At 40.5% G+C, this 72,089-nt stretch overlaps 4 protein-coding genes across 5 annotated transcripts in view; 1 reads left to right on the plus strand and 3 right to left on the minus strand.

The window, feature by feature from the left end:
* Nucleotides 1–11,625: 11,625 nt before the first annotated feature.
* On the minus strand, nt 11,626–12,471 carry LOC143869875 (uncharacterized). Its single transcript, XM_077376434.1, has 2 exons — nt 12,010–12,471; nt 11,626–11,892 (listed from the first exon to the last, which is right to left on the minus strand). Exons 1-2 carry the CDS (start codon nt 12,469–12,471, stop codon nt 11,626–11,628), a joined length of 729 nt encoding a protein of 242 aa, XP_077232549.1.
* A 37,694-nt stretch (nt 12,472–50,165) lies between these two features.
* LOC143869877 (uncharacterized) lies at nt 50,166–50,717 on the minus strand. Its single transcript, XM_077376435.1, has one exon. The coding sequence runs from the start codon at nt 50,715–50,717 to the stop codon at nt 50,166–50,168; it is 552 nt and encodes a 183-aa protein (XP_077232550.1).
* Nucleotides 50,718–55,080: 4,363 nt separating this feature from the next.
* Nucleotides 55,081–64,326, plus strand: LOC143855673 (uncharacterized). 2 transcript variants are annotated; one of them, XR_013238053.1, is made up of 2 exons: nt 55,081–58,133; nt 64,180–64,326. XR_013238053.1 is itself a non-coding variant. In XM_077365746.1 (2 exons), the coding sequence occupies exon 1, from the start codon at nt 56,714–56,716 to the stop codon at nt 57,959–57,961; it is 1,248 nt and encodes a 415-aa protein (XP_077221861.1). In that variant the 5' UTR covers nt 55,081–56,713; the 3' UTR covers nt 57,962–57,993; nt 64,180–64,326. The 2 variants fall into 2 exon arrangements, 1 of the variants encoding a protein (XP_077221861.1); XM_077365746.1 differs by having other exon boundaries at nt 55,081–57,993.
* LOC143855667 (protein TORNADO 1-like) overlaps nt 60,050–72,089 on the minus strand; it is a 15,726-nt gene continuing 3,686 nt past the window's right edge. The window contains exon 3 of the mRNA XM_077365738.1: nt 60,050–61,618. Coding sequence (XP_077221853.1) covers nt 60,212–61,618 — 1,407 coding nt within the window. The 3' untranslated portion in view covers nt 60,050–60,211. The remainder of the gene's footprint in view (nt 61,619–72,089) is intronic.

A 72,089-nucleotide genomic window follows, 5' to 3' on the forward strand; every position in this document is an offset into this window, starting at 1 on the left:
AGCTCAAAGGTTGAAAGGGAATAATTGGACTTTTATCCCAAAGGTTGAAAGGGAATAAATGGACTTTTATCCCAAAGGTTGAAAGGGAATAATTTGACTTTTATCCCAAAGGTTGAAAGGGAATAATTTGATTTTTATCCCAAAGGTTGACCGAACCTGAATTGATCAGGTTGCCTACGTACCCCCGAAGAGTTGGGGATCAGGTCAGACGTAGTTCGGGCGAAATGCCCCTAATTTGCGGGTGTTTGAAAAGAATGTTTGATTTTGTTGAGGCTCGAAGGTGTTCGCAAAAGGATTTTTTTTTGAACTTGGAATTTTTGGCGTTTAAGGCTCAGGCGTCCAAGGATGGCCTTCTGATGTTTTGGCATACAAGCTTCTTGAATGGCTAAGGTTCAATGGCTTTGAACTTTTTTCCTTTCTCTTTTTTTTTTTGAGGAGTCTGGCGGCATTTCCTGGCAAGACTTCATCTGCACTGTGCAAGCTAGACTGATTGAATTCCCACTTTTTCTTTGGGATCTCGCACTGATATTCGGGATTCTACGGCTCTGGGTCTTCTATGAATGCTGAAGATGATTTTGAAATTTTCAATCCATTTATCGACTCTGCTTCCTGCGATTCTGACGTTCTTGAGGAGTTGACGTGGGGCATGCTCCCTTCTCCTTTCTTCTCTGGATTCTATCTTATTTTTCTTTGTTCATTCTGATTTTAATTTTTTTGCTTGGATGTGGGGAATGCCCCTACACCTGGAATGTTTTAACTGGAAATTCCATCACAATTTATAGCCCAAGCATTCTTCTTGGGGTTCATGTTCTATGCTCATGACTTTGTTGTCTGAAAGTCTTCTCTCAATTTTTCATTCATTGCATTTGATGTCTGGTATTCTTCATTTGAATTTTTTTTTTCTTTCGACCTGATGTCTGAAGCTGAGGGTGACTCACGTTGAACAGTGCCAAGGCACGCTTCTGATTTATCCTCATAGGACCAAGCAACACTTCCTTGAACCCTCTAAATAGGTTTATCGACTCTTTGCACTCTTCGGGAGATTTTGCCAATCCTTATTTCCCGAGTTTCGGATTTCGATACCACTATCCACGGTATCAATTTCATCTTCAAGTGGCTTTGCTCGACGCTCTTCCTCTCGTTTGATTATCTTTCAAATCTCGAGGAGAATTTCATCGGCATCCTCATTCGAGGAGGGTGTCTTAATTTGTTTATTAACATTAGATCCAAGAGTGAACATATACAAGAATACTGACGACACTGGAATCAAATGTTCGTTGCATTGAATGTTTGAAGTACATACATTGATTTTTGACGCGCCACGATAGGCTCTCCATCAAATTCAACAAAAGATTGGACATTGGTTCACAATGAGAGAGACCAATAAACACAACGTACGTAGAATTGATATTGACATGGTTAGTCTAGGACTCCCTAAAACTTAGGACACGACACAACACTAGTGTTCCCCGATAATCGGTCTTCGATTCCAGTTAGGCTTACCAACTTTGACAGGAGGGTTGGTATACACTCTTCCAAACAAATTTCAAAGATGAGACACTTCATCGGAGGCAACGGATTGGCGCTGAAAGTTCAAGGACAACGTGCCTTCATTGATAATGATTGGAGAGAGCAATCCTGGAGTTAGAATCTCAGAAGAGAGGGCCTCTTTGGTTTCTGTTGATCCAGCTCAAATTGTCCTTTAGCACCTGACAATGGCAAGGCTTTCTCTGGTATAATGTTTTCAAGGAGTTCAAGCTCTGACATTTTTCTTTTCCCTTCCTAATCATTTTCCAGCCCAGAGGTGGTATAGGTAGAGGTGGTAAGATCTATGAAGGGTTGAAAGGGTAGAGTGGTTCCCATGGTGGGTGTAGGAGGTGCAACACGGTTATGTGCAGGGTTCTCAGAAGCATTTGAGTTCAAGAAGAATGAGGGGATCCCTGTCTATCAGGTCATGGATGTCATCACCATCTCTCTCATTTCTCTCAGGACGAGACTTTCAGCATACTCAGCCATCTGGGCAATGTGAGAGGAAAAAGGTATAGTGGGCTAGACCAAGCGAGTTTAGAGATGAAAGCTTTTTTGGGGTTGATGGTAGACGAGTGACTAAGACTCCTGTCATGGACACCATAAACACTAGGCTCAATGAGAATTAATCGCATGACAATGTAATGCGCAAGTTGAGACAAAAGGTAGCACCAATACATCCTTCCGTTGGGTAAAATCCGACAGCATAACAACTGTACATAAAGATGTGGTACGGCAAGTACATGGTTTGTCAACAAGCCAAAAAGGATGATGATCACACTCAAGGTATTTGGAGAAAATTCGACAGCATAACGGCTATACCAGGAGATGTGGTAAGGTAAGCACATAGTTTGTCAATGAACCCAAAAGGATAATGATTACGTTCAAGGGTTCTGAAAAGAATCAGCAGCATGACGGCTATACTAGGAGGGTCTCAGCAACTAAACATGAAGAGTATGCCGTCATGATCAAGATAAAGCAGGGCTCTCAGCAAGAACACACACTCCGATAATGATAATGGCAAGATAGACTCACAATCGACATGTGGAACACGGTCTGATCAGGATCAATCAAATGATCAAGCTCACGGAAGACAGATCATGACTAAAAGAGCCAAGAATCTGATGATAATCCACAGAATGGATAGATGGGGAAAAATTGATTAGATTAGAAGGAAACCTAACTAAGAAGCAAGCCCTAATCTAATAATAAATATATACATATATATATATATATATACATCCTAACCAGGGGCACCAACCCTAGTCTAATCTAGCGCAGCCAAGAAAATCTTGACCCAGAAGTGTCTGTGAGTGTACTAGATAACGCGGCGGGTAACCACGGTGTGACTTACCCTTCTACACTACATGGGTAGGCTGACTTCTATCCTAGGCTTACATATGCTGGTCGCACATGTTCGTCCTATATGAGTACATATATATAGTGTCCTAGCAAGGGTTCCCTAATTTTGGTTCTAAAGGGAGAAACTAATATATATACATAATATAATGAAATAAAAGTAGGGCCCGGGCATTTCTGCAGGGTACTATGCTTATGACCATACCCTTGATGTATAACGCCAGCACACCCAGCATTATACAAAGTATGTTCATTGCTCATCGGCTGCTGTAGAACACCAGCACACCCAGTGTCTACGGCTGCAGCTACGGCGCATAGCTAGGAAATAGATACAACGGTTCCCATCTGGTACGCGTCATATCTATTCCCTGAGGCCAATAATGAAAATGATGAAAGAAATAAAGAATATGACAATGTATGATGTGCGATGTGTGAATCCCTTGTTTTATTTACGCGCCTACTTGGTGCCCCTGGATTTCTAACGATAAAGTTCCCATTTAACTCGATTTTGGCCCAAATTTCCTCAAAATTAGTAACAATGGCATTTTTACAGAGTTAGGCAATGTTTCAAGAAATCCCCAGCAGAGTCGCCAGTCTGTGGAACCAGATCCGGGACGGGCGTGAGGGGACGGGCCCCCGCGCGAGTCTCTCTAGATCGTCCACGTGAAGGAGAGCCCCACCAAGGAACTCTCGAAAGAGTGCCCCTCACAGCATGAGCGGCGATATAAAGTGAGATACCTCTCGATTCGGGGACTAGCCCAGATTCGAGGCGTACCTTAAACAAAGAAGGAGTCGCCATCCAAGGAAGTGGGCCCTGGATCCCATGCTGTGCTCTGTCGCAACAGATAACCAGAGATACGAAGGGTTCGTGCCTGATGACGAATGGGGAAGGGATTAGGCGCCCCCAATTCGCCCAAGTGCAAGCACCTGGTCTCTTATGCCATTTATTATTAATTTTGAAGAGTTTTGGGAGAAAATCATGCGAAATGGGAACAAATATCCCCGAGATAACGTCTAGCTAATCATGCATGTCTCGGAGATGAATAAGAAGCACACACAAAAGAAATGAAAGATATGTCGCCTAAGAATAGCTAGGTTATGAGTGCCATGCCTAATTGGTGTCTAAGTTCTGGTGGGCGAACACATGCATGCTACAGCTAAAGGTATAGGATCTGTACATAAAAATAAGAAAAACACAACAAAATACATAACACAAATAAACTATATATATAACAGGAAAACAAATCCTAACTCTAATGCAGGACTTGACTCGGACCAAGATGACCGTCCATCTTAGCTGCTCTACGTATCCCGGCCTCGGGAAGAATCGGAGTCAACGTAGTTCAATGCCCTATTCTAAACTACGATGCCTAAAACTCTAGGACCGCTATCCTAGACTCGATCCACTAGACTCGACTGATTTTAAAGCTTTTTGTGCGATTGGTTAAATTCAAGTGGATTGTGATTTTTACGACTCTCTATATGTCCTAACTAATGCAGGTTGTTTAGCCTTAAGCTAATGCAGGTGGGCCCTACATCCTATGTGTATCTAGGCTGTGCAACATAAAGAAAACCATGGGCTGACTATATGCTTCCTAGTCTAGCCATCGGTTCGACTAAGTGTCTGACCGATCGACTCGAGGCCTCCTAACTCTAGGGACACTCACACGACAGGACACACCACATCAATACAAATCAAGACCGACTCCTAACTCTAAAACACCCTAAATATCTAGGACAGACTCCTAACTCTAGGGGAAGATCTTTTTGAAAAGGTTTTGAAGTTTTTTGTATTTTTTGGAGGTTTTGAAGTTATGAAAAATGGTGAAAGTTATGAGAAATATTTACAAAAAATGGTGACTGAAAATGGTGAAAGGGTGTAAAAATGGTGTCTAAAAATGGTGACTGAACTCAGGGTGCCAGCAGCACGCCTGAGCTGCCTACGTACCCCTCAGCTAGGGATCAAGCCATCCGTAGTTCGGACTGAATCCCTAACTACTCTGCAAATGACTCAAGATTTTTTGAAATTTTGATTTTTAAAATGTTTTTGGATTTTGAATTGTTTTTGAGATGTTTTTGAATTTTCAAGTGTTTTTTGGAATGTTTTTGTTGTTTTCAAGTGTTTTTGAAATGTTTTTATTGTTTTTTGACACCAGAGAATAAAATCCTATCATCATAAGGGTAGGGAGACTTCTGGAATCCCGCAAAGGTTGGACATCATCCTATACTTTGCGGGGGAACGAACAGGAAAATAACTCGGCAAGGGTTGGACAGCATCCTATACCTTGCAGGAGCGGGTAAAGATCACAACTTGATGGGAGGATGGACAGAATCCTAACCCCTATGATGACAGGAAAAATTCCTGGACTGACTGAAGGACTGACTCCTGTGCTGAAGACTGTTATAATTACTATTTATAATTACTATACAAGATTACTATTCAAAAATACTATTCATAATTACTATTTATAGGTACTATTCAAAACTACTATTCATAATTACTATTTATAAGTACTATTCAAAACTACTATTCATAATTACTATTTATAAGTACTATTCAAAAACTACTATTCATAGTAGGACCCGCTGATGTGGGACCCGCTGTTGTGGGACCTGCTGTGGGACCCGCCGCTGTGGGACCCGCCGATGTGGGACCCATTGATGTGGGACCCGCTGTGGGACCCACTGATGTGGGACCCGCTGTTGTGGGACCCGCTGTGGGACCTACTGATGTGGGACCCGCTGTGGGACCCGTGTAGTGCAAAGAATGAATAATTAAAAAAATAAAAAAAATGAACTTACGCCACAAAAGATCCAGGAAGGTGTTGACAGAGTCGTGCTTGTGTGGGGCCCGCTGATGTGGGGCCCGCTGGAGGTGGGGTGGAGGAGATGGGGATGCCGGTGGAGCTCCGGTGGTTGGTTGGGAGGATGCCGGAGAAGGTGGCCGGAATCCGGTTGGGTTGCCGGAGGAGAAGACCCTTCCTCTCTCTCTCTGCAGATCTCTGTCTCTCTCTCCCTCTCTCTGCAGATCTCCCTCTCTCTCTCCCTCTCTATCTCTCTACCTCTCTCTCTACAGATCTCTCTCTCTCTCTCTCCCTTTCTCTCTCTTTCTCTGCAGATCTCTCTCTCCCCTCTGGTTTTTCTTCTACTGTCGTTTCTTCTTTCTTTTTTTTTTTTCTGTCTCCAGAGGGTTGGCCACCAGAAGAAGGTGCTTGAATGGTTTTTTTTATTGGGGGGTTTTGGGTTGATTTTTTTATTTTTTTATTGTTTCGTGGTTGGACTTTATGAAAGAAGGCCTGGCCGACGAAGACAAATGCGGAGGAAATGAAGAAAAACGAGGAGAGGTGGGGACAGTGATGATGACGATTTTGGCATCTTCTCTGTCTCTCGTCTGTCTTCGTTTTTTTTATATTATATATATATATATTTATATATGTAAAGAAAATGAGGAGGAAACGAAGAAACATGAGGAGAGGTGGGGACAGTGACGATGATGGTTTTGGCATCTTCGCTGTTTCTTTGATTATCGCACATACTTTGCCTGTCTTTTTCTTCATCTTTCGCCCGATTGCCCTGAAATTTTGCCGGAGGACTCTCGAGAATACTAACAACCTCTTGGGGAGTTTGTACTCACAAATACGCACAATAAGATGCTCCAAGACTCAAACCTTCTTCTCATTTTGGGCTCAGTCCCCAGAAATTTGCGGAGGTTAATTTTGGGATGTCTTGGGACTCGAAATTTGGGAATTTTATTGGATATTCAATTTTGGGGATTTTAGGGCCTTGTCAAAATGGGGTGTCTACATCTGCACACGTCATATCCTAGCCGGCTTGAGACGACCAGATTTTTGTCGTTTTCTGCACGTGCCATATCCTGGCCGGCTTAAGATGACTAGATTTTTGTCATTTTCTGCACGCGCCATATCCTGGCCGGCTTGAGACGACCAGATTTTGTCATTTTCTGCACGGGCCATATCCTGGCCGGCCTGGGACTACCAGATTTTTGTCGTTTTGAACAACGGGCCATATCCTGGCGGCCTGGGACGACTAGGTTTTTGTCGTTTTGTGCACGCGCCATATCCTGGCTGGTTTAAGACGACCAGATTTTTATCGTTTTGTGCACGCGCCATATCCTGGTCGGCCTAGGACGACCCGATTTTTGTCATTTTGTACAAACGCGCCATATCTTGGCCGGCCTGGACGACCATATTTTTGTCGTTTTCTGCACGCGCCCTATCCTGGCCGGCTTGGGATGACCAGATTAAAGACGAACAATTTTTCATGCTCATGTTGTACGCGTATGCATACAAAGTACATACATACACCATATGCGCATGTATCATATGTATCCCTGAACGTTTACACACGCATCGCCTCGCGTTGTGCACCCTCGCTTATTAATGAAGGACACGTGGCGCCCTTTGGTTCGCAAATGCGAACCGCCTCAAGCCTCTAAGGCTATAAGAAGCGGTCACTTATCATTTACTTTCACTTTTCACTTTTACTTTCCCTCTGCCTCGCTTCTGCTCTGCCTGCTCGGGTTTGCGATTAGCTTGTGGTCGTGGTCGTTGCCGAATTAGTTGCTTTCAGACCGGTAATCTTCTTTTTAGTGCGTCTTTTCTATATTTGACTTTGGCTTTCTCCGTCTCTTTTTTTTTTGTATTCTTGATGTCCAATAGTAGCTCTAGTTCTAAGTCAAACTCTGGGTCATCCTCGGGGGAGTCTGCCTCTGCTAGCAGTTTAGGGTCAAGTTCGTCGGAGAGGACCAAATCTAATCCGACTAGGGTTCTCGGCATGTACTTGGCAGGCCATAGGGTGGATGTAATTGTCCCTGACGAACTCATAGATAGTGGGGACGAGGTGATTTTAGACTTAAACACCACCTCAGTCCGAGCAGATAGCCCCTACCAGGCAGAGGCGAGTGAGGGGAGTTATATGGTTGAGGCGTCCAACTCTTTTATTCCGAGGCGGGCTGCAGAGCTCGTAGCTGAGGATCGGATGGACGCCAATCCCCAGTACAATATTCATGCTCTTTATGAGGAGAACATCCTTGATGAGTCCAAACTAGGGGAGGTTAGGGATAGGTATTGCATTCCTGAGAGGTTCAAGTTGAGAGCGGCATTAGAGGGAGATAGTGCTAGTAACGACAGTACCGTTGTCTGTGTTTACGACGAGACCCTAAGGGCTGGACTTAGGTTCCCCTTACATCACTTTTTGGCCGAGGTTCTCCGATATTACGACCTTGCCCCGGCTCAGGTTGCGCCGAACTCATGGAGAACGCTAGTCGAATTTATGTACCTGGTCCGAGGTCGCCTCCAAAGAAATTTATCCATACCGTTGTTTCGTATGTGCGCGCATCTGAAGAGGCATAAGGACGGAGGTTGGATCTATATCAGCCAGCGTCCTGAGATGAAGATGATCACTGGCATCCCAACCTCCATACATAACTGAAAAATAGGTTCCTCTATGTCGTGGACAGCGAGCCTACCGGGCCCTGGCCGGTTCCCTTAAAATGGTCAACCCCCGACACGCTTGTGTTAAGTCGCAAACCACTCTTGGAGGGCGAGGATAAGCTCACGCTTGCCCAGATCTGTGAGGAGCTGCCACGAGAGCGCATGATTCATTGCTCAGAGTTCTCTAGGGAAAAGATCTTGGTCGGGCTCGGCATTAGTACTGCGACCCGGGCACGTAGGTGGCTTTAGGCTGGCCTTATTCCTGAGCTTTCTTTTTCTTTCGTTGTTACTGACGCCGGCTTTGTTCCTGTTGAATTTCAGGGATGCAGAAGCAGTCCGCACTGGAGAAGGTGAGTCAGAATGCTTTTGGCAGGGGCCAGAAAAGGAAGGCTCCCGAAACTTCCAGTCCTACACCAGTCCAAGAAGCACCACCCAGAGGGAGTAAGCCAATCGTGAAGATCGTTGGCACCTTTGGCCAGGGAGCTGGATCCGGGAAGAGCGCGGTCCTCGGTGTTCCGTCTATTCCTGCGCGGCTTGCGGACAACGTTTGCCGCCCAAAATGGACCGTTCAGAAGAGTGACACCGGCCTGGGGGACAGTCAGGTTGCCAAGGAGATAATCACCAAGGGCTTGCTGAAGGAGGACAAGCTCAAGGTTCTGAAAGAGCCTCCGGGTATGGCCGAGGAGGCAATGTTTTCTTCAATCTACGGAGGTATTCTGATATTTAGTTTGGCTACTGTTCGTTTGCTACCTGTCCTATTATTCATATCCTTTTCCTTTTATTCGTAGATCGGATGTTACTATAATGACATCTGCGAGAAGAGCAGGGGCTTCTCCACAATGATCACCCGATCTGAGGCTGAAAACGGCAAGCTGAAGCAGGAAGCCGATGAGCTGAAAAGGTCCATTGATGGGAGGGACAAGGAGATTAGGAGGCTAAACGGTGAAATGGCCGCCCAAGGGGAGAAGGCCCTCGACGCCCTCAATAAGCAGAGGGTGAGAGGCCAAAAGAGGCTGGAGGTGGCCGTTCAGAAAAAGGAAGATGAGCTCATCAATCTGTCCACTGAGTCGTACAAGTTGGGTTTCACAGACTGCCTCGATCAGGTCTAGGGAGCTAACCTAAATCTCGTCCTGGAAGGCATTACCTTGCCTGAGACGGAGGCCGGGGAAGCGGACGAGCAGAGCGCCCTTCCAGCCAGGGGTGTTTCAGAGGTAAACGACCCTTAGAGGAACGAGTCGTGAGGATCCCTGATCTTCTTGTTTTCCTCTTTTTGCCTGTCTTCACCCATGTGATGAATTCTTTTTGTTACAGCCCTTGGAGGCTCATTTTTTGTACATCTGCCCGTCTGGGCTTTTATGAATAGAGAATATTCTGAATGTCTTACAAGTGCTGAACTTCTTTGCTTTCGCTTGTGCTCGTATATGCTCAAAACTGACCATACTTGGTTCACTCTCGGAGTGAACCAAGCAGTTAACCCGAGCTTAAGAACTTAAAATCTTTTTGGAATGTTGGTTTTCTGCCCCGGTTTGTTCCCGACCAGGAGTTGACTCCCGGTCTCATTGCGATGGACCAGAGTGAACCAAGCAGTTAACCCGAGCTTTGAGAACTTGGATTTTTATTTGGAATGTTGGTTTTCTGCCCCGGTTTGTTCCCGACCAAGAGTTGACTCCCGGTCTCACTGGGATGAACCGGAGTGAACTAAGCAGTTAACCCGAGCTTTGAGAACTTGGATTTTTATTTGGAATGTTGGTTTTCTGCCCCGGTTTGTTCCTAACCAGGAGTTGACTCTCGGTCTCACTGGGATGAACCGAAGTGAACCAAGCAGGTAACCCTAGCTTTGAGAACTTGGATTTTTATTGGAATGTTGGTTTTCTGCCCCGGTTTGTTCTTGACCAAGAGTTGACTCCCGGTCTCACTAGGATGAACTGGAGTGAACCAAGCAGTTAACCCGCACCGAAACACACGGAGAGCTTGCAAAAGATATATCCTTTTTCATTCACTATGAGTTTTGGTGGAATTACAATGGGATCTGGTGCTCGCCTAGTATCTCCAGTCTATTGGTAGTATCTCCTTAGGTTTTTTGAATTCCAGGAGTGGGGGAGCTGGTGCTCGCCTAGTGTCTCCAGTCTGTAACTTCCTAACCGTATGACTACTTTTACTTGGTATGGCCCCTCCCAGGTCGGGGAGAGTTTACCCACCCTTATGGGTTGGGATACAGCCGCCTTTCTCAAGACTAGATCACCCACACGATGTTCTCTTGGGCGTATTTTCGCTTCGTGGTAATTATACACTTTCTGTTTATAGGCTGCTACTCTGATGCGAGATCCCTCTCGGACTTCTTCCAGCAGATCTAAGTTCGTGCGGAGACCGTCCCCGTTGAACTGCTCACTGAAGTTGCTGACCTGGGGGAAGGGACACCGATGTCAATTGGAATTACTGCCCCGGTTCCAAAAGTCAAGTTGAAGGGTGACTCCCCAGTTATTGTACGCGGAGTGGTTCGGTGGGCCAACAGGACATGGTACAACTCGTCCACCCATCGTCCCGCTTTATCATCCATCCACTTCTTGATCCCCTGGAGGATAATCCTGTTTGTGACTTCTGTCTGCCCATTGGTTTGAGGGTGCGCTACAGACGTGAACCTCTGCTCGATTTTCAGATCCGAACAAAACTTTCTGAAGCTGCGGCTGTCAAACTGCTTGCCATTGTCTATTATCAGGATGCGAGGTACCCTGTATCTACAAACCACTGACTTCCAAAAGAAGGCCTGTATATTCTGCTCCGGGATCTTGGCCAGAGGTTCAGCCTCCGTCCACTTGGTGAAGTAGTCTATAGAGACTACGACGGATTCATGTCCTCCGGAGGCTGGTGGGAAAAGTCCAAGGATGTCCATCCCCCATACTGCAAACGGGAGCGGACTGACGATCACGGCCATTGGCACAGCTAGTTGATGAATGGTGGGAGAGAACTTCTGACACCTCTCGCATTTTTTTACAAGGTCCAGCGCGTCTTGCATTAAGGTCGGCCAATATAGGCCTCGTAAAAGCACCTTGATGGCCAGAGCCTTGCCCCCCAAGTGTTCTCCGCAGATTCCTGCGTGTGTTTCTTGTAAAGAGTACGATGCGTCGCCCGGCCGGAGGCATTTCAAGTAGGGGAGGGTGTATGACCTTTTGTACAGGTTCTCACCATCATGGGAGAACCTCGCAGCTTTCTGCACTAAATTGCGCGCTTCTTTCTTATCTCTAGGAAGCTTCCCTTCACACAGGTAGTCGATGATTTCATCCATCCATCATGGCTCATTATCGACCTGCATTACTTCGACAACCTCGCATTCAATGTTGGACTTCTTCAGGAATTCCATGCATATATTCTTGAGAGCAGTGTAGCCTGAGGCTGCTAGTTTGGAAAGTACATCTGCTTTTGCATTTTCCGTTCTGGGGATCCTGACGACCTCAATGCTTTTAAACTTGTCAACTAGTTGGTAGACTTTTGCTAGGTACTTGATCATTCGCTCATCGCGGGCTTCGTACGTTCCCTGAACTTCGTTGACGACCAGCTGAGAATCGCAGTAAACCTTGAGCCTTTGGGCACGAGTCTATACTGCTAAGTTGATTCCGGCAATAAGAGCTTTGTACTCCGCCTCGTTGTTAGATGCACGGAATTTGAACCTTACCGTGTAATCCACAACGAAGTTTTCGGGTCCGGTGAGAATCAGGCTAGCGCCACTGCCTAGCTTATTTGAAGACCCGTCCACATTCAATTCCCAGAGCGGTTGTTCATGCGATGGATTCTGCTCTTCGGGTGCAATCGTTGTTTCCAAGTCCACAGGATGAACCTCCTCGGTTCGGACTTGCCTCCCAAGTGTAGTTAATTCTCCACCTGGAGGTTGGACTGTCTCTGTTCCTGACGTAGCATTCTGCATGGGCATGGTGCACTCCGCGACAAAGTCTGCCAGTACTTGGGCTTTTATCGTTGGCCTCAGAAGGTATAGGATGTCGAACTCGCTAAGTTCCACGGCCCACTTTCCAAGTCGCCCCGATGTGTTCGGTTTGTGAAGGATTTGTCGGAGTGGCTGATCCGTCAGGACATTTATTGTGTGCGCTTGAAAATACAGCCTTAGTTTTTTGGCCGCCATGATAACGGCATACGCCAATTTTTCCACCCGCTGGTATCTGGTCTTGGCGTCATGTAGGACCTTGCTGACGTAGTGGATTTGTTTCTGTTGGTTATGCTCCTCTCAGATCAATACTGCTGCTAGCGCCAACGGGTTCACAGATAGATACAATACTAACTCTTCTCCCGGCTCGGGTTTGGTCAACAGCGGTGGGGAAGCTAGGTACTGCTTCAGTTCTTCAAACGTGACTTGGCACTCCGGTGTCCAGGAGGCTGTTTTGATCCCCTTGATGGCATTAAAGAAAGGGATGCATCTTTCCGCGGATTTTGAAACAATGCGTCCTAGCACGGCCACCATTCCAGTAAGCCGTTGAACTTCCCTTATTGTGGTCGACGGGCTTAGTCCAACCAGCGCCTTGATTTTCTCAGGGTTGGCCTCGATTCCGCTTTGGCTTACCATGAAGCCTTGGAACTTCCCAGCGGCAACTCCAAACGTGCACTTGGTCGGGTTGAGCTTCATATTGTGTTCTCTTAGAACTTGGAACGTCTCCTTCAAGTCGGATATGTGATCCGACACCTTTTTTATTTTGACTAGCATGTCGTCAACGTAAACTTCCATATTCCTTCCGATCTGGTTCCTGAAGAGTTTGTTTACGAGTCTCTGGTATGTTGCTCCGGCATTTTTTAGACCGAATGGCATGACGCAGTAACAGTACGTCCCCTGATCTGTAACGAAGGATGTTTTCAGTATGTCTGATTCGTACATTCTGATCTGATTGTACCCGGAAAAGGCGTCCATAAAGCTCAGTAGCTCATGACCTGCAGTCGCATCGATCAATTGATCAATTTTTGGAAGCGGGTAACTGTCTTTCGGGCAGGCCTTGTTCAAATCGGTGAAGTCGATGCAGGTTCTCCATTTGCCGTTGGCTTTCTTCACCATGACAACGTTTGTGAGCCAGTCACGATACTGAATTTCTGATTGAGTTCGGCTTAATTCGCGAGTACTAATCTCGTGCGGCACCCATCTGGGTGGTCGGGAAGGCTCTACAGAGGAACCTGTCAGAGACCCCGTGGAGGAGCATCATTGTTCTGAACGTTTTCAAATGGTCCACAGGGTCAATGGTTCCATCATATTGCGGGACCGATGGCATCTTGAACCCTTATGGCATTGGTGCGCTCAATACATTATCTGTGAATGGCGGTCTGCTTGAGAACGCCTTTGAGGTAGGCCGGCCATGATCTTTCGCCAGCTCTTCTATCTGGTGCTCTATTTCCTCTATCCTTCGCAGCATTGGGTCGGATCTCTTGTCTGCTCTCTCTACCGATCTGTCCCTTCCAACAGAGGGCCGGCGGCCGACCTGGAATGACTTTCCGAGCTCCTTCGACCATGACGGGATTTATCTTGTTGCGCACGGTCTCCCCTGGCTCAGAGCCTCTGTACGGAGCGAGATTGAGATCGGTGGCGGTGGTGAGGTTCTGTTTGGGTGTGTCTTGTTCGGGAGTGATGCGCTCGCCTTGAGTGGTGGGAATGATCACGACAGGGAGGTATAGGTTCTTCCCCAGAGGGGCTCAACCTTTCCTGCGGTGGTCGGGAGACCTCTGGGCCCTGCTGCTGGGGAGCTTGTTGGACCAGGTGCTTGTACTGATCAACAAGAGTTGTCATTTGATGGAAAAAAATCTGCATTTGTTCAGACGTAGGAGTGGAAGTGGGATTTAGATGCTCTGAGTGAGCCGGACTTTGATCCGCCATCACTGAAGAGGCCACTACTTGTGAGGCGATACGCTCGCTCCGAACCCCGCGAGGCGCTTTGGCTCGGCCTATTCGGGCAGCTGGTACCCTAGCACTCCTCCGCCCTGCCATTTTATAAGGGGGATTTGAACAGCTTTTAGTTCGAGGGTCCCACGGATGGCGCCAATCTGTTAGGCCCAAAATTGGTAACAGATACGGCAGTGACGAAAGAGCTGACCTGGCTGGTCCAAGTTGACTTAAGAATATTATGTCCTGCACAGTAGCGCACAAGGTCAGAAGACTAACCCGGAGTCGTTGCTTCGGATGGGCCCTTCGACATTCAAGTCAGTATGAGCAGAAGAGTAAAGCCAGAGCTTGGAGTTATATCTTAGGAATTTTCTCTCTCCCCTACCTTAGCATGAGTGAAGGCTATTTATGATAAGAGCTCTGGGGTGGTTGGATTACCTACCCCGGGACAGGTGTCAGCCCATGTGTGGGCTTGTTCTTACCTGCTCTTGGCAGATTACTAGGTTGCCCTTGGGGCTGGTGTAAACTCCATGGTGGGCCCTTCGGGGGCCACGTGTCGACAGCTGGTTGGATGTGGCTTTTCATACCCCCATCAGCTTCTTTCTTTCTTTTTCTTTCTAAAAACGACTTCATTTCTTCCACCCATTTTGTCATGGAAAAGACAAACGAATGGGAATGGAAATCTGCCGGGAAGAAGAATCATAGGAAGTGAAGATTAAGAACTAAATCACTAGAATGTAAGCTGTAGAGTGTTGTAGGGTTGCAATAGATTACAGAAAGAGGTTTAAGGTAGGGGGCTTTTGCAAAAGAACTCTTCTACTTTATTTATTTTCAAAAAGAGTCTTGTAGTTTGACAATTTGCAAATACAGTCAGTAAATTTTGCAAATCAGGTCATGCCATCAAATTTTGACCAAAATATGCATGGTAGATTTTTTATTTTTTTTTAACTCATAAAAAGACCGGAATTCCCTTATATATGAACAGGACAAAAATGAACTCTTCTACTTTGTTTTATTTTCAAAAGGAGTCTTGTAGTTTGACATTTTGCAAATAGATTCATCACATTCACATTTGAGTGAATTTTGCAAATCAGATTTTTTTTTTGTAACTCACAAAAAGACCAGAAGGCCCTTACAAACAAAAGTTACCTTGTAGAAAGACCGAAACAAGAGGTAAAATAGTGGGGCCCACCCAATGCATTGGGTTGAGTTGAGTTGAGTTGGTCCAAACCACCAAGCCACACTTCAAAGGATGATCCAAACCGTTCATTTGTTGGGTCACGGGGTAAATGAGCTGTACCCCACAGATCATCTCTATAGGATGATCCTAACCCTCTGATCTTTCTAACCCTAAACCTGACTTTATAAGAAACTCGGGATTTAAACTTTAGATTGAGTAAAGTTGGTGTCTCGACAGAACATGAGAAAAACTTAATTGAGCTGAGTCTAATTTAGTCAACTTGAAGGAGTATAGAGTTGACTCGAGCTTTTGAACGATGATGCACACAAATCTTAGGCCATGGTTGTGTCCTAAAAATTATCCTACAAAGTGGGTGGAACATTTTAATTAGTTCTAAATCAATTGGAAGAAGTCCTCAGATATGGGGTTAAGATTTCTTGATCATCATAGTTTAGAGAATAGGCTAATGTGCTGCATATATTTATTGGATTTATTGGATGATTAGCATCGTTGCTCCCGATACTCTAAACTCTTGATAGATACGTCCATTCTCAGTAGGGGTGACAATGAATCCACTTCGGATCGAATCCACCTATGTCTTACTCACAATCCATTCAAATCTCTTATTGGTCAGATTTAGAGTATTATATATAGATCCTACTTCTCTCGTCTCAGTCACGATCCATTTCAAATTGAACCATCTATTGGAGTGTCCTAGTGGGTCCTACTTACATTGTACACTGTGAAAATTCTCACAAGAGGGTGAGGGTGAGGGCAAGCGCGAGTGGCAACGGCAAGGACGAGCAAAAGTGGCGAGGGCGAGTTGAAGCAGTGAGTTTAGAGACTTAGAGGGCTAATGGTTATATAAGGAAGAGAAGAGAGTGACTCGAGACTTGAAAGAGTTGAATGACAAAAGTGGCCATTTAACTCATTTTTACTAAAATGACCCCGAAATAAATACTTACAATTATAAAATAATGGAAGGTATTTTCTGAAAACAATAAAATAATACAGGAAATTATTTTGGGACTTATCAGAGGGATTCAAAATGTGTCTTCTGATCCTAATACTATGTCTAGATCATGTCCGCTTAAGTTAGATTAGGATGGGCTATCGGACCCTCTGGGTGCATTGACACCCCTACTTCTGACCACATGAAGTGCCCTGACACGATATCCAAGTGGCCTTATAGTGACTTATGGAGAGGCGACAAATTATCTATTGACAACATGTTCAATGTAGGGTGAAAATAATTGCCTACATATTGTAACCTACGATAGGCGCATTACATGGTATAAAACAAACACATGTTCAATGTAGGGAGTTATGGAGAGCCCACAAATTATTATCTATTCACAACATGTTCAATGTAGGGTGAAAATAATTTCCTACATGTTAATAACCATGGTTTTAAATTTCGGTGGAGACCGACACTGAAATCACCAATAACCCAAATGGTCATTTAATTCGGACGAAATTTCGGTTTTTCCAAAATTTGACCTAAAAATCTGTTTTGTTTTTAATTAATTTAATATTTAACTGAAATTTTGACCGAAATTTAATATTGAATAAAATATGGGGTTCAATTTCTGTACCAGATTTCGACCGAAATTTTGCAATTTGAAGGTCCGAAACCGGTACCAAAACCGAAATTTTAAACCTTGTTAATAACTTATGATAGGTGCATCACCTAGCATAAGACAGACGCATTGATTAGAGAGACTCCAAAGTCAAGTCTCGCTAATTTTCGAACCGAAACAGAAAATGGCCAGTGTAAAGAATACATGTGATATTAAAACATGATGATATTTTCAACCCCCTGCAGTACTTACACACCCCCCTTATCAAATGATTTGACATAAAGTTGCCCACTTTTCAGTCAAATCAGATTATCAGGGGTGTTCATGTAATGCAGGAGGGGTGAAAATATCATCTCCCTAACAATTGAGGGGGTGTGCACGTAATAAAGAATACATGTGATATTGAAACAGCTATCACGTTTAGCATAGAGAAAAGAAATGGAGGGTGCCTTTAACAATTGAGGGGGTCCATGTTCTCCTCCAAAAGTAGAAGTGGTCCATTTTCTACAACTAACCCTAACGGGACTGATGTGGGGTCACCGAGCTCTATCTATGAAAGGAGTGCTTGTAAAAAGGAAATCTCTTACTTTCCATTATTTGCAAAAGCAGTCTTCTAGTTTGATTAGTTACAAATAATTCATCATTTGAGAGTGAATTTGTAAATTAACTTAAATAAAAACCCGACTTTAACTTAGGAAATTATAAAAGTCTCTTCTTTTTTACTCTTTCCCGCCGTTTGATCCATCAAAACATGAGGTAATTAAACACACCAATGCATGCGTTTGAGTGGAGTTGGTGGGACCCAACCTATCAAAACATCGTGTAAAAAGATGGGGCAAACCTCTGCATAAATTTAGGTAGAGATGGTGGGCTGCTCATCTGTGTAAAATATATGGTGGGCCCTATTGTATGCATGGGTTTGGGCATAGATGGTGGGCTGCTCATGGGTTGCAAAATGATGGTGTCATTTGGATTCAATTAATACATGATGGGGTGGACATGGTTCCGGTTCGAACCGAGAACCGAACCGAACCGACACATATGGTTCGGTTCGGTTCGGTTCCATATTTATATGATTTGGTTCTGGTTCTGATATCCTGGAACCGATAGAAATTCGGTTCGGTTTTGGGTTTGGGATCCTGGAACCGAAAACCGAACCGAGAACCGACCCTCACCTTAAAACCCAATGCCTCATCGCTTGATAAAATCACCCCACCTCCTTTTAATTCACCCCTCTCTAACGTGTTGCTTTGCCTTTAAAATTTTAATTCACCCCCCAAATTTGTGCTTGATTATTCCAAATTTGTGCATGTTTGTAGGTCATATATAATTTTTGCATTGCTCAAATTTGTGCAAATTTGTGCCTGATTATTCCAAATTCGTGCATGTTAGCCTTTGTAGTTCATATATAAACAGGACCGAATCGATTATAAATACGTTTAGGCAAAATATCTACATTTGGTGAAGGTCGGATAAACCCAGAACTGAACCGAACCGAACCGAACCGATTATATATGGTTCTGGTTCGGTTCTGGTTTCAATTTCAGGGAACCGATTATATGTGGTTCGGTTCTGGGTATACCCCAAAACCAAACCGAACCGAACCATGTCCACCCCTAGCCATGGCATTTGGGCCCCTTTAGAAAAATTAATGGCCATGGCATTAAGCGGAAGACATTGATTTGATTGACTAATTTCAATCTTGGATAAAGGCATAATATACGTTGCAGAAAAGAGGAGGCTGGCCGTATTTTATGGCTTTTAAGATAGAAAAGAGAGTGGTGGAGTGCCTTTAACAATTGAAGTGGTCCTTATGAAACGTATTTTATGGCTTTTAAGATAGAAAAGAGAGTGGTGGGGTGCCTTTAACAATTGAAGTGGTCCATATTTTCATAATTTCTATAGGATAATAATCCTAATCCTTCGATCTGTAGAGGTTTCTATAATGTGCAATCCCTCTGCAAATCATAGGGTTATGATCAATTGATCATCCAGTGGAAACGATTTTCAGGATACAACCTATTTAGTTGTGGGCCAAAAAATGGACGGTTTGGATCAGGGAAGTGATATATTTGCCCATTCTTTATTGGGACAGCCTATTCTAGTGCATCCATGACTACTCTTCTACGCTAGAGTGGGCTGTCCCAAGTAAATAAAAAGGGACGAATACATCATTTCCCTTTGGATCATCCTATGACGTGAGCCCACTGGAAAGTGCAGGAAGCGAGGGAGAAGGTTACCCGAGTCGTGCGGTACATAAAGCATAAAGGTCCAATTTGATGGTGATGAAGACTTGGCGGCTTCTCAAAGAGGAGAAAAGAAAGGGCGGGGGTGCCTTAACAATTTAAGTGGAACGTAATTTCCAAATGCCAACACGGAAAAGAAAGGGAATATATACTTTTGAAATCTCGAATTTCAGAATAATATGTACTTATACTACTATAGACATTAAAAGACTAAAAAGCAAACAAATTTGATCTCCACCAAAAAACAAAGAAGCAAAAAGTTTCAATTTTAGCTAATAATCGCCAAGCCAAAGTCCATGGGATCACATGTTATCAATGTCATACAGAAAGTTTCAATCATGAACGTAAAGTCTGCTTAGTTGCTTTATCTAATATACTCGAAAATCTTAATTTGGGAAAGCAAATCTGGGAGTCTTTCAAGCAGTCATCACTTTGTGCTCGTCCTTTAGAAGGACAGGAACTTGGTCATCTATGGGGGAGATGTTTGGTCCACCCAAACCGAACCAAACTGAAATTTGAATCGGTTTGGTTCTACCGAACCGAAATTTGAATCAAACCGAATTTTCGGTTCTGTTTCGGTTTCGGTTCGGCCAATTTCGCCACCCCTTACTCATAATCATTGGAAATTGGGGGCAACGGTTCGGTTTCACTTCGGTTTCGGATCGGTTTGAAATTTGAATTGGTTTGGTTCTACCAAACCGAAACCGAACCGAAATTTGAATCGGTTTGGTTAAACCAAACCGAAACTGAATTTTCGGTTCGGTTTTAGTTCGGTTTCGGTTGGATTGCCACCACCCCTACTTAGAGAGTATGAGTATCTTGGATTGGAATAATAGTAGGTACTTTGTCCCTTCTTTCCTCACATTTACATCATCTTTTGCTTCTATTTTTTTTCTCTAAAAACGACTGCATTTTCTTCCACGCATTTTGTTAAGCAAAAGACAAATGAATGGGTACGGAAATCTGCCGGGAGTGGTGAAAATATCATTTCTCTCTAAGAATGGTATAACCTTAAGTAAGGAGAATCATAGGAAGTGAAGATTAAGAACTTAATCACTAGAATGTAAGGAGTTGTAGGGCTGCAATAGATTATAGAGAGAGGTTTAAAGCAAGGGGTTTTTGCAAAAGTAACTCTTCTACTTTCCTTTATTTTCAAAAAGAGTCTTGTAGTTTGACAATTTGCAAATAGAGTCATCACATTTTAGTGAATTTTGCAAATCAGATATTTTTTTTAACTCACGAAAAGACCCAAGGCCCCTATAAACAAAAGTTACCTTGTAGAAAGACCAAAACATGAGGTAAAATTGTTGGGCCCACCCAATGCATCGGGTTGAGTTGAGTTGGTCCAAACCACACTTCAAAGGATGATCCAAACCGTTCATTTGTTGGGTCACGGCCTAAATGAACTGTACCCCACAGATAATCTCTATAGGATGATCCTAACCCTCAGATCTTTCTAACCCTAAACCTGACTTTATAAGAAACTCGTGATTTAAACTTTAGATTGAGTCAAGTTGGTGGCTCGACAAAACTTGAGAAAAACTTAATTGAGCTGAGTCTAATTTAGTCAAGACTTTGGTATGGGCACCATGAAAGGGCCTTGACTGCTGCTTGATGTGCGTCCACCTCTACCCACGAAGTTCTTGGCCATGAGCATCCAATCTGGATATGGTATGGTCATTTATTCTCACTGCATCAGGGAAATAACTAGCATGTCAATTAGTGTTGGAATTATCTGGCTTTAATTCCATGTAATCACAGCTAGAATGCTTGGTTAGGCGTTAAATAAAGTAGAAATCACTATTATATTGCACTTATAGACATTACATAGAGTTTGGGCAACAATAACAATACATAGAGACTAAACTGAAATAAGTTTAGGCCACGTTTGGATACCAGCAAGATTTAGATTTAGATTTGGTTGATATTTTTAACTGGATCAGATCCTTAGATTTCCAAATCAGCTACAGTAGTGCAAAAAATTCCGATTTTCAAATCTTTTCTGCGAGACATTATTTGGAAATCGATATTTGTGGCAACTTCCGTCACCATCGCTGCTCCTCGACGTTGCTCCGGCAGCAGTGAGACATCCCTCGCTCGCTCCCTCTCTCTCTCTCTCTCTCTCTCTCTCTCTCTTAAAACATGATCATGAAGATGATTGATGTGTTTTGTATCCAAAACTCAATTCCAATTCAAAATACAAATTCATCAGGTATCCAAAAGGGCCCTTAAGAAATTTCTTTTGCCAAAGTATAAAACTGAAACCTGGGACTTCTCCACCTTGTTGTCCAGGATTGCAGATAACATAGAGTTCCTCCTCTTTCTTCTTCTCTTGGTGTTTCTACACCCTTCCTCTCAATTTCTCCCTTGATTAGCCACTGCTATCACTTGTGTTACTGCAATTCTAGGGTCGGGTTTTGGAGAACCCAACCCTACCCGAGAAATATCTCGGGTCGGGTCGGGTCGGGTTTTTTTCCGGAAAACCCACGATTCCCAAACCCGACCCTACCCATGATAAATCTCGGGTCGGGTCGGGTCGGGTTTTTTCACGTTGACGCAATTTTTTAAGGAAAATTCTTGTTTGGCAAGGCAACTCAACTCATAGAAGTAGAAATTACACTCACATTACACTTGAATCAAACAATGATGTAATTACACTCACATTACACTTGAATCAAACAATGTTATAATTACAATCAAACAATGCTGAATCAAACGCTTGAATCAACTCAACTCATAGAAGCAGAAATTACACTCACATACAATAACAGTGGGTGCGTGGGTTTTCACTTTTAACTTGTAACTAACAATAGAAAAAAATGTACATACTATAACCTATGTAACTCGGGTCGGGTCGGGTCGGGTCGGGCCCCTTCAAACCCGGCTCGACCTGAGATTCATGCGAGCTTTTGAATGCTCAACCCGGCTCGACCCGAAACCCATGAAACCTGAACCCGACCCAGGTTATTTTCGGGTCGGGTCGATGCGGGTCGGGTAAAACCCGGCTCGAGTTGCAGCCCTACTATTTATAGGATGAATTTCACCTACTCCATTTAATTTTCCATCCATCAAATTTAATTTTCAAACTTTCAAACAACCAATTTTCTTTACCTTCCATTTTCAAGCTTCCATCGAAGACAACAATTTTTAACAAAAACAACTCACCAAGCACCCACTTGTAGAAATCAAGTTTGATTTCTAAAGCTCCCCCTCAAACTTGATTTGTCATACCAAGTCTGTCTCTGAATTTCTCGAACACCTCTGTCCTCAAGGGCATGGTAGAAATATCGGTAATTTGATCTTTAGTTTTGCAATAGACTAACTGCACCGTGTTCTACTTCACTTGTTGACGAATAAAATGAAACTTCGTCTCAATATGCTTACTTCTTTCATGTGCTACTGGATTCCTTGCAAGTGAAATCGCTGACATATTGTCGATGTAGATCTCAGTTGGTTCTTCTTGTGAATGATGCAACTCCTTCATGAGATTCCTTAACGATATTGCTTGGCATGCACAAGATGTTGCTACTATGTACTCTGCTTCACAGGTTGATAATGCAACTGCAGGTTGCTTCTTGGAAGACCATGAGAATGTTGCTGATTCGATGTTAAATGTGTAGCCTGAAGTACTCTTCTTTTCATCTGGGTCTCCTCCATAATCACTATTGGTGTAGCCAATCAACCTCGAGTCATCCATTGGTTTATAGAACAATCCTAGCTCCTTGGTTCCTTGGATTTATCTGAGAATTCTCTTTGCTGCCTTGAAATGCTCTTGTTTTGGATCATTCATATACCTGCTAACTAGACCAACTGCATACATAATATCTGGCCAGGTGAAAGTCAGATACCTGAGACTTCCAATCAAACTCTTGTAGAGAGTTGGATTTACAGGTTCTCCTCTTGCATCTCGTCTGAGCTTTATTCCCTTCTCAACTGGTGTTTTAACTAGCTTGCAGTTGCTCATTCTGAACTTCACCAGTGTCTAGCTTGCATACTTTTTCTGAGAATTAAAAGTTCCTTCGTCTGTTTGATTGACCTCCACTCAGAGAAACTCTTTGATCATAGCCTTCTTGAACTCCTTGAACATTTCCGAATTGTTGCCAGTAAAGATCATATCATCCACATATAGGCAGATGATCATGATATCTCCATCAGAATTTTTCTTTGAGTACAAAGCATGCTTGTTTGGACTTTTAAAAAATCCATTGTCTTGGAGATTCTTGTGTTCCATGCCCTTGGAGCTTGTTTCAGTCCATAAAGACCCTTCTTCAGCCTATAGACTTTACTTTCTTAAACTTTCTTCATATAACCTGGTGGCTGCTCAATGTAGACTTCTTCTTCTAAGTTCCGTTGAGGAATGCTGACTTTACATCCATTTGGTAAATTTTCCATTTATTTTGCACTGCTAAGGCAATGATAAGCCTGATGATGTCAACCCTAGCAACTGGTGCAAATACCTCATCATAGTCAATGCCTTGTCGTTGTGAGTAGCCTTTCACAACAAGTCTGGCCTTGTACTTCTTCACTTTACCTTCTTGGTTGGTCTTGGTCTTGTACACCCATTTTACTCCAATAGCTTTGTGTCCTTTTGGTAGAACACTTAACTCCCACATGTCCTTCTCAATGGATTTGATTTATTCATCCATTGCTTTCTTCCACTTGTTCTCTTGAACTGCTTCTTCATATGTGACAAGATCGCATTCTGCAAGGAGACAGAATAGTGTGTAGTCACTTATCTCAATTGGTTCTGAAACATCATATATCTGCCTTGACTTCTCATCTTCATTGGAGCTCCCCCTGAAGAGCTTCCTTCTCCCGAGCTTGATGATGTTGAGGTTGGTGGTGTTGTTAGTGTAGGACTTAGTACGGAACCTTGATTGGGTTCCTCATTTTCCGCTTCTTGCTGATCGTCACTTTCTTCATAGAACATGCCTTTGACACTCTTCTCTTTGTTAGTCCATGTCAAGTAGTCTTCTTCATCGAACTCAACATCTCTTGATATTATGACCTTCTTGGTAAGAGGATTGTAGAGTCTGTAAGCCTTTGAGCGCATATCGTAGCTGATGAAGATGCATTTTTCTCCTCTGTCGTCCAGCTGCTTCCGCTTCTGTTCTGGTATGTGTGCATATGCTACGCACCCAAATATCTTGAAATGACTGACATTAGGCTTGTAACTGCTTCATGTCTCTGATGGTGTCTTGAACTTGACACTCTTCGTTGGACTCCTGTTTAAAAGATAAACAACACATGCAACAACTTCTGCCCAGAAATTCTTCGGTAAATATTTACCTTTCATCATGCTTCTTGCCATGTTGAGAATAGTGCGGTTCTTTCATTCAACAACACCATTTTGCTGTGGAGTGTATGAGGTTGTCAGCTAATGGACAATCCCATTGGTTCTATAGAATTTTTCGAATAGCTTCAGAGTGTATTCTCCACCTCTGTCTGATCGGAGAACTTTGATATAATGACCATTCTGATTTTGAACCATTGTTTTGAATTCCTAAAATTTATCCAGTGTTTTTTATTTTTCTTTAAGGAAACAAACCCATGTATTTCTGCTATTTAAGGAAATAAAGCCATGTATTACTTTTAAAGTCATCAATAAATGTGAGGAAATACCTGTGCCCTCCAAGTGATGTGACATCAAACGGTCCAGATATGTCGGTGTGGACTAACTCCATATGTGTTGTAGCTCTTCTTGATTTGCCTACTTTGAAGCTTTTGCGATGTTGCTTTCCTTTGATCCAGCCTTCACATAGTTGATTAGGATGGTTGATTTGTGATAGGCCTTCAACCATCTCCGCCTTCCATAAGAGATTTAGTCCAAAAAATCCAAGATGTCCGAATCGTAAGTGTCATAGCCACGAATCTTTGATGATGGTCTTTAAACACTCAATTGAATCATTGTTATATCCAACGTAAACAGCCTATTTTTGGACAAGTTTACTTTTGCGATTAAAATATCACTGTTTCTGATTCAGAGAGAGCGAGAGAGAGAGAGAGAGAGAGAGAGAGCGAGAGAGAGAGAGAGAGAGAGAGAGAGAGAGAGAGATCCTCCATATGTATGTCATATTGTGGACCCCGATCTGAGAGAATCGTGCCGAGGGACGTGAGATCCCCGTCAATCCTCTGAGATCTCCACAACGTGAAGGAGAGCTCTACCAAGGAACTCTCGAAACGGGTGTCACTCCTAGTAGCATAGCACGAGTGGCGATATAAATGAGATACCTCTCGATTCGGGAACAAGTCCAGATTCGAGACGTACCTAAATAAACTCAGAGTTGCCATCCATGGATACGCAATGGAACCAAAAATAAATGCTCTGTTTGCAACGAATAACCAGAGATACAAAAGGTCTGTGCCTGGTGACGAATGAGGAAGATCCGAAGAGCACCTCCAATTCGTCCAAGTGCAAGCACCTGGTCTCTTATGCCATTTATTTATTAGCCTTGAAGAGTTTTGGGTGAAAATCATGTGAATTGGGAACATATATCTCCGAGAAGACGTCGTCTATCTAATCATGCATGTCTCGGAGATGAATAATAAGCACACACTAAATAAATGAAAGAAATGTCACCTAAGAATAGCTAGGTTATGAGTGATATGCCTAACTGGTGTCTAAGTTCTGGTGGACAAACACATGCATGCTACAACTAAAGGTATAAGGTCTGCACAGGAAAGTAAGAAAACACAACAAAACATATAATACGACCCGATACCACACATGACACAACACAACAAATCCTAGACTCTAACGATTTCGCCCGATTCTTCGGATTGTCTGGTATTCATCCGAAGCTGCCTATGTATCCCCGCCTCCACGAGAATCAAGGCAACGTAGTTCTTCGCACTTATTCTAAGCTATGATGCCTAAGACATCTAGACCTCTATTCTAGACTCGACTTAAAAGATCGGACTAATTATTAAAGCTTATGCGATTATTTAAATTTCAATGGATTGTGGATTTTAGGACACCCTATATGCCCTAACTAAATGCAGGTTAACTCTAAGCTAATGCAAGTGGTTCCTACAACCTATGTGTAACTAGGCTGTGTGTCCTAAGGAAAACAATGGGATCACTAACGCATCCTAGACCTAGTCATCAGTCGGCGATGTGAATCGCCAACTGACCGGACGGAGGTGCAACAAACTCCTGACTCTAACACAAACACTAACCAAACACACAACATATCAAGGACAAACTCCTAACTCTAAAACTCTCTATCTAGAACAAACTCCTAACTCTAGAGAAAGAGCTTTTTGAAAATAATTTATAAAAGAATTCAAATGATTTATTTACAAAGTTTAGCTGAACTTGGGATAAGGATCCCAAGCTGCACTACGTACCTCGTGGAAGAGGTTCAAGCCAACGTAGTTTAAAACAGATTTTCCTAATAACCCCCCTCAAATCATTTGATTTTTCAAATGTTTTTTGAAGTTTTTAAAGTTTTCAAATGCTTTTGAATGTTTTAAAATGTTCCAATGTTTTTGAGTTTTCAAATACTCTAAAGCTTTTGGTGTTTTTGAAATTTTCAAGTTCTTTTACATTTTAGGCGACTAAAGTAAGTTAACACCCTTTCAGATAAAGGGAATCCAATAGAAGGGCCTCTCTACCCACCATCTCGTAGTAGAGTACTACAGAGGAAAACGGGATCCCTAAAGCCTAAGGGGAAGGAAATCAAAATGGGGGAACTAAAATCCCAAGGAAGAGAATGATCTCGAAGAGACGAAAACAAAACTAACGAGCCCTAATCAATCTCCAAAGGAGACGATATCTAACCTGCGAGGAAAAACTCTAAACAAACGAGAGATGAAAGCTTCTAACCCCAAGGGTAAACTTCTAAACAAAAGGGACAGACAAAAACCCTATAAGAAGAATTACTAAACAATCAGTCACTAAGGAAGGGTCCTAACTAGTTAAACACTCTAAGAAGAGGGAATCCCTTAACCTGCAAAAATTCTAAGGCAGAAAGGAAAGAGATTGGCTGAAGAAATGTTCCATCGTTGCCGAACCCGATAAAGTGTTCTCAAGATTGATGGAACTCCAAAACTGCAAAGAAAATCCCGAGGAACATGTGAAGAGTAAACCCAAAACTGCAGAAAAGGAAGAAACCCCTAACCTGGTAAGAAGCAATGATCCTGAAGAAGATGGAATCCCTAAACCCTCTAGAAAATCCTATGAAAAGAAAGGGGATAAGAAGGGTAAGGGGCTAGCTCAGGAAACATTCCGTCAGTGCCATACTTCAATGATAATCCCTACTTCACTTGCTTCAACCTTTGAGCTTATCCCAACAACTTCAACGAAACTAAAATAACCATAGTCTATCATTGGAAGAACCGAAGAAACGGATCTAGTTTATAGTCTAAAGAAGATGAAGAACAAATCCATAATTTGAAATAAGATGGTACGCGCGAGTTATGAACACATCAACACTACTCAAGAAGATATGAGGAATGTCTTAACTTCCAACACTCCGGAACCAGATCCAACTTCTACGGTACCTGCATAAAAAGAATTGTTAGAATAAATAAACTCAATATCAAACTCGGAAGTAGATGTATACTTAGAGACCACTGACTCTTTTGAGGAAACAGGACTATACTGAAAGACTACTTGAGGTAAAACCTGGGAGGTCCAGTTGGTCAGGGGTCCCTCGGCTGGGGTGATTAAATCTGCGGGGTTCAGAATGAATGCATCCCTGCCAATCACTGCTCCCACTGATGCTTCAGTTTCACTGCTAATCACGCAATCTGCTAACGCTTCGGTCTCACTGCTAACCATTGCTACCACTGGATCTTCAGTCTGAAACATGTCACTCAGACAGTCTGGCTCTAAAACATCAACCCAATCAGTTTCCAATGCTACCTCAGTAATCTGTGCACTCACTGGCTCTTCTGCTAACTCTAGGTCAAAGAAAATTTTGAAGCCCGGAAGCCTTTGTCCTGTCACATCATCGGTCCAGGGTTCAGCAAACCCACAAAACAAAAAATCTGCCCCCTCCTTTCTGAAAATGCCGTTTTTGATCAAACTGATTGGTCCCATAGGCAATTCTAATCCCTGACGACGACACTCGGCCCATTTCAGCATGTATCTCTTCATTTCCCTGACCTCTTGCTTGGTCGGCTCATATCATAGGCCAAAAAGACCATTGAAAGTTCTAAACTCAGGCCACTCAGTAGGGCCTTGGTGATACTTGCCCAGCCCTGCTCCTGGAATATAGCCTTGTTTACGAATCATCCTAACTACATTCAAGTTGGTACTAGTCAAGAAGAAAACTTCTTCACTCATGGCCTCCTCTATGGATATGACCGACACCTCTAATGAAAAACCTGTCAAACTGACATCGGCTGCCTTCCCAGCTATAGGCTCCTGTGAAATATGTCCAATTTCTAAATCTAGATCACCCTTTACAGTCACTACCCTGTTGTTATGAATAAACTTCAACTTTTGATGACGGGTACAGGGGATAACTCCGACCTTATGTAGCCAAGGTCAACCCAGTACTTGGAATTCTATGTCAAAGTCTTCTCCCCCTATCTGGATTTCAGTGGCTAGGGTTCCAATGACATCTCAACGGGTGCCATCATATGCTAATATACCCTGCTCTGAAGGAATGAAATCTCTGGGTCCAAAGCCCAAAGTCGTGGCAGTACTCAGTGGACAAATATTCAGAGTAGACCCATGTCGACTAGTACTTCGGGTACCCTCTTCTTGTTACAGATTACAGTGATTTTAAGTGAACATGTGTGGTCTCTTCCTTCAGGAGGTAGATCATCATATGTGAAAGATACTGCCTTGGAAGTCTTAGCCACAGCGACTAGGCTTACCAACTCATCGGGTGTAATCTCAGTTGACACCTGAGCGGCATTCAACTCTCTAAGTACAACCTTCCTGTGCTTAGACGAAGACATAAGTAGACCCCAAATGGAAATATTTGCTTGGGTCTTCTTTAGCTGCTTTAACAAATTATCTTCTTCCTCATCTACACTCGGCCTATTCTGCCCTTGATTCTCGACTGCTCTTACTGCTTCTGTAGGATTTTCTGCTCTCAACTCTGTGGGACGTGAGATCCCCATCAATCCTCTGAGATCTCCACAACGTGAAGGAGAGCTCTACGAAGGAACTCTCGAAACGGGTGCCACTCCTAGTAGCATAGCACGAGTGGCAATATAAATGAGATACCTCTCGATTTGGGAACAAGTCCAAGTTCGAGACGTACCTAAAGAAACTCAGAGTCGCAGCCTGTGGACCCCAATCTGAGAGAATCGTGCCGAGGGACATGAGATCCCCGTCAATCCTCTGAGATCTCCACAACGTGAAGGAGAGCTCTACCAAGGAACTCTAGAAACGGGTGCCACTCCTTGTAACATGACGAAGCTCGTCACACTGATCTTCTAATAGAAGCAAATCATCTGCATCCATTCTCAAAACATACGGAGTTTCATTTATCTCTTCTTCCTCAAAATCATCAATCCTTAGAACATAAGGAGTTTCTTTTTCTGCATCAACATCCTCACATCGAAGGACATATGGTTGAGAGGACGCCTCTGCCAAACCGGTACTATTCATCCAAAGGGCATAAGACCTTTCTCTTTCCATCTCTTCGAACTCCTCAGGGTCAAACCTTAGGATATAAGGTTCATCAGAAGTGATTACACAAATGAGAGCAGATGGATCAAGAACTGGCAGCTCGAAAAAAAAGGAGTTCGTCGTAGGATGAGGAATAGCATGATGATTAGGAAGGGGATTCTGAGTTACATTGGGCATTTCCACCTCAAGTTTTTCCTTTTCTAACATAGTCTGGAGCTCATGCTTTAAAGCTAAACATCTTTCAGTGAGGTGACCCGAATTTTTGTGGTATTCACAATACTGGTCTAATCTCCAGTATGGGGGCAACGGGTTGGGTACTGGCCTAATTTCAGGTAGTCTAATTTTCTTATCCCTTATCAACCTTTTCAAAATCATAGGTAAAGGGTAAGGGAGTGGATCAAAGTGCCTCTGAGGCTTCTGCTCTACTGGTGCTGGCGCTGGCTTTGCCACTTCCGCTACAGTCTTGGCCGCTGGTCGAACATAGTTCGCCTGGTCTACTTCTTTCTGTACGCCCATAGGTCTCTTTCCTTCTCTAATGTCTGATGGAAGTCTAGCCATCGGACCCTTAGCTATTGCATTTTCAGTCCTCGTCCCAGTCTTAATCAGATGGTCAAAGTTGGTGTAATGCTGAGGGGACATGAAATGGAAATACTGCGGCGACAAACTCTTAATCACCACCTTGATCTGATCTTCTTCTGATAGCCTCTCGCTCAGTTGTGCAGACTTTCGACGCCAACGGCGGATAAAAAATGTAAAGGTCTCCAGCAAACCTTACTTTAGCTGCTTGAGGTCCCTCTTGATAACCTCTATTCCTTCCTCCATCGAAAACTGCTCTACAAATTTGTTGGAGATGCTTTGTAAGGTCTTCACCTCTTCGGGTTTCCGATGCAAAAACCACTTCTTCGCAACCCTAGTAAGAGACGTTGGAAAGACCTTGGCCATTTGCTCAGGAGCTAGCCCATACTGCTGTAACAGCTCAATAAACCACCTCATATGATTCCGGGAACACCCAGTCTCATCATATTTGTCATAATTGGGCGTTTTGAATTTAGGGGGCAAGGTTTCCCCAGGAGACAGTATCAGCTTGGCTATATCGAACTGCTTTGGGCCTTGATGCTTCAAGCTTTCCATGTCTTGTGTCAGTTTCTCCAATTGATCAGCTACCTGCTTCTCCTTATATACTGGGCAATATCTGGAATGCAATATTCTTCAGCATACTGCTCTTCTTCCAGGTCGACATCTACTGGTGCAATAAAATGACGGTTCAAGTTTGCAGGGTTCGGATTTGCAGGTATAATGGGGGGGGGGTTGAACTGCAGGTGCTCTAGAAGTAGAGACCTTTTCATGAGACTGAATTAAAACGATAACAATTGAGATAAAGTATTCTGTACCAATAAAGATAAAGTATTCTGTACTAATAAAAATAAGAGAAAATCATGAATACTATTCCATTGATCAATAGTCAAACTGTAGTTACAATCAACAAAATATTAATTTTTGATAACAATTGGATGAAAGTAACTATTTACAATGAAATTTGAAGAAATTAAAATGACAATTTCATAAAAAAGAATCTTCAAAGCACTTCAATCCGATTTCTCTTGCCCGCGAGCCTTCCTGGTAATTCTCCACATCGGACCTTAGATATTAAGGCAAATCTCTTCTCCACGACCTTATTTCTCCAAGCAGCTACAATGGTCTTGATGAGATTAGGAGAAAGCTTTTCACAAGGAGGAGGTGCTACAGTTCCGGGAGGACATGGATATCCCGTGATCTGATAAAGCAAACGGGTTGGTGCATAAAAGGTTGACTTTTCTAAACCCATGAGATACACAAATGGATACGGGTAAGTGCTAGTGATAACTTGTAAGCACGAATGACTAACACAGTGAAACTGACTTTTCTCCACGTGCTGTAACAAATTACGCCACTCATCAATAGATTGCGGTTGGTTGGCCATTGGTCGCCAGGATAAAAAATTCTTCAGGGCGTACTTGTCGTAGCTTAGTGGCTGGAGGATAGTGAGTTTTTCACAAAGCCACATGTATAACAATTTGACACACCCATGGAAACTATTTTGAACATTTTGATGGTCAATACTATCCAGTCCAGAAAAGGTTCCTGCCAGCATGGTAAGAACATGATTCCTTCCTTCGTTAATTTGGTCTACTACACGAAGCAGAGTCAACGGGGCAGCACGTGAATCTCCACGAATGACATGACGCGCAAGAACTCTAAATATTAAGGCGCTACGCCAACAATTCTAAAAATGGGAGTTAGCAGGGTTGACGTTTTTGGAAAAGAGTTCAATGAGGTCAAAGACTTCCACGTATGTGCCTTTGAAACAAAGTAGAGCATTAACAGTATCATTTTTTAATTGCTCATAGAAGAGGGAACTAGGGGAGTCTATGCTCGAAGGTCGAACCCAGAGTCCTTCAGGTGGGATCTCTAACAAGGCGCACCAATCTTCGAAGATTGGACAAAGTTCAAAAGGACCAAATCAAAAAGCGTGAAGGGTGGGATCCCAAAGTTTTACAGTTGCTTGGAGAAATTTCCAATCTACACCGGATGTGCTCAAATGATTGAATGTGCTTATAAATCGATCAACCATGCTCCTCTCATGTTCATGCGGGAGAGCTTTTGTAGCCTCACTTATCCAATCCTTCAATACATTGTTTAACATGATTAAACCTAACATAGAGATAAGATAAGATTATGAGAAAATAAAAATAACTTGGTATAAATAAATGACAGAGATAAATTTAACGATCAATCATATGGAAAATAACTAAGTTGTGTGATTTTCGCTCTTAGATTGAATTCATTTCTCTATTTATTCTGAGCCACCAAACTCAGGGTGTTCAAAGTAAATGATTCTTTTAACTTTTTAATTCTAGGACTTCATCTAGGGTCTTGCATTAGGGAGCATTTAGGTTGCATCGCGAGTAGTGAATATTTTTGTTGAATAAGGCTACGCAAAATGGTTTTGTCACTTTTGCTTTGGCATTTGATGACTACGTCATCTCTACCAAAGAGGGTCATCTGTAGACACCCCCATTTTGCTACACTTCAAAAAAATAAAAGATTCGGTAGTTTGTCAAGTTTCGAGTCCGTATTCCACCTAGGATTAGGCATCTGCGCATTTTAGGATACATTTTGCCTCGTTGAAGGAATTCTGAATTTGATTCGCGATCCTAAAGGTTTCTAGGGTGTTCCAATGGTATCTGAAAGATGAAAGTTCAAGTTTCCAACCAAGGAAAAAAATCTGCTATTTTTAGAATTTTCGGGGTTTTCCCTAGTCTCGCCAAATTCTTGCACCTCGGGGTAATTTGGTCTTTTCCGGTGTAATTCTTTTGATCCCCGAAAGGTGTCTGAGAGATTATGAATGATTTCTTGAATTTTGGAAAACCTGCTAAATTTAGAATTTCTCAGGGGTTTCGCTTAATTTGAAAATTCTGAGTGTTGAGGGGATTTTGGGTATTTCTAGGGGATACCAAATGATCCTGTTTGATATTGCTCACCAAAAAGACCCAACCTTAAAAGTTTCTATTTTTGAAGTTTAACCCCAAAGACTTTCCATTTTTTTTTATTTTTCCCTTTAAGGGTGAACCAATTTGAGGTTATTTTGGTCGCATTTGGATGTGTAATGTTCAAATAGGGGCATTTTGGTCCGAAAGTTGTTTTCCCAAAAAATGATGGTTCGATCACGTGTTAGGGGTGCACTATAAATATCATATGGGTTGGGTTCATCAATAAAAATTTTGAATTTAAAGGATTTTACTGAATTTTACTAAAGCCCATAAGGTGGGGTTCATGTGGACCCACCCATGTGGGTCGGTCACATAAGTGGGCGCCCGACATGAGGAGGCCACATGCAAAAACGTCCAACATGGGAGAGGTAATGGGTTGCACGTTTGTTTGCACCCTATGGCTTGATTGTTGCTGGCTTGGTTGGGTAATCAATAACAAAAAAAAGGGACATACCAATCGCGTGGGTACGAGAGACCAAGAAAGAGGAAGGCGGCTCACGGGCCATTCCCCTCTCGCGGGATCGGGGCTCACAGTTTAGCGACTCTGCTGGGAAACCCCATATACTTAGCCTTTAAGTTGGATTTTGGAAACCCCATGTACTAATCTATACACACTTGGATTTTCATAGTATGGCTTAAGGTTCAACAAAGATTTCGATCACTCAAGTATCCAAGTTGCCTACGTATCCCAGCCTCACTGGAATCAGAATCGATCATAGTTCGGTGCACCTGAACTAAGCTACTTACGCCTAACTCATCTATGACACCGATCTAGACTGGATTGATTGTTTTAACAGTTTAAGAGATATTATTTAGTTCAAGTTGAAGATTTTATTATCCTAGGACTTCATCAAGATGTTATATGGTCCTATCTAAGTGCAAGTCGTCCATTATGACTTCAAGATCAATCTAGAAGTCTTCTCATATAGGAAGCTAGCTTTTATGAATGATTTTCGTCCAAAAAGGGCTGTCCGACGTTTGAGCTCATGTTTTACCTATTTAGAGGCTGATTCAGGAACAGTCATAAACTAGAAAGTTGTAGATCTTTTCGAGACGTTCGAAACAAGTATAATATTAAAATTTTAAGATAAAAAGAAAAAAAGTTATGGCAGTTTTAGTAACCTGACCATACAAGCCATTTCTAATTATAACTCTTCATTTCTTTATTATTTTTCTAAAACAAATATGATATCACCAACCACCTCATCCCATGTTGGACGTTTTTGCATGTGGCCTCCTCATGTGGGGAAACCACTTATGTAGCTGACCCACATGGGTGGGTCCACATGGACCCCACCTGTGGGCTTTAGCCCAATAGGCCTTATGACATGTATCTTGGGTTCTTTTCAATGAAAATTCAATATAATCTTTCTAAATTCAACATTCTATATATGGACCCAACCCATTTGACATTTATGGTGCATCCCCAATACATGATCGAACCATCTTTATTTTTGAAAAATAACTTTTCGGACCAAAATGCCCTTACTTGACCGTTAGACATCCAAATAGGAGCAAATACCCTCAAATTAGTTTACCCCTAAAAGGAAAAATTAAAAATGAAAAAGTCTTTGTGGTCAAACTTCAAAAATAGAAACTTTTAAAGTTGGGTCCTTTTGGTGAGCAATATCAAACAGGATCATTTGGTATCCCCTGAAAATACCCAAAATGCTCTCAAGATTCAAAATTTCTAAATTAAGCGAAACCCCTGAGAAATTCTAAATTTAGCAGGTTTTTCAAAATTCAGAAAATCATTCATAATCTCTCAGACACCTTTTGGGGATCAAAAGAATTACACAGGAAAAGACAAAATTACCCCGAGGTGCAAGAATTTGGCGAGACGGGAAAACCCTAAGAAATTTCAAAAATAACATATTTTCAAAATTTTATGAACGGACTCAAGATTTCTTAGACACAACTTAGGGACCAAATATGCCATGTTGGAAATGTCTAAAATACCACCGAAGTGCAAGACTAAGAGAAAACCTTGAGAGATCTAAATTTACCAGGTTTCCTAAGTTGTGTTGAAATTTTGGATTTTGAAAGCCTTTAATCTATACTATAACATACTGGAATTTCAAAAGAAAACTCATTGATTCGATATTTAAAAAATAAAACCCTGGCATGCTTGTTCTAATTCGCAAAGAAGAGAGATCCTTACCGTTGATCGCGATCCTTGTCTCTAAGGTTGGTGATCCGAGATATACACTTTGTCCAACCCTTTTATACGCTCAAAAAGATCCAAAGAACACTCCAATAATCCTTGATTATATGACCAAACAAGCCCTTTCTAATTATAACTCTTCATTTCTTTATTATTTTTCTAAAACAAATATGATGTCACCAACCACCTCATCCCATGTTGGACATTTTTGCATGTCACCTCCTCATGTAGGGAACCCACTTATGTGGCCGACCCACATGGGTGGGTCCACATGGACCTCACCTTGTGGGCTTTAAGCCCAATAGGCCGTATGACATGTATCTTTGGTTTTTTTCAATGAAAATTCAATAAAATCTTTCTAAATTCAACATTCTATATATGGACCCAACCCATTTGATATTTATGGTGCATCCCTAATACATGATCGAACCATTTTTTTTTGGAAAATAACTTTTTGGACCATAATACCTCCTATTTGACCGTTAGACATCCAAATGCGACCAAAATACCCTCAAATTAGTTCACCCCTAAAGGGAAAAATTAAAAATGGAATGTCTTTGTGGTCAAACTTCAAAAATAGAAACTTTTAAAGTTGGGTCTTTCGGTGAGCAATATCAAACAAGATCATTTGGTATCTCCTGTAAATACCTAAAATGCACTCAACACTCAGAATTTCCAAATTAAGCGAAACCCCTGAGAAATTCTAAATTTAGCAAGTTTTTCAAAACTTAGGAAATCATTCATAATCTCTCAGACACCTTTCAGGGATCAATAGAATTACACCGGAAAAAACCAAATTACCCCGAGGTGCAAGAATTTGGCGAGACGGGAAAATCTAAGAAATTTAAAAAATAGCAGATTTTTGAAATTTTATGAATTGACTCAAGATTTCTTTGACACAACTTAGGGACCAAATATGATATGTTGGAAACATCTAAAATACCCTCGAAGTGCAAGACAAAGTGAAAACCTTGAGAGATCTAAATTTAGCAGGTGTCCCAAATCTTACGAAATTACTTATAATTCCTCAGTCGTACCCTAAAGATGGTTTTGGATATATGAGAAATGATTGAAATATCCATAAGATTATGAAAATGTGGAAGCCCCATGAGTTTTTAAAAATAGCAGCTTTTTCAAAATTTGTAAAATCACTCAAGATTTCTCAAATATAACTCGGGGGTCAAACGAGACACACCGGAAATGACCAAGATACCCTTGTAGTGTAAAAATTGGCAAAAATGAGGGAAACCCCAAATATTCTAAAAATAGCAAGTTTTTTCACTTACTTGGAAACTTGAATTTTTATCTTCTAGATACCATTGGAACACCCTAGAAACCTTTAGGATCGCGAATCAACTTCAGAATTCCTTCAATGAGGTGAAATCTACCCTAAAATGCACAAATGCCTAATCCTAGGTGGAATACGGACTCGAAACTTGACAAACTACCAAATCTTTTACTTTTTTAAAGTGTAGCAAAATGGGGGTGTCTACAGATGCCCATTTTTGGTAGAGATGACGTAGTCATCAAATGCCAAAGCAAAAGTGACAGAACCATTTTGCGTAGCTTTAATCAACAAAAATATTCACTGCTCGCGATGCAACCTAAATGCTTCCTAATGCAAGACCCTAGATGAAGTCTTAGAATTAAAAAGTTAAAAGAATCATTTACTTTGAACACCCTGAGTTTGGTGGCCCAGAATAAATGGAGAAATGAATTCAATCTAAGAGCGAAAATCATGCAACTTAGAATGAAAAATAATCCCGATGCGGCGCAATTCACAAACGGGCAATGAGAGAATGAGATATCATTTTCAAATGGATTCTGAAGAGAAGGAACAAAGATCGTTCTCAAACGGTTTTTAGCAGAAAATGAGACACCATTCACAAGCGGGCTTAAGGAGGATAGGAGACCATTCACAAATGGACTTGGAAAACGAGACACAGTTCACAAACGGGCTCAAAGAGGATATGAGGCCATTCACAAATGGACTTGGAAAATGAGACACCGTTCACAAACGGCCTCAAGGAGGATATTAGACCATTTGCAAATGGACTTCGACAATGAAACACCGTTCACAAACGGGCGCAAAGAGGATAAGAGACCATTCACAAATGGACTCAGAAAATGAGACACCGTTCACTGGTTCAAGGAGGACATGAAACCATTCACAAATGGACTCAGAAAATGAGATACCGTTCACAAACGGGCTAAAAGAGGATATGAGACCATTCACAAATGGACTTCGAAAATGAGACAGCGTTCACAAACAGGCTCAAAGAGGATAAGAGACCATTCACAAATGGACTCGGAAAATAAGACATTGTTCACAAACGGGCTCAAAGAGGATAAGAGACCATTCACAAATGGACTCGAAAAATGAGACACCGTTCACAAACGGGCTCAAGGAGGACATAAGACCATTCATAAATGGACTTCGAAAATGAGACACTGTTCACAAACGGGCTCAAAGAGGATAAGAGATCATTCACAAATGGACTCGAAAAATGAGACACCGTTCACAAACGGGCTCAAAGAGGATAAGAGACCATTCACAAATGAACTCGAAAAATGAGACACCGTTCACAAACGAGCTCAAGAAGGACATGAGACCATTCACAAATAGACTCAGAAAATGAGATACCATTTATAAACGGGCTCAAAGAGGATATGAGGCCATTCACAAATGGACTTGAAAAATGAGACACAGTTCACAAACGGGCTCAAGGAGGATATGAGACCATTCACAAATGGACTCAGAAAATGTTACACCATTCAAAAACGGGCTCAAAGAGGATATGAGGCCATTCACAAATTGACTCGGAAAATGAGACACCGTTCACAAACGGGCTCAAAGAAGATATGAGACCATTCACAAATGGACTCAGAAAATGAGACACCATTCACAAACGGGCTCAAAGAGGATATGAGGTCATTCACAAATGGACTCGAAAAATGAGACACCGTTCACAAACGGGCTCAAAGAGGATATGAGGCCATTCACAAATGGACTCGAAAAATGAGACACCGTTCACAAACGGGCTCAAGGAGGATATGAGACCATTAAAAAATGGTTTCAGAAAATGAGATACCGTTCACAAACGGGCTCAAAGAGGATATGAGACCATTCACAAATGGACTCAAAAAATGAGACACCGTTCACACACGGGCTGAAGGAGAATATGAGACCATTCACAAATCGACTCAGAAAATGAGACACCATTCACAAATTGGTTCAAAAAGGATATGAGACCATTCACAAATGGAGTCAAAAAAATGAGACACTGTTCACAAACGGGTTCGAAGAGGATAAGAGACCATTCCCAAATGGATTCGTAAAATGAGACACCGTTGCCAAACAGGCTCGAAGAAGATAACAGACCATTCCCAAATGAATTCGAAAAATGCAATATCGTTCACAAACGGGCTCGAAGAATTTTAAGGGACCATTCCCAACTGGACTCGAAAAATGAGACACCGTTCCCAAACAGGCTCGAAGAATTTTAAATGACCATTCTCAATTGGACTCGAAAAATGAGATACCGTTCACAAACGGGCTGGTAGAGGATAAGAGATCATTCCCAAATGGACTCGGAAAATGAGACACTGTTCCCGAACGGGCTCGAAGGTAAGTGACCATTCCCAAATGGATTCAAAAAATGTGATACCGGAAATGACAATTTAAAAACTGGAGGACTCTATAACTAGAGAATTAGAGGCTTAAGGACTTGAGAACCGGAGAACTGAGAAACTAAATAATCGAACAAAGGGTGGACTCGAGAATTGGAAGACTTGGATGACTTGAAACTGAAGAATTGAAGATTTGATGAACTGAATAATTGGAGAACTTGACAAGTAGAAATTTAGGGACTAGAGGATTGGATAAGTGGGTAATAAGGCAATGGATACTCGCAGAGAAGAAAACTTGAGAACTGGATAATTAAGGGACTTAATAGTCAGATAACTGGAGAATTAAAGAACTGAGAAATTAAAGACCTAGTTCACTGGAAATTGTAGAGCTTGATTACCGAAAAACTGGAGAGCCAAAAATTTATAATTGGTGAACTGGGGATTTGATTGGATTGACATTTTGATTGATTCCTCTGGGATTGGAATTTGACCACTTGATGTTAGGACTGGAACTGTAGAACTGAAATCTTGATCTAAACACCGAAAACCGGGAATCTAGAACAAGGACATACTGGATACTGGAATTGAAGTACTGGAACACTGGATTTTCGAACAATGGAACTGGGTACAGGAATTGGTGTGTCGAAATACTGGGATACTGGAACCGAAACTCGATACTGGAACTGGAGTACTGGAAAATGGAACATTGGAATCTTGACGATAGGATACTGGAGCTGGAATACTGGAATATTGGATACTGGAGTTGGAGACTAGAACTGTCATACTAAAATACTGGAATGCGGGAATTGAAACGGGATACTGGATGCTGGAACTGGAATGCTGAAATACTGGAAAACTGGAACCGGAATACTGGAAGACTAGAATACTAGGTACCGGATGTCAGAACTGGAATACTGGAACTGGAACTGGAACTGGAATACTGGATATTAGAACTGGAATATTATAATTGGAACCGGATACTAGAATACTGGAATTGGAACTGGCTAGTGGAATACTGGAATTGAAACTGGATATCGAGATGCTTGAAATCAAAGACTGGAAACTGGTGAACTTGTGTCTGATTGAACTGGCGATAATGATAGCATTTTGATAATTTAGAACCGGAATAATTTTGGGGTTGGAGAACAGGAAATGAATAAATTGGAAGCTGCAATTGGTGAACTGGTACTGGCGAATTAGGAATTGGTAATTAATGAACCATTAAACTGGTTTTTTACACAACTTTATCCGCATTTTGAATTGTTTACTGGGGATGAACAAGAAAGTCTCACAGGGCTAGAAATTTTTTAGATCAAGATCTTCTTTACTGGGGATATGAACTGGGACCTCAAAATATTTGGACACTGGTATAGAGGATTCTTCTTTTGATAAGCATTCAGATAAATAGTTCTTGATAGGGATGGTATTGAATGAACAGGAAGGAAATTCTAAATTTTTATGATTCACCTTTCTCGAGAAACCGGCTCAACCACCATTGGATCCGAGGCTCTTCCAAGCTAAAGATAATTTTGTGGGGTATGATCTTCTTATGGGAACTGTGCTTTCTAATGTTTTTGCATATGAACTCTTCCTGAATTGATTTTTGCTTCAACTCGATCCTTTTCACTTGATTCTGAAAGTCCTTCCCTCAAGATTAGAATGACTTTGGCATAGTTACAGGGAAACAACACTGGGCCTTCTTTCACTGAGACGGTCGCAACATTTGACTAACTGGACAACGATCAATTCTACCCAAAAGGAGAAGATGGTACAAGACACCATTTAAAGGATTGCGGAATTCTGAAAGGGTGAGCTAAAACGAACAGGAATGGACTGACTGGACTGATACAATAGTGATGCTTCTGACTTAGTTAACATTTTATTTGGTTGGTATAGCCTTTCAAATGGTAGTTTCTCAATTGATAAGCATTGAACTTCTTTCTTAAAACAGTAATGCCTCAAAGAATTTGATCTCAATGCCCCTAGTTTTTAGGATGACACTTGAACTCGCTTGAACTTATTTTCGATCTTCAGTCTTGATACCGGCTGTAGCCTTCTCATTATGATCCTCTTACCATGACCAAGTCACCTCTTCAAGATTTTTAACTTGGCGGACGGTGTTAGCCTTAACTTTTGCTTGAATCGCTCTTTCGGGTTTTCGATTCAGCAGACGATTGATCTTAAATTTTGCCTAGACCGCTGTGGGACCCTCCCCCGAGAGGGGTGGGGCGCGAGCCGCCACGCTCTCTCATGGTCTCTCGTACCCACGCGATTGGCGTGTGCATTTTATTATTGGTTTTAATTCATCTTTTATGAGAACTTGGGATCACTAAGGCAATCCGAATTCCACACAAAAGAGACTGACAGAGTCGCCACCTAGATGTGAGATCTAGGACCCAAAATTAACCAGAAATCTAGACTCGCTACCTGATTACGAGAATTGAAGGTATGGGGAGTTATCCACCACATGCACCATTCTTGCCCGATAATCGGTCTTCGATTCCAAAAGCTAACTCTTTTAAATTTATTTTAAATGGCTCATTCAACTCTCTGTTAATGTACGAACTAAGTGACATGCATCATAAAATCTAATTTCAATGTAGATCCTAAGTGTGTAACTTGATTTCTTTATTTGTTTGAATTCAATCTAAGTGAGAGTTCTCCTAAAATTCTAATTTCATGGAAAATCCTAAGTGATTTAATTAAGCATTTACAAGAAAATTAATATACAAAACCCACAATTTATTGTGGAGCCGACTCGTGGTTGGTATGCCATCAAACATCCAAGTTGCCTACGTACCCAAGCCTCACTGGGATCAGAGTCGACGTAGTTCGGTGCACCTAAGCTAAGCTACTTATGCCTAACTCAACTAAGACACCGACCTAGACGGGATTGACTGTTTCAACAGTTTTAGGAGAAGTTATTTAATTTAAGTTGAAGATTTTATTATCATAGGATTTCATCTAAGATGCTATATGATTCTTATCTAAATGCAAGTTGTTCCTTAGACTAATGCAGGTTAGCCTACATCCTAGTTTACTAGGCTTGTCCTAGGGAAAGATTGGGTGACTAGTGTAACTAGACCTATGGCACGGTTGCTATCCATAGCAAGCGTCCGTGATGAGGCTGGACTCCTAACTCTAGGACTCCCTAAAACCTAAGACTCCCTAAAACTTAGGACACGACACGACACCAGTGTTCCTAAATTGGGCCCTAATGGTTCTTACGACGGAAACCATAATCCAATGGTTCAGAGAGACACGAGATGAATCGATTTCAGTTCTTGAAGTTAATGAATTTCAGATTTTAAGGATTTTTAGTTTATGGACAATTAAGGAATACCAATGGTTCTAGGGTTCACCAATTTCGGCCCAGAAGGCATCCAAGGGAGGGAATCGTGCGCTTCCTTGTGCAATTTAATACTTAGGTTATAGCACCTTATTGCCTGGCATATCTCATGATTGCCGTGGACAGTAAACCTCGGAGCCAACAACATGCTATAGCTTAAATATTCAAATTGTCTAAGATCGATTGCAATTGGGATACGATTATGGATGCACTGGCCATTTTTTCAGAAAAATCTAAAGATCCTAAGATTTCTGTTTCGATGGATTGAGGAGTGAATATGTGACAGAATTTTAAAGTTCTTTAGAAGCTTTATGATGATTTTTAATTAATTTCAATTTTTTAATGGATTTTATCAATTTTAAAACCATATGAGTGATTTTACAAGTGAAATTGTTGCAAAAAAATTCAAAATGAATTGAAAATTCTACAGCAACAAGACATGATGAGATGTACCTTATTGGAAGAGTTTTGCATATTTTTATATTAAGCTCCTATTTAATTCTGATTTAACAAAGATGAGACCAAATTGCAAAAATAACACAAAAACTATTAGAAATAGAAATCTAAATTCATTGAAATTTCTACAGTAGTAAAATATGGGTAACTATAGCATGCTGTGAGAGGTTCAAGAATTTTAGAGACTATTTACTACCAATTTCGGAATTTTCAATTTCAAGACCAGATTATGAATTTACACTACAACCCTTAGGAACCAAGATCCAAATCAATTGAAAATTTTACGGCATCAACAAATATGAAATATAAGACTACTGTAAAAAATTTGAGAATTTTAATTTCGATCTGATGTCAGTACAAATTCTCACAAAATCTGATAAGTTTCATAGAAAGCATTAAATAATGTACCAAAAAAAATTCAACAATCCTTCAAAATTCATGGTAGAATGTGTCAGTATCATATGATTTTACCATGAAATTTCAATAATTTTGGAATCCATTTAGTATATATTTTATTTTTCTTCGTCAAAGAGATATATTTGAAGAGTTTTCTATTTTTAAAACACGATTTTCGAGAAAATTACGACTTCGGAAAATGTCCCTTAATCTTGTTCTGATGTGATGAACACAAGAAAAATTTTAAATTCCAAAAAATTGGTCATCCTGAGGTAGCTATTTTTTCGAATTTTGTAATTACTCAGCCATTATTTTAAATAAAATTCTATTTTTCACTCAAATTTTTGAAATCCCTTGATCCAATGTCCGATCCGATCCGATGGTTATTTTACTCTATTTAAATAGATCAGTGTATTAAATTTCGGGACGAATCGGAATTGAAACACTCGTGTAGATCATGATTTCGAGCACGCACATATAATATTGAATTAAATTCAATTAAACACTTAAAAATCATGCAAAAATATAAAAAAATACCAAATAATACCAGAAAAATCTGAGAATTGTGCACCTACCTGTAGTCGAGATCCTCGCCCAATCCAAGAGCCGCAGAGTCCGAAAAATCTCGCCAACATGCGACCCGCTCCACTTTCTTCCTTTCTTTCCTTCTTTGTTTTCACCACCTTAAAGAGCCGAGAGAGAGGTAACTGAGAGAGAGATAGATGGGAGATTGGCAAGGAGGGTTCGAGGGAGCGATAGAGAGGGTGAGACAGACAGAGTGACCGAGAGAAGGAGAGACAGACAGAGACTGAGAGAGATAGAGAGTTCGAGAGAGATAGAGAGAGGTGAGTGAGGAGACAGAGAGTTCGAATGAAAGAGACAGATCGATAGATCGAACGAGATAAATAGAGATATCAAGAGTGAGAGAAAAACGGAAAGATAGAGACGGAGAGAGACACGGGGGGCTAGAGAGATCGATAGAGAGTTTGAGAGAGACAGAGACAGAGCCGTGGAGTTGCTCTGTTTTCTGTTTTTTTTTTTTTTATAAAACGAGAGAAATGATAGTGGGATGAGATGAGAGAGCGAGGAGGGATCAAATGGAGAGTGAGGGAGGGTGTGTAAGATGGAGAGGGAGAGAGAGTGTGTAAGATGGAGAGGGAGTTATGGAGAAAAAAACGATACTCTGTTTTCTTGCTTTTTTTTTATATTGGTGGGCTGCTGTTGGGATAGGGGAACAGAGAGAGAGAGAGATGAGAGGGATGACTTTGAGAGATGGGAGTGAGAGTCGGCTAGCAGAGCTTGAGGGCAGAGGATGTAGAGAGATTGAGAGATGAGAGGGATCAGAGCGAGCCGAGAGAGAGCCGTTCCCCGGGTTTTTTCTTTCTTTTTCTTTGTTTTTTTTTTTTTTTTAACAGAGAAACAGAGTGCCTCTATATCAAGGCCGATACTCCCCTTTTCTCTTTTGAGAAAGTTTCCTTCTCTCATCTATCCTTTCCTTGCCAACTCTTTTGATTATCCCTAAAATACTACCCACCACTAGCTGCCCATACGGCATCCTTCCTATATTGAATTTCAGTGATGCCCTCTACAAAGAAAGTTTCTTTCCTTGCTGCTGCTCATGTTAGCAATGCAATATTGCTTTTTGGGTAATCTTTACTAACCAAGGGATTCTTCTTGCCCATGATAGAAAATTTCTATTTATAACCCAACCCAAACGGTTCACTCTTCATTGGATCCATTCTTAAATAAGGCCCACACATGGTGGCCCATTTTAGGATGGAAAAAAAGCACAATAAGCCAGGCCCACACATGGTGGCCGAATTTGGGATAAAGCCCATTTGGAATTATCCAAGCAGTTCAATTAATGGGCGACAATGCGAATGGGTTGGGCCCACAAATCATTTTTCATGGGATGACTTGAGCCATTCAATTAATAGACCTCAATATAAATTCGATGTGCTTCTTGAATCGTTTTCAAAGGTTATTTGAATAGCTCAAAACTCATTTTTCATTAAAACAATATGCGGGCCCCCTGTTTGTTCCAAATCTCAACAAAATGCTCAATGCGGGCCCACCCACATGTCCAAATTCTTTCTTGCTTCGATTTTTGAATAACTCTTCTCGACACTTGACGGAAAAATACGAAACACGACAGAAATGATTGAAAAGATCGAGAAAACATAGGAGGCGAACACAGGAATGGAAAACACTTGAAAAACTGACAGCGGAACACTAACTTCTTTGTTGGTTAAAGCGGAGCAAAATGGGGGTGTCTACAACCGTCCTTTCAGGTTTTCAGTCTAGTAGATCTTCAAACTCTGTTCTTTTCTTTCTCTTTTTTTTGGGACTTATATCCTTAATTCTGAACACTGGAATGACTTTATAGGTAGGATAGGGCTTTTCAAAGAATGGCTTAAGGTTCAACAAAGATTTCGACCGAACCTATGAACAGGTTGCCTACGTATCCCAGGGTAGGAATCAGGTCGTGCATAGTTCAGGACGAATGCCCATAGTTTGAAGGTAAATTGATTTTTCTCTTTTTTTTCCTTTTGGAACAATTGAACTTTCTTCTCTGATTGATTGACTTTCTTCCTCTTTTTTTCTTTTGGAACAATTGAACCTTTTTTATCTGACTGATTGACTTTTTTTCTTCTTCTTTTTGGAACGATTGAACTTTTTCTTTCGAAATGACCGAACTCTGTTTGACCAAGCTGCCTACGTATCCCAGCGTAGGGATCAAGTCTCGCGTAGTTCAGGGCAGATGCTTCTAGTTTGATGGGTTTTCAAGAAAATTTCATTCAGGCTCAAAGGGTTTGCAAACCGGTATTCTTTGACGCTGAGTTTTGATTTTGGGATTTATTCGGCCAAAGGAGGCCTCCCGATGTTCAGATTAAGAATCGATTTAGGTTACTAGAGTCCCTCTTGTACTTATTTCATTTTCTTTTCACGGAGTTTGACGACATTTCCTGGTAAGAGATAATGATTCATCTACCTTCTGGATATTGTTAAGTACTTTGACTTTGAGAGTGCATACTGGTTTTTGGACATCCTTTCATCCTTGAATCAGTGTCCCTTGATATTTTGATGATCGCTCTGAGATGATTGCTCTTGCACTTTTCATATTGAATTTGATAGCTTTACATTATCACCAGTGAAACCAGTGACTAGGGCCATTGACTAGAGATATGAAAGTTTTTTTCCAATCCATGGATTTGCACTTTGTGAGATCAATCTAGAAGTCTTCTCACATAGGAAACTAGCTTGGAATTCATTCCTCTCTTCCTCCTTGGAAATCATTCCTCTCTTCAAGTGTGTTCATCTCTCTCTCAAGTGTTCTTCATAAAAGGGGTTCTTGAACTTCTTCTTCTTCTCCAAGGTATCATATAATCAAGGATTATTGGAGTGTTCTTTGGATCTTTTTTAGCGTATAAAAGGGTTGGACGAAGTGTATATCTCGGATCACCAACCCTAGAGACAAGGATCGCGATCAACGGTAAGGATCTCTCTTGTTTGCGAATTAGAACAGGCATGCTAGGGTTTTATTTTTGAAATATCAAATCAATGAGTTCTCTTTCAAAATTTCAGTATGTTATAGTATAGATTAAAGGCTTTTAAAATCCAAAATTTCAACAAAAAATTAGTTTTCCTCCATATAAATATTAATTTTCTTTCTTTATTCTTCAATACGAGTTTAGATTTAATTTTCAAGGCAAGTGTTTGAAAACATAATTTTTTTCAAAAAAATAATTTTTTTTAGGTTAGTATAAATTTTAAAACTACTGGAAAGTAAAATCTTGGACCACTGTTTGACCGCCTCGATTTCCGTTTTATTTTTCAAAAGATAACCCGGCAAAGGGTTTTTTCTTGAAGAATAAAATGGAAAACGGGTCAAATCAATTCCAAATTTCATGAAAATTTGGTTCCAAACCGATTTTTGAATTTTCAGTTCACCATTTTGAAATTTTGAATTTGAATTTTGCAAAGTTTTAATATGGTTTTGTAATTTATTTTAATAAACGGGAGAAGGACCTTTAGATTGTATATGTAAGTTTTTGTTTCTTTTAACTTTGAATATAATATATGAACTTTTTGTTACATCAGAAATGAGTGTTAGTATGATAGAAAATGTGTGTCTGGGTAAATTATTCCATAAGTGTTAGTATTATGGAAAATGTCTGGGTAAATTCCTTGAGTGTTAGTATTATAGAGAATGTGTGTGTAAATAACATCAGAAATGAGTGTTTACAGTATTATAAAATAATTATTGGTTGAAAAATGCCAAAGTTTTTAAATCACACCGGCGTTTCTGATGGAGCGTCAATGTTACAAATTAAAAACTCTGGTGTATTAGTTGATAAAGTTGACCAGCAAACAGTTTCAGTCTCATAGGTCTATACACATCAGTGGCATATTTGTTGTTGTCTAGCATGAATCAAATATTGTTGTGTTTTTTCTTGTTTTTATTATATTAACTCTTCACATGCTGGGTTAAGAAGATGGGGTAGAGTTACTTTTATGGTATACATGAGTGTTTGCTAGTGATTTGGTACCGCCTAATAATCTCCCTGCATGTAATAGCAAAATATTGACTAGGAATGACAATGTATGATGAATGATGATTTGGTAGAAATAGGCATGTACATTAACAATGTTTGATGATCTGTTTCTCAAAATTACAATAGGGTGCGGGAAAATTGCTGCCCTAACAGAATACATAAAGATACCCTTCATTCATCATCCTATACCCTACATTTTCCATAAATCCCGGCAAAAAATTGATTGCATAGGGTGCGTCTCATATGGGGGATGTCATCGGCCGTGAAGGAAAAGTCACAGTCCCTCAATAGGCACTCCATTCAAATCTACACGTATAGATGTGGTACGCATGATTAATTTTCAGCAAGGGAGATCATAGAGAGAATCCTTCAAAATACACTCACTCGTTGTTCTGCAATGGTTGGTTTTTTGCAACCATTATTGGCCACTCTTCGAAATTTTTTCCATGAGTTGTTAAGTATATCTTAAAAAATTTAACCTGTGGAGAGACAGTGATTACATATAATGTTAGTACGGTTTTTCCAACTAGAATGGGAAGCAATATATGATTATGAAGGAAGGTTATCACATTCTGGCAAGATCGCTATGCGCAGCGGAACAAAAATCACATAGAACTTTAAAATTTTCTTTTTGATCTTGCTTTTGCCCAAGATCATAGAGTCTAGATTAGTTAATTATTTTAATCAAACATTAATAAATACCTCTTTGAAGAAGAAATCAAGTAACCACGCTGCTTGATCTACTCCTCGAACGGTTGCGATCGTTCTAAACGTCGCGGACCCCGCAAGTTGAACCGATGGATTCTTTTTTTTTATTCGGACTATTGTGGAAGTGAATAACTCTTATTCACCTATTTAAGGTCCGACCTAATCAGTATCTTTGTTGTAGAGAATAGAGAAATTGATTGGAAGCCTTGCTCTTTGAAACTAGTTCAATTGGAAGAGAGAGAGAGAGAGAGAGAGAGAGAGATAGAAAACTATTTTCCAAAGGGGGGAAGAAAGGAAGAATAAATTTTTGAGTATTCCACACTTGAAATTTCGTTCTCCTATCTCTTTTTTACATAAAGTAGAGTTTTGGTTTGATAAATCCTTGTTTCTCTCTCCCAATTCCAATCCAATTGAGAAACCGACTTGAATTGAGACTCCTCGAGTGAATGGGACTCTCCCAAACCTCTAAGGCTATGTGGGGCACTAAAGATACATGAGAGAATGTGTATGGAGGCCTCCCTCCAGCCCTTGTGGCTTTATCTCATAAGAGTTGGTGTTGGAAACAAATTGCTTGCTTTGTAGATCCTACAATTTAGCAATTCTTATCCAACAAGGAGTTTAAGCGCAACTCAAAGTCCTTGAGCAATTGGGACTCTTTTCCCCAGCTCTCCAACTGATTTAGGAGTGTTGTGGGCCCCACAAACCTTATCCAAATGTGTAGTCCTATCCCAATTCCCAATTCCCAATTCCGCTCCAATTCCGCAACTTTTACAAAATCGATTTGGGAATAACTATCCTCATTTGGATTACACATTATTATGATAATTATTAATCAAATTAATAATACATAATAATGTATAATAATTAAATAATTAATTATTTAATTATTAATGCCATGCTCAAAAGATTAATTTGATTAATTATTTACAAATGCCAAAGGATCTACAATTTAATTAAATAATTAAATTATTATGTATGGTAGATCCTTCACCGTTGTTGGTCCTCTTGCTGCGGGCCCTCCCGTTATGATGTTGATCTTTCCAGCAATGGCGGGAGGTTGCTTGGGGACAGGCGCTTGGTGTGGGGGTTCTTCTCTCTTAGGGGATCGGTGGCGCCGGGAGTAGTGGTGACGGTGCCGGGATCGGTGGTGCTTCGAGACCGGTGCCTGCTATTGGACCGGTATCGGCTTCTCGATCTGCCGGGGGAGAAGAGCGATGTTCATTCGTCTGTTGGTAAGGACGTTCAATCCGCATGGGGCTCTTTAAATATTGATTTAAGTGGCCTTCTTCGGCCAGCTTTTCTACCTGGAGTCTGAGATAGTAGGAATGGTCAGTTTCATGGCCGTGGTCTTTCCGACGAGACACTTCTTCGGATTGGTGTTCATTTACTTGGGAGGAGTTAGGAGGCCCTGATCTTTGATGGCGAACAGGACATTGGAAAGTGGGACTCTTAAGGGGGAATTTCCTAACCTTTCAAAAAAGGGGATAAGGTTCCTGTTTGCTGGCCTCTCCAAGGCTCGCGATTTCCCTGGTCCCTTCATGTCTTCTTTTTTTCTTTTCCTTGGGGCCTGCTCAGCCCCGTTCCTGTATGCATGCTTCCTCTACTCGGACGAGTTTGTTGGTTTTGGACTCAAGCTCTTGTAGATGACGCGGTGGCTTGAGAGTGAGGTGCACCTTGAGGTTTTGATCGATGGTAGTGTGCTTTAGGGCTGCAACCGCTATTTGGATGTCGATGTTGGTAAGCTGGGACAATTCGGCATTGAATTTTAGCATGAAGTCTCTCAAGGTCTCGTTCTTTCCCTGCGGGAGGGCCAAGAGGGCGTCCGTCGGGTCATGACGGAGGCGATTGTTAGCAAACCGTGGCATGAACTTTCTTCCAAATTCGTGAAAGAATCCGAAGGAGTCTGGCTCCAGGCGCAGATACCAGTCATTGGCGGTTTTTCTTAGGAGGGAGGAGAAGGCCTTGCACATGAATCCGTCTGACTCGCCTCGAAGCATCATTACTCTCCTCAAAGTCTGGAGGAACTCTAGCGGATCGGTGGTCCCATCGTAGCTACCGAATCGAAAAAGATCTATCCCTGTTTCTACAGGGGTCTTCATAATCTCCGATGTGAATGGGGACATTGTTTCTCTTTCCCATTCGTCCAGGATATCGTTGGCGTATGGTTTTTTAATTTCTCGTTTCACTTCCCGGATCTGCCTTTGCAAGTCAGCTAGTTGGCCCAGACCTAATAGTTGTGCGGAGGTAGCTACCTCTTCTGCTCCCTCTGGCGGAGGTAAAGGGTAGTTTGTAGAAGGAGAGGCGGCTCAGACTGGTTCCCACCTCCAGCGATGATGACATTCTTTGTGTGATTCCCCACTGTCTTCTTCGTAGATTGCAGTCCATCTGTGTGGGGCTGGGGGAACCTCGGGAACTGGAGGCTTTGGTTGTGGGGGCAACCATAGAAGGAACTCCTGACGAAGTTCGTTGAGCATTTCCATGGTGGGAACCATCTGCGGTGTGCTGGAGGTAGGCAAGTGCTGGCCCGAGGCATGCGAGTTCTGCTCCCGGGAGTTAGAGACATGAATTTGTGCATGTTGGGCCTGGCTCCTGGTCATTACCCATATTTCTTGTTGTTGGGTGTGGTTTCTCATCGTCACGAAGTATTCCGGCTCCAACGAGTCTCACGGATGGCACCAATATGATAGTGCCAAAATCCGGGTTTACGATCGCACGGCGGGTAGAGAGCCTCCGTTGGTATTAGCGACCACAAACAGAGGGGTCAGGGAGGTCCGAGGTGGGTCCCGGACGACCACTTCGACACCCAAGTCAGATTCTGGACCAACCGTATAATGATCAGCATGAAATAACAGTGGGACAATCAGGTTTAATAGAACCAATGTATGGGCTTTTTCTCTATAGGTGGTAGGTGGGTTGAAGGTGGAAAGTAGGAGGGAGGGATCCGGCGTCAAGCACCTTTTCCCTTCCCTTTTTGTTTGGAATCGAATCACCTTGATGATGGTTAAAGCTGGTCTTTAATGCTGCCTGGTATAGGGATTTATTCTCAATCCTTTCAACTTAGATTCGTTCCCCCTTTCTTGGGAGCTTAGAGGCCTTTTTATCCTTCTTTCCTGCATGCAAATTTCCTTCATGGGGCGCCACGTGGACCTCTGTAATCATTTTGGAGAGAAGGCCTTCTTTTGTCGGATTGGGCTGCCTCCTGGCTCGGCAGCATGCATGGCTTTGTCGTGTAATTCTATCCATAATCATGACGATGGGTAATCATGCTTAAGATTTTGGTGGCGGGGAAGTGGCACGTGGCGAGATCACGTGGTTGGGCCGTGTCTTCATGCTCTTCTTGATCATAATTAGATTCTTTTGGTATAAGGGCCACACGTGGCGGGATCTGACCGTCCAACCGTATTTTCTCCCTATCACCTCTCATTGGATCTGCAGTTGGGCAGTTGGGCAATGATCATGGCAATCAAGCAGCCTAGGGCCCTGTTTGGATTGCAAGAAAAAAAGTTTCTGAAGGGAAAATTTTTGTTTGGAAATTATTTTTTTCCACAATTTAAAGTCGAATTATATGGTTGTGGTTAATTTAGAGGAATTTCATCATAAATCGAGCGTCGACCATCCACATAAAAATTAAATTGGGTAATTTTTGAAATTTTTTTCCTTTCCGAACATTTTCAAAAAATTCATGCAATCCAAACAAGACCTTAGTAGCACATCATTGGACACTCAGACCCATGTCAACACCTAAATCGCATATCTGATGGGCCCAATATTTTTTACAAATTCTAACAAAAAGTACAATCAATGAACAAAATACCAAGATTTTGACAATCTAACAGTTGGCAAGACTCCAATCTAATCTACGGACTCTTTTAGAACACTGATCGGCACAAACTGATCTACGCGACCGTAGCTTCCGATTAAAAACTGATCAAGAATCATCATCAATTACTTCACATTAGTAAGAAATACAGGGCAATTGGGAAAATCCGAATGCACCACTACAGAGCCGTTTAAAAAAATTGTTTGAAGGGTGACGGCTTAACTCCAAGATTACATTAGCTTCTCTATTTCAACGACAAAGGAAATAGGTGTTCAAGTTTGGAAATGAGAGAAGGGATCTTGAATAATGGTCCAAGAGGGACCATGGAGATCTAACTTAGTAAACACACATTTGGTTTATTATCTGATCTTGAACAAAACCAAGTCAACTTTTAAAATTTTAGGGAAATGTTATCAGCGCTACCATATTTTGATGATCACACTTCTTACTTTATTTAAAAGTATGGTATGGCCCGCACCATAGGATGATCCAAACCGTCACTTAGATAGGCCACACCCTAAATAGACTGTGCTCCAAAAATCATTTCCATAGGTTGATCCTAACCATCCGATCTATAGAGGAACTCAATATTAATAGATCAAAGGGTTAGGATCAACCTATGGAAATGGTTTTGGTGCATAACCTAAATGCTTGGAAAAAATATCTGAAACTTTTCAAAACTGAAGGGCAGTTTGGGCAAATAGAATGTCATTAAAATATCAATTAGTCACTGGTAAGTGATTTTGGAAAAATTGGAGGACAATTTATACACAACAAACTTATGATAAACTGCAATGCTAGCATGTGTGAAATAGTAGGCAGTATGCGAAAGTTCATAGGGGTGCACAATGGGTTCTCTCATGAATGGGTATCCAATAAGGGCTTCAATGCATGCACCAACCACCAACCGATGGCACTCTAAGTGATGCTTAGAATCCTCAAAGACAATGCAAAGCTTGTTAGATGAGTGTTTCAAGGAAGGAGGAATGCTAAACTGAAGGGCACCCTTTCAAAAACCCAGACGCAAGGGCGCCTCATTGGCTCCATTTCACCTAATTGTTTGTTTTCATTTTTCAGTAGCATTATAAACGTGGTGGGGTGGCGTGGATCCAATGGGTCGTCTTTGCAACTGGGTTTTTGCAAAACGGCCTTTCAGTTTAGCATTCTTCTTGTTTTATTCCCAAATATTGTAGTGTTTTTGTTTTCTCAAATATGAACTACTTCCTTCGGAGGAATGCTAAACTAAAGGGTGCCCTTGCAAAACCCAAGCAACAAGGGTGCCTCCATTGGATCCATGTGACGCCCAGAGCATAATTGCACTGAAAAATGCAAACATGATGTAATTTTTTACTCTAATAATCCAGACAAGTAAGACATTGTTTGTTTTGGGTTTTGAGAATCAATTTTGACTCTAATAATCAGTATTGGACTCAAAATTGATTCTCAAAATCCAAAACAAACAGGGTTCCTTTTCAGTCATACAATGACCATGAATACTTTGAATACTTGCTAGATCAATTTTGGGCTAAAAGACATTTTATTATTGTTTCTCGTGTTATGAACGGCCGAGATCAAGAGATCAAATTAAAAATTTGGTAGGTGGGCCCAATCTTGACAAACCAATTTTCTTAGGAGAAAAATCTAAACATGTTAATCTCATTGTATTAATGTATTATATCCCTGAAAGGTCCAATAATAGATGAGAACTTATATGATGCCCGACCGTCAGGTTATAAAGGGGGCGGAGAGAGAAAACCATCTCTCCCTTGATTTTTAATCCAAGAGAAAGCCCTTTTTCTGACTTTTCGGCAGCAGGTTTTGTCTCTACCCGCCCTTTACATTCTCACGGTCGGGCATCATATAATTTCTCATAATAGATAAAAATAAAGACAGACAAACATGATAAATAGGGGTGTCAATGGATCCAGACGGTCCGATGGAACGTGAGAATCCGAACGTTAATGAACGGGATCTAAACATATGAATAGGATCCATGGGCATATTTCGGATCATCAAATCTTGGATCCGAAAAATTTTGGATTGTGTATGGGCACGCCACATATGCCCATTGGATAGTCACGATCCGAAATGGTTTACAAAAATACCCTCTAAATTTTGTTAATGCTAACGTTTCTATGAAAGGTATTTTGGTCAAAACCTCTCTTATCACTAAATGAATCTGATGGGAATGCGATTTCACTCATTTCAGTCGTTTCATTTCATACTTTTATGAAGGAAAAGGGAGAGGGGCTTTGTTCTTTATGCATCATATTCTTTGATAATAGTTATCCACTATATTTGTGTATGTAATTTTGATTAGTTTTATTGTTCACAAGCATTATTATACGCATAGATTAAACACAGATAAATTTTTAATTTAGTTGAAGAAAATGCATAGAGACACACTAATAGTGGACTGCCATTCTATCTCTTTTTTTAAAAATTAATTGTTTACTTAGCTTAGTGGGACATAATAGGACACTCCGATGGATGGTCCAAATTAAAATGGATCGTGATCATGATGTGGAAGCAGGATCCAAAGAACAATCTGACTCCGACCCGACCCATAAGGAATTTGAACGGATCGTGACTATGACAAGGTGGATCCGACCCGAAGTGGATCCATTGACACCCCTAAATTGATAAATACAGTATCCCTAAATCCAAGGATAAAAAACAGAGAGCTATCAGACCAAATTTTATAGTTGATTATTCTTCTGCTAATTTGTAATTATAAGCCAAACAGTTACAATTCTCTGCTGAGCCCTCATTTTAGTTTTTGGTCTTTTTCAAAATATATTTGGATTCTGATGGTGTTATTTTTGGTGTATGCTGTATCTCTAGATGGGTTTAAGTTTTGATCTTGGTCTGGAAAAATCTCTCTGTAATTTTTGTTTTAGGGTTTTGATTTTGAGCTGCAAGAATCTGTCTGTACTCTTAGCTTCGGGTTTTAAATTTTGGGTCTTGCTTTCTTGTGTCAGTGCTTGTAGTCTCATTTGAGAGTTTTGAACTTTGGGTTTGGGGTTTTAAGAAACACTTTGTAATTCCAAGTTAGGGTTTTGTGTACTCTTAGCTTAGGGTTTTAAATTTTGGGTCTTGCTTTCTTGTTTCAGTGCCTGTAGTCTCATTCGAGAGTTTTGAATTTTGGGTTTGGGGTTTTAAGAAACCCTTTGGGTCTTGCTTTCTTGTTTCAGTGCCTGTAGTCTCATTCGAGAGTTTTGAATTTTTGGTTTGGGGTTTTAAGAAACCCTTTGTAATCCCAAGTTAGGGTTTTGGAATTTGGGTCTGGCAAGAAACTGAAATTTGATTGTGGGATTTTTGGTTTCTTAGTTTCAAGACCTGGATGCAATTTTGACTAGGGTTTTGAGTTCTAAGTTTTAGGCTTTTGAAGTAGCTGTCAGCTTCCAACTTATGGTTTTGAGGTTTCAGGTTGTAGGTTTGGGATTTGGGGTAAAAAAAATCAGCCCTCTGTTTTCAACTTAGGGTATTAAGTTTCAAAGTCAATCAGTAATTCCCAATTAGGGTTTGTAGTTTAGATATCTGGGTATGTTGGATGAACTAGTCATTGATAGCTTCTCAGGCTTTTGTGTTATGGTTCCGGAATTCAACATCTAGTTTGTGATTTCAGCTCAAGGCTTTATATTTTTAGGTGTCAGTCTTCAATTTTAGCATTTGGGTTCCAAGAATCAGTCCTTAATACTAGGTTAAACATAAGGTTCTGCGGCTTTGGTTTTATTTTTCAGAAACCCATCTGTAGTTTTCAACCTCAGTTTTACTTTCTCCTTATTGGAGTCTCTGTCCTGATCAAGGTTTTAAATTTCGGTTTCGGTTTCGGTCATCAACGAAATGGAATCATTTCGTTTTCCGTACGAAATTTCGGCTGAAATATTGTAAAATCAAAGAAACATTTCGGTACAAAATTACGGCGGAAATCCAGTGGCTTTTGTTTTTATTTGTTTTTGCTTTTTTAGAAATATCTTAAAAGAATACCGTTGTTCCCTTTTTTGCGAATGGAGTTGATTTTTGTCAGGGTTTCTGTTGTTTTTTCGACATTCGGCAAAAAACTTTGCTTTTTAAAAAAAATATATATATGAAAACGTCCATTTTTCTCATTTTTTGACCAAAATATTAACAAAATACCAAAATTTTGAACGACATCCTGAAATTTCGGATGAACTCTTGAAATTTCGGGTAAATCTTCTATTTTTCCGAATGCAAGTGAATTTTGTTTTGGTAGCAACCGAAACCTTGGTCCTAATCTGCTATCCGTTGTTCCAGGAGTAATCAGTGGTTCTGATAATGGATTCCCATCGATCGTTCGTGTCATCAAAGTCCTCTGCTGTTAGTGAATCTGATAGCCAAACTTCTGGTTTAGGCAGTCTCAGTTCTGGCACTTTATCCACAGAAATTGGGAACCAGCAAAAAAATGGTTTAGATGGTTTCATTGGTGTTTTAGAGGTTTACATACATGAAGCTAGGGATATCCATAATATCTGCATATATCAGAAGCAAGATGTTTATGCCAAGTTTTGCCTGACCAGTGATCCAGAAATTACAGTGTCTAGCCAAATCATTAATGGCGGAGGAAAGAATCCTGTCTTCAATGAGAATCTTCGACTCAATGTCCGAACAATTGAGTCATCACTCAAATGTGAGATATGGATGTTAAGTAGGGTGAAAAATTATCTCGAAGACCAGTTATTGGGATTCGCATTGGTGCCTTTATCTGAGATTGTTGCTGCAAATGGGAGATTGGTTCAAGAATTTTCGCTTTCTTCAACTGATCTTTTTCATTATCCGGCGGGTTTTGTACAATTATCACTCTCATACAGTGGCTCTTCGCCAGAAGTCTTGGCTGTATCTGCCCCCAAGTCATCGGCGACTCAAAATACTACAGTGGACTTGGAAGGAGATTATTTGCTCCCAAGTGAATATAACAAGATTGAGTTCCCTGATTTGAATATTGTGAATGAGAATCAGCTTATGGTGTCAGAGTATTTTGCGATACCTCGCACCAATTTGGATTCTGACAACTCCGAGAGTTTGGAGAGTTATGTTACTTTGGACAATGGTAATCACGTGACTACAGATAATGAAGTTCATGTCGTGGAAAGTAGTTTTGATAATCTCAGAGTTTTGAAAAGTGATACACCTCTGAGCAGTGTTTCAACTAATGGGTCTCTTTCTGCTCCTAATTTGAAAAGTGATACACCTTCTGAAGCTTCGAAATCTCCAAGCCAAGACCAGGCTTTGTCACAAAAAGAGACTGATACCACTAGTGGGCTACCAAATAATAATGGATTTGCACAATCCATTCTCAACATAAAGATTGAGCCAGAGCAACCAGTGGTGAAACAAGAGATAGTAGATATGTACATGAAAAGCATGCAGCAATTCACAGAATCATTGGCAAGAATGAAGCTACCGGTCGATATGGAATATGGGAATAACAATTCAGAAAATGATAATTCAAGTTCTGATAAGAAATTACAGGCATCAAAGGGCACGGGTTCGAAAGTGTTCTATGGGAGTAGAGCTTTCTTCTGAACTATCTATGGAATGTTTCAGGGGATATGCAGGTGACTCTAGATTTAGTACTGATGATGGTAGTTAGTTTATAGTATGTGGGCGTTTCTTCTGTGTTGAATAATTTTAGAGGAACGAGATACTTGACTTGTATGTGTTACAAGCTTTGTGCTATTATGACTACAATTTCAATGTAATTTTCTTATCCTCTTCTTCTCTCCTGCGTAGAAGTTGACTAATTACTTGTGCTCTACCTTTTCCTATTAGCTTTGTGGATGAATGTTTGAAATTCTCGCAGTTCATTTGAAGTTAAAATGGTCACATATCTGAATTATATTCTTTTTCTTTTTTTGAATGGCATCTGAATTCTATTTTATTTGCATGGGATTCCCCATAAAACTGGACAACCAGAAGTATATTTGTCTTGCTAACCTCCCTCTTTAATCACTTGAGTAATACTTGGAGCTAACTTTTACGTGGAAATGCAAGATAATGTGTCAATGAACAAGTGATGCCTCAAACCCGCCATATTCTTTCAACATGCAAATTGCCATGCACCCTAGCCAACATTATGGTATTAAATATCATTGAATACACCCTTTCCCAGATAATATGGTATTAAATATTATTGAATATATCTTTGGCCTAATCATATATGTGCTGATGCATAAAGCCAACTGCCCCTTTAATAGTATTTTTTAAAAATTTCCATGGATATCCATGCAAGCATATGTATCTAGATTCGGGAAAGCGTCTGTTCTTCGCAAATCGATCCTGTGAATGGGATCATCTTCTATCTCCTTTGATAATAGCTCGTGGACGATAGATCCCTAACGTAGGATCGTCTTCAATCTTCATTTGCAGTACCTTTGAATATCCAATGACAATAGGAAAAAAAAAGAAGAGAATTGATTAGAAAATTAAATGAGAGATAGAAATTGAGATTATTGATTGTGGATCGTCAGTTTTTTCCTCTCTTAGGAGTCCTTTTAACACATGGTTTTAGCTCTTGGCAGGTTTCGTATTTGTATGGTAAATCCCCTCTTACAACTATTTTGCTAAATGTAGGCACCTTAACGCCAACAAAATGATGAAGTGACAATTGATTCAATGAGCAATTAATTGCCTCTTGCCAGAAATCCCCTCTTATAACTATTTTGCTAAATGTAGGCACCTTAACCCCAACAAAATGATGAGGTGACAATTGGTTAAATGAGCAATTAATTGCCATCATTTTCTGTTACTAGTCCGCCTTCAATATAACCGTTGAGCTTTCCAAATGTGTTTTCCCATACTCCGAATTCGTAGCTTTATGGACTGGACTTAACTAAATTAGGTTAACTCACCCGAACTAAACCCCCATGCATGCTGATTTGGCAGTCTCAATTATGAATCTCATTATATGCAAATATGGTTTGTGGCTTTATCCTATTAAATACCAGTATATCGAAATATGGTCTGAAGAAATATGATAGTAATGGTTACAATGAAATCTCTAAAATGCTTCAATCTAAAAGTTCCATTCCATTTCGATATGTGAATCGACCGTAGTTTGCTGCTGCATTAAAGAACAGAGGAGAAAAGAACTCAAGTAAGGTGTTTTCACTTTTTGATATTCATTAAAAAAAGTGAAAGTATTATGGGTTAGTCTTTTGGCATTTTTGGAATTGAAGATGTCTGTTTTTTTTTTCAATTAAAAATATTTTTTGGTCAATTCTTGAAAACTGTGGTTCTCAAGCTATTTAACATATATTTGAAACAGCAACAGAGACATCCTGTGAAATATTATATATTCCCTCTACTTTTAATAAAATCTAGCTAAAGTAATACTGTTGATGTTCATTTGTCTTCCTACCATTCTTGGAATAGACCTGGATCCTACTTCTTTATCACAAGGAAATTAAAAACATTATTTTTTAATGAGGGAAATTGAAAACATCTTATCTGTGTATTTTGTTGATAATCTTACTTGTTAAGCATTTCTTATTTTTTGCGTTCTCCTTCTTCGTCATTGCATTCTTATCATTCCAATAACAAAGTCCCATATAATGGATTCAATATGCGATAAAAAAACTTGGACCGTGTGCAGGTTGTTCTTTAGAAAATATGAAGAATAAATGCCCATTTCAGTATGTGCATCTTTTGTAGTTCAATTCATGCTTCCTCTTATTTCTGTCCTCTCTTACAGACCCATGCAATCTTACCAATATCTCTACAACTTCCGCAATTAATAGCAAGTTTGTTTATTCCTCTTCCAATTACTACATAATTTCAAACCGGTACTTCAATAACTTCATTTGCTCTTATTTCCCTATGCCGCCTACATATCCACGCAATTTGACCATCATCTCTGTATCTCACCCTCCACAGCCCAAATTTCTCTGCAATTTCTTTCCCTGTTGTGCACCTTTGGCTCTGCAAGAAATCCACAAGCCATTGCTGAGCTGCCCTTAGATCTTGCTGGACATTCCTTGAACCATCTCCACCCAAAGCTCTGCCCCTACTTCTCTGTCTACTGTCCCCCGCTTGTCTCATTGCCGCAACTCCTATGGCGCCAGCTGTCACTGCTGCGGCCCCACTAATAAAAGACGAATCAACAAGATGCGCGACTTCCCGGCTCAAATCCGGTATCAAATGTCCCATTCCCGTCGCTAAATGGGCCCCTATCTTCAGAGCAAAGGTCAGCAATTTCATGAATTTGTGCATGTAAGGAACTAAACACTGAGCTGCTCTATTATCAACCTTTATTAGTTCACACCCAATCTGATCTTCAACTACATGCATTTCCCTTCGAAATTCACACAACATATTTAGTCGTAGTGCTGTCATGCCAGAAATTATATTTGTCACAAGTCTCTTTGTATAGTTTTCCGTCTGAACAAAGTAGAACATGTGGGGTACTTTTCGTTCTTCTAGTTGAACACTGAAGTTTACCAGATAATTCACTTTGTGGTGGAGTTGGACCAATAGTCTGTGTTCGTAATATCTCAGCCCTTGGATCTCCTGCTTTAAGTCCTTGATTTCCTGTTCTATGATCTTTAATCTTTGCAAAACTTGTTCAACTCCTTTAGCAATGCCAGAAATTGTTGCTTCAACCTCACTCTCAGGTTCATTTTCAGTTCTAAGTGGTTGATCTTGGGTGTTTTCTGTGGGCACATCTAGTTCCATGGCAAGATTGTAGAGGTCGTGATACCTTCTATGTAGTACTTCCCGAAAATCATCATCTGAAAGGAGATTTCTCGCAAAATCAAACCCGGGCTGTAAGATTACTCTGCCTCCATCTGATACTGAACTCCATGTGTGTTGATAGTCATACATGCTATCTGCAGGAACCGTGAGTAGTGTCTCTTTCAATTGTTGCAGAGGCACTGACTGGTTTTTTCTGTATCGTGGTGGTGTCAGATTTTTGATACATTCTGGGCGGAGAATGTTTTCGGACAAGGTTACGCCGTGGCAGAGACCCTGGATTGTTGGTATAATGAGCTGCCGAAAGAGTCTCAAAATTTCTGTCATGTTCTTAGTGGAACATGCAAGGACGTCGATATAGTGTCCCAATTGTCCTCCAAGCTCCACTCTGACATAGATCCCATTGATGTTTATCGAGATGAGGTGTTTCTCTAGGTTGTAAGTTGCATTGTGCTGGTTCTTTGATCCCAGGATTTTGTTGTGGAGATGCACCTGTATTCAAAGTGAAATTAGAAAAATGAAAAAAAAAATAGGGACATCATTTTCTCTATGAAAAATATAAAAGAATAGTCTTATGGTAATTGTAGCTCTTCCATTAGTGTTCAATACTTGAATACAACTGCGCTCTTAGAAACATGATTCTAAATTTTCACCAAAACTGACACAAAAGTACTGAATTGTTTCTGTTTTCATCCCACCGAAACGATCCAAAACCAGAATGCATACCGAAACCAAAATCGCAAGTGCATTAATGGTATAATATATCAGTATGTATTATGTTATTATTTTATAACAACTATATGTGAAATGTGGTGTTTGTATTTGTTGAGAGTGGACATATTACTTATGGGGGTAGTTTTGTCTTTCCTATGTAACCCTATTCCACACACACACACACACACACACACACACACACACATATATATATATATATATATATATATATATATATATAATTATTATTATTAGTTTCATGTGGGAGAGTAACACAACTCTCTCTTTCTCTCTCACATTTTCTCCATCTTCTCTTCTCCTCCTCTCATCTCTCTCATGGTAGATGGGATAACATTAACATGGTATTAGAGCTAAAGGATTAATGTGTCTACATCAACATTAAAGATCAAGATCATCTTCTTCTTTCGTTCATTTATCTTCTTTTCAATTTTTTTTTCTTTTCTTTTGGGTTTTTCATCAACCCTAACCCTAAAATATAAAAGAATAATCTTATAGTAATTGTAGCTCTTCCATTAGTGTTCAATACTTGAATCCAACTACGCTCTTAGAAACATGATTCTAAATTTTCACCGAAACCTATACAAAACTACTGAAATGTTTTTGTTTTCATCCCATCGAAACGATCCAAAACCAAGATGCATACCGAAACCAAAATCGCAACTGCATTAATGTTATAATATATCAATATGTATTATATCATTATTTTACAACAACTATATGTGAAATGTGGTGTTTGTATTTGTTGAGAGTGGACGTATTACTTTTGGGGGTATTTTTGTCTTTTCTATGTAACCCTATTCCACACACACACACACACACATATATATATATATATATATATATATATATATATATATATATAGAGAGAGAGAGAGAGAGAGAGAGAGAGAGAGAGAGAGAATAGAGTTCCTAAGGTGTCACCTCATATAGCTTATATGAGGTAGCGCTCACAAAACATAAGGGGCCCACATTTTTGTGGTGATCTAAACCACTCATTTGAAAGGCCCTTAGATGGATATGGTGCCTACAAAAAATCAGGTCCATAGGATCATCCTAACCCTTCCATTTATGGAGGTTAAAAATGGGCAAATTTATGGAGGTTTATACCCATCCATTTCAACTTCCACAAATGGAAGGGTTAGGATGATCCTATGAAGTTCATTTTTTGGGCACACCCTATCTATGTGAGGACCTATGAAATGAATGCTTTGGATCATCCAAACAAAGTAGGCCCCTTATGTTTTTAAGCGCCACCTCATATAAGCTATATGAGGTGACACCTTAGGAACTCTATTCTCATATATATATATATATATATATATATATATATATATATATATATATATGTATTATTAGTTTCGTGTGGGAGAGTAACACGACTCTCTCTCTCTCACACGTTTTCTCCATCTTCTCTCCTCCTCTCATCTCTCTCATGGAAGATAGGATAACATTAAAATGGTATTAGAGCTAAAGGATTAATGTATCTACATCAACATTAAAGATCAAGATCATCTTCTTCTTTCTTTCATATATCTTCTTCTCGTTTTTTTTTCTTTTCTTTTGGTTCCGGGACAATTCCCTCTTCTTGGTGACACGTTTGTGTGATATCATGACTTATTTTTCTCCGGAACGTGCTGATGTGTGCGACCCCATTGTTCGGCTCTTGGGAGGTGACGTATTGTGCTTTGGTGGTGATTTGGTGTTGGCGTATGTCATAGTTATTTGTGGTGGTTATTGGTGGACCGTTGGTTTGTAGATGGTATTGATAAATGCACTCAAACTGTTTGATGAAATGTCTGAGAGAATTTTTGTTTGGCTTTAGTAGTGATCGGTTGTTCCTCGTTACTTGGTAGATGTTGGGTGCCCCTTTACTTGTGTTGTTGGTGGTGATTGGTTTCTAGATGTTGCTGGTTATTGGTTTGTAGTTGTTATTGGTGGTGGTGCGTTTCAGTCGTGGTATCTACTCATTCTTCCCGGAGTTGCGTGTTGATGTGTGAGACATCATCTGTTGGGTCTTCCGTTGGTGACCTCGTGGTGGATCTATGTTGATCTGTTGTTGCTGATTTGATTTTATGGTCTTGCTTGTGATTTGGTTGTTGTTGTTTGGAGGAGATTAGTGGAGGTTTTTGTTGATGTTGTTGTTGTGGTGGATGTGGTTGTTTGGTGCTGATATTGGCTGAGATTTCTGTTGATAGTGGTTGTTTGTGATCCTTATGTTGGAGTATGTTGGTGGTTTATGATTCGTCATGAATTGTTACTGGAGATTTCTTAGTGTTTGTCTTTGGTGGTGATCAGTTCTTGTTGGTTGATTGTTTCAGTTGTGGTTATTCAGTATGACAATCCTGATGATTCATTCATTGAGCATTTTGCTCTTGCCCTGCACAATGGTTATGGTCGTGGTGCGCACGGTGGTCCTGGTTGTCGCTCCGGCAGAGATTCATGGGGAGGCTGTGGTGTTGGTGGCCGTGGATCCTGTTAATGTACTCATTGTGGGTTTGAGGGCCATTCTGTTGACTTTGGCTACGATCTACATCCGAAGTTACCGCCCTCTCGTGTCGCCCATCATGTTTCCAGTACGAATGTTGCTAGCTCATCTGCAACCCCTCTCCCACCTTTTGCACTGGTCATTTCCCGTGTTGAGTATGAGGTTTTATTGAGATCCCATGATAGAGGAAAACAAGCCACGGCCACAATAGTTACGGAAGGTAGCAACCCATCCTGCTTTCTGTCATTCCAGTTCTTAGCTCATTGACTCTGGAGCCTCTCATTATATGACTGGTAGCGGTAGACTCCTTGTCTCCTTTGCGGCTACTTCTACATCTACATCGGTTACCTTGGCCAATGGAAGGATGTGTCCTATTTCTGGTACCCGGGACACATCGCTCGGCCTGGCTTGTATATTTCTTTTGTTTTTTGTGTTCATAGTTTTCCTTGTATCAGCTTATTCGCCATCTCCGATGTTTTCTAACATTCTTTCCTTCTTATTGTACCTTTTAGGATCTAGCGACTAGGAGGAGGATTGGTTCAGGCCATGAGGTGGGCGGCCTCTACTACTTTGACAGTGGAACTTCGCATTCTGCCTCGAGTGCTTCCGTCGGCTCATTTACGTGGCATTGCCGTCTTGGTCACCCTCCAAAGGATCGCATGCATCACTCTTCCGTTGTTTCTAGTCTTATTAGTCCTTTTCAGTTTGAGTCTTGTCAGTATAGAAAACACCATCGTATTTCCTTTCTGTCCAAGTCAGCTAGTCGTGTGTCTAGTCCTTTTGTGCTTGTTCATTCTGATATTTTGGGTCCTGTAGAACTCCATCTATATTTGGGCATCGCTATTTTATAGTGTTTGTGGATGAATTTTCCACAATGTCTTTGCTATATGTAATAAAAAATTGTTTAAAAGTATTTGATGTATTTCGTTCTTTTTATTCTGAAGTTTCTGCAAAATATTCATTTTCTATTAAATGCTTGCGCATTGATAATGCACGTGAATATTTTTCTGTTTTTAATGGGTTTCAGCAGTTCCTCTAGTTATGGCGTTATTCATCAGTCATCGTGCGCCCATACCTCTCAGCAAAATGATGTTGCTGAGAGGAAACTTCGATACCTTGTCGATATGGCACGCACCCTTCTAGTTTAGATGCATATCCCAAAGACCTTTTAGGCTAATGCAGATCTCACTTCCTGCTTTCTGGTGACCCGTTTGCCTTCGTCCATCCTACTTAATAGGTTCCCTTTATCGTATTACATCCGTATGGAAATCCCTTTCTTTTACTTTGTAGAGTTTTTGGCTGCACTTGCTTTGTTCATAATCTTACTCCTGGTCTAGATAAGCTTGATCCACGTGCCATTAAGTGTGTCTTCTTGGGCTACTTTTGCACTCAAAAGGGATATAGGTGTTATAGCCCGTAGCTTCGTCGTGTTTATGTCTCTGCGGATGTTACCTTCTTTGAGATACATCTTATTTTACTGAGTCTGTTCCTACACCCTCACCTGACCCCCCACTTCCGCTACCAGTACTAATTCCTCAGGCATCTTCCTCTCTTCTACTCTCGGTACCCCCCTGAGATGAAGGTTTATTCGTGTGGTCCTCGACATGTTTTATTACCCACATGTGCAGATGGCCCCTCATGCGCACCGCCTCCTCCTCAGTCCGCTGGTCCACCCACTGCTCCTGAGGTAATTTTTTCTTCTTCTGCACCTGATGATGCTGATGCTCCTGTGTCATCTTGTACACATTCTCGTTCTATTCCTCATTCCATTTCTGACGTGGTTTCTTATAATCGTATGTCTCCTACTTATCGTTCATTTTTGTCATCGATATCCTCTGTTTCTATATCTCATTCTATTGTAGAAGCTTTGGCTCACCTCGGTTGGCGAGCAATGATGGATGCAGAGATGGGTGCTTTGCATTCTAATCATACATGGCAGTTAGTTTCTCTACCTCTTGGGGCTCAGGCAGTTGGTTGTAAGTGGGTGTTCACAGTCGAATATTTACCAGATGCCATATTGGAAAGATTGAAGCCTAGATTGGTTGCCAAAGGATACACACAGATATATGGTATTGATTACACGGACACATTCTCCCCTATGGCTAAATTCCTTAAGTCAGTTTTTTGATCCCCCTTCCAGTTAACATGTCATGACTGCTTTATCAGTTGGATGTCAAAAATGCATTCTTGCATAGTGATCTATAAGAAGAGGTATACATGGAGCAACCTCTTAGGCATGTTGCTTAGAGGGAGATAAAAGAATGTTGTCTGTAGGTTGGGCGAGGCATTGTATGGCCTTAACCAGTTTCCCAGTGCCTAGTTTGGGAGATTCAATGAGGCAGTAGTATGATTTGGCATGACTTAGTGTGGTGTGGACCATTTCGTATTCAGTTCTTAGTCTAAGGATGGTCGGATCTTCCTGATTGTTTACATAGATGGCATCATTATTACAGGGAGTGATAGTGCAGGTATACAGAGGTTGAAGGATTTACTTCAGAAAGAGTTCAGCATCGAAGACCTTGGTAGCCTCAGATACTCTCTATGAATAGAGGCAGCATATTCACTTGGGGGGCTATCTCCATCACAAAGAAAGTACGCATTAGATATATTGGAAGAGACAGACCTACTGGGAGCAAAGCCGTCTAAGACACCTATGGACCCAAACATCAAGATTTCTCCTGATCAGGGGGGCTTCTAGAGGACCCAGGCAGATACAGACGCTTAGTTGGGAAGCTGATCTTCCTCACTGTCATAGGTCTAGACATTTCCTATGCAGTTAGTGTGGTCAGTCAATTCATGAGTACACCAAGGAAGTCTTACTGGCCAGTAGTCACCCAAATAGTAAGATACCTGAAGAAAGCTCCTGGTAAAGGATTGGTCTTCAGGAAACATAGTCATATGAGTATCGAGGGGTGTTCACATGCAGACTAGACAGGTTCTCTTGCATACATGATATCTACTATCGACTATTGTACATTTGTTGGAGGCAATTTGGTGTCTTGGAAGAGCAAGAAACAAGATGTTGTGTCCAGGTCGAGTACACAGCCATGGCCTATATAGGGTAAGAGTTGTTCTGGTTGAGGTCATTTATGTCAGAGATTGAACTACCCTACTCATCACCTACTTCACTCCATTGTGATAAATGTCCACCACTCATATAGCCCCGAATCCAGTTTTTCATGAGAGGACAAAATACATAGAGGTGGACTGTCATTTTATCCTTCATAGGATTTAAAAAGGGGAGATTTTCATAGTGTTCACGAGGTCAAATGATCAAATAGCAGACATGCTTACCAAACTTCTAAGCAAATCAAGGTTGAGTAACTTATGTAACAAGCTGGGGATGTATGATATATACACTCCAGCTTGAGGGGGAATGTTGAGAGTGGACGTATAACATATGGGGGTATTTCTGTCTTTTCTATATAACCCTACCCCCCCCCCCACACACACAGATATATATATATATATATATATATATATATATATATATATATATTAGTTTCCTGTGGGAGAGTAACACAACTCTCTCTCACGTTTTCTCCATCTTCTCTTCTCCTCATCTCATCTCTCTCATGGAAGATACGATAACATTAACAGTATTATATCTAAATGTTTATATCAGACATGCACTAAATTATCAAACATGAGCAACATTGCATGCCACTAGGTGTTCGTTCTTATTAAACCATTACGGATAGTTGTATTGCTTATGTGATGGTTTCTAAGTACGTATTTGTGCTTATTCTAGCATTTCCCAGAGTTTCATCTTAAAATTCTCTCCTTTGCATATATTTCCTTGCGTTTTCGTGATTTTATAGGATTTTCAATAGAATTTCCAACAGAAACTGAAACATTTCCGTTTCCGTGGTGACCGAAACTAAAATTTAAGCTCAAATTTAAAATCTTGCTTAGAAATTAAATGTACAAAGATGATATTTTTCTAATGTAGGAAGATGGTTCCATTCAAAAAAAAAATGTAGGAAGCTGGTTGTTAGCAAAATAGAAAAGGGAGTTTAATTGGCTTAAGAGTATACTTAAAAATGAAATAGAGGTTAGGATCTTCTCTTATAGTCAATGTAATCTTTGGAGGAGGAAATTAATGTAAAACATAATAATCATATAGCAAGCTAATAGTATTTTATGGTACCGAAATACTAATTGAAGTGCTTTAATCATGTACAGATTCTTCTAGATGGGCAAAGTTCCCTCATTGGACATGTGTCAGTTTCTGAAACTTCATTGATTCAGCTGCAACACTACTTGATTTCTTTTTGTTTCTAATGTTTTCTTTTGAATTTAATTGGAATGACTTTACCTTGAAAATTTAGCTGCTTAAATTCAAGAAGTTGCTGAAAATATTAGTCAGGTTTACTTTCAAACTATTGACGACAGGGGTTTTGTTGTACTGGTTAATTACATCTTTATCACTTTGTGAGAGCTTTTTGGCTTTACATTTTTCCAATACGACAGTTTTTCTTCTTCCTCTTTCTGTTATTTCTCTCTCTCACTCTCATATGTCTTTTCTCCATCATCCTCTTCTTAGTATCACCCCTTTCTTCTTCCTCTTCCTCTTCCGCTTCTTCTTCCTCTTCGTCTTTTTCCACTTCCCTCTTCTTCTTGCCCATCCTTTTCTTCTTCTCTCTTCTTCTTCCTCTCCACAGAGATGATGACGTCATGCAATAATATTACGATTTCATAAATGCAAAAAACATAGGGAAAAAATATGTACAAAATATTGTTGAGTATAAATCAAGAAGAAAAAAGGAACAAATGGGAGAAAAGCTAAAAACTATTGGTGTGAAAGATGAATGTTGTGCAGTCTTGTATTCTTGCATTATCCAGCACCTTCTACGGCTAATCTGCGTGACGTATAAATCTTGTGTTCCCGAGAAGGAGAGTTCGTACACCTAAACCGAAATAGTAAAACTCTTTTCTTGTGGAGGTAGGCACACTGCCTAACCATGTAAATCTTGTGTTCTTGTCTTTGTGTGATTGTGCTTTTCTCATCTTATCTAGATGTTTTGCTGCACTTCGAGTGCCTCTTTCATAAGGTATTTCTCGATTTTCTACACTGAATAACATGAACCGAGAAGAGCAAGAAGACGAAGATAAACTCTTGCTAAATATGATTGTACCATTATATATATATATATATATATATATATATATATATATATATATATATATATATATATATCCCCTTCTAAATGGGTTTTATTGTCTTTAAAAGATTTCTACTGCTCTAAATATTTTTGCAACTTATATTTATGTTTTACCGCTCTTACAAACCACAGATACGTAATGCCGCTAAATGAACAAAATTTCTGCCCTAAATTTATTACCGCTCTTATTCATCTTTTAACGTTCTTAAAAATTATTATTTTTGAATAGTTCTTAAAAATCATGAATATGTAATGCCATTAAAAGAACAAATTTGCCACTCTTAAATAAATTTTTTACCGTGCTAAAATTTTTGCCTCTCTTATAGAAATTTTATCACTCTTAGAATTTTGCAAGGTAAAAATCTATTTTATTAGAGGTAAAAAAATTTCCGTGATAAAAATCTATTTAATAGCCGTAAAATTTTTTATACCGGTAAAAAGTATTCGGTGTTTTTTAGAGTGCTAAAAAAATTAGCACCGTAAAAACCGAATAGGTGTGGTAATTATTTTTTTTCTAGTGGCATTGCCTATTCATTGTTTACAAGAATGGTAAAAGACGATCAAGAGCGGTAAAAATGTCTTTTTGTATGATGATGATTTCTATTAAGAGGAAAAGTAGGGCATATCCCACAACCGATGTGGTCGATACACGCACAAAATAATACAAACCAACAACACAGCAAACTGCACCATACTAGTAGAATGATTAGGAGTGACAAAAATCAAAATTCTATAATTATTTCCTATCAACTTCGGATCTGGCAATCTGGTCTGCGTTGTCGTTGGCCGATCTCTTGACGTGATGAAAACAAATTGGGAACCCCTCAACTCGATCTTGGATCTCCCCAATTGTATTCGTGAGCCTCCACGGCTAGGGGGTGCGGAGAGTCCCTCTCCACAATTAGTCTACCGTTGTCACCAGTCTTCGTGATCCGGATACCCTATAAAAGAGCCCTTACTTTTGCCTCATTAGAGTTGTTTTATCCCGATAGGGATAGAAAACACCCATTTTGTAATACCAGATGCCTCTTTGAGAACACTCCCTACTCCAACAAGGCTAGTGTTCATCGTCTGAGGTCAAAACCAGATGAAAACCTAAAAAATTACAAGATTTTATCCCACGATATAGAGAGCATAATGACCTTCATGTAAACGAAAGGCGGTCCTTTGACAGAACTTTTGAAGCTTTGAGTATTCCTCTCTTTCCATAAAATCCAAATAGTTGTCAGCAACACTACTCCCCATAGAATCCTTTCCTTGACCAATGCACATAATGCCAACGCCCTTGTAAATCAATCATCCCAGCATGAACACCTTTGACAACCCAAATTTGTCTAGAATGCGACATCAAACATAGTGGAGAAACAAATGGTCCAATGTTTCGTTGGCCTCCACGCAGAGAGCACAATGGCCAACAATAAGGATCTTACAGTTGCACAAGTGGTCAATTGTCAGAATCTTATCTTGAAAAGCAGTCCACCAGAGTAAACGCATAAACTCTAGGCAGTGTAGGGATGTGTCAAACTTTGATCTGGTGTATGAAGATGTGCTAGGAGCAATGTGTTGGTAGAAACACTTGAACCTCAAAAATCTAGATGAATTCCAAATCCAAACCCCGAAAACAGATGAGTTTCATCATTTCTGTCATAACTCTCAATATAATTGGAATTTTTCAGCGCCGTTTCTTTCGTTAGAAACTAGACTTTGACCCTAAAAAATCCAAATGAATTCCAAATCCAAACCTTTTGTCTCTAGTTTTCTTAATGTAACATGAGTCAAGAGCAAGGTTTTAAATTTCGGTTTCGGCACCTATTTCGAACCCCACCGAAATCCAAAATTTCGGCCGAAATTTGGTAAAAATGGAAAAAGATTATTTAATTTATTTCGAAATTTCAGTCGAAATTTTGTAACATTTCTTTTTTTCTAAAAAACAATTATAATTTCTCAAAATTTCGGACCGAAATTGTCGAAATTCCGAAATTTCGGCCGAAATTTGGTAAAGTCCGAAATTCTGGATTTCGCCAAACTTCGGTTTCGGTCTCCACCGAAATCCAAAATTTCGGATTTCGGTCGAAATTTAAAACCATGGTCAAGAGTGTCCAAAAAGAAGAGCCAATCGACCAATCCCTCTATCCAAAAATTTCTGCCTAAAGTTATGCTTCCATGAAATCTGACCCTCATCAAGATCAATATAATCCAAACCGGACGAAGGAGAAGAATAAAAAGAGGAAGAAGGAAGAAAAAAAGAGGAAGAAAAAAAGAAGAAGAAGAAGAAGAAGAAGAAGAATAAAAGAAGAAGAAGAGGAAGAATAAGAGGAAGAAGAAATTGGGTAGAAGAAGAAAAGGAAGGATGAGAGAGAACAAGACAAACTATCTGTCATACTGGAAAAAGACACAAATACCCCTCTACTCATTTCCCTTTACTCACCTCCTCAAAACTTTTTGACTGTTCATTTTTTCCAGTGAGACAAACCTCTATTGTTAATAATTTTAAAAGTGAATCTAACTGGTATTTTCAGCAACTTTAACAATTTAATTAACATTTACCTTTTGTTTTGAGTTCTATCCATCCCAAGAC

This window comes from Tasmannia lanceolata, unplaced genomic scaffold (genome assembly GCF_043159265.1).
Source record: "Tasmannia lanceolata isolate RefF3 unplaced genomic scaffold, GAP_Taslan_0.1 ptg000003l, whole genome shotgun sequence".
Taxonomy (NCBI): domain Eukaryota; kingdom Viridiplantae; phylum Streptophyta; class Magnoliopsida; order Canellales; family Winteraceae; genus Tasmannia; species Tasmannia lanceolata.

What these genes read in the sequence shown, in the direction of transcription:
- LOC143869875 (XM_077376434.1), bottom strand. Translation starts at nt 12,471, where the DNA reads ATGGCGGCCAAAAAACTAAGGCTGTATTTTCAAGCGCACACAATAAAT. An exon ending in ACTTCGTTGTGGATTACACG is followed by an intron (nt 11,893 to 12,009) that starts GTAAGGTTCAAA and finishes TGCGATTCTCAG; the next exon opens with CTGGTCGTCAACGAAGTTCA.
- LOC143869877 (XM_077376435.1), bottom strand. Translation starts at nt 50,717, where the DNA reads ATGTCCCCATTCACATCGGAGATTATGAAGACCCCTGTAGAAACAGGG.
- LOC143855673 (XM_077365746.1), top strand. Translation starts at nt 56,714, where the DNA reads ATGGATTCCCATCGATCGTTCGTGTCATCAAAGTCCTCTGCTGTTAGT.